Raw genomic sequence first — 64,571 nt, 5'->3', positions numbered from 1 at the left:
AAAATAAAATTTCAAAAATCTTAAACATATTTTATGTATAATATTATAAAAAATCCAGAAATATATCGATGCAATGAACATTTTAGTTCTAATACGATTCAGCAGATGGCGTTTTAATTTTTACTTTATTGTAACATAGAACTAATCATACTTATTAGTTAGTATGTTTTTGTTTATCTATACTATAATATTATAAATGCGAAAGTATCTCTGTCTGTCTGTCTGTCTCGCTTTCACGCCAAAACTACTGAACCGATTGTAATGAAATTTTGTACACAGATAGTCTAAAGCCTGAGAAAGGACATAGGCTACTTTTTAACTGGAAAAAGGGGTTGTAAGGGGGTGAAAATTCGTAAATTTGGTCAAATTAAGTTAGTTCCAAAAACTCAAAATAGATGGCGCCAAGAGTCCCCTAGATCGCGCTATCGCTTGCTCATGCGTATTTCTATAAGAGGTGGTACCATGTTGAAATGCGTTTTTCGATTCTTTCGATTGTTATAAGTACACGTTATTAACTAATAACTCACCTACCAACTTAGATATCAAATTCAAAAACAACAGCGCCAAAACTACTGAACCGATTGTAATGAAATTTTGTACACAGATAGTCTAAAGCCTGAGAAAGGACATAGGCTACTTCTTACTGGAAAAAGGGGTTGTAAGGGGGTGTTTATGCGTAAATTTGTTCAAATTAAGTTAGTTCCAAAAACTGGAACAGATGGCGCCAAGAGTCGCCTAGATCGCGCTATCGCTTGCTCATATGTATTTCTATAAGAGGTGGTACCATGTTGAGTTAATATTTGCGATTCTTTCGATTGTTGTACATGTTATTAAATAACTCACCTACCAACATAGATATCAGAAACAGTCTACCAATAATAAATAGTTTATGGGCATTGGGCAAAGCTAAGGTTGTGTAATGCATTATGCAGCTAAGTTGTGTAACGCTAAATAAGCTTTAAAATTTGGTTTAATTAATTAAATTAATTAAGTAAAAAAAAATCATATTATGTGCACACTACACGGCTGTTTTGGGTATTTTGATTTAAGGGGTACCAGGGTTTTAAAAAGCTTTTGACACCAATTTTGTTGACACCGCGCGCTATAAACTGAAGTCCACGCGGACGAAGTCGCGGGCAACAGCTAGTTATTGATATAGAGCAAAAAAGGCCAAAAAAATCACGTTTGTTGTATGGGAGCCCCCTTTAATATTAATTTTATTTTATTTTTAGTATTTGTTGTTACAGCGGCAATAGATATACATAATCTGTGAAAATTTCAACTCTCTAGCTATTACCGTTCTTGAGTCGGTCTGTCTGTCTGTCTGTCTCTAGGCTGTACTAGAGACAGATAAACAGACAGACAGACAGACAGACAGACGGATAGACGGATAGACGGAAAGACAACGAAGTCTTAGTAATAGGGTCCCGTTTTTACCCTTTGGGTACGTAAGTATGTAAGTTCAAAGAATAGTCGTAGTCTTAGCATTTCTTTGCAAATATTTAATTAATAAGAATATTTCATTAATTATATAAATAATAATAATTAGTTAATTAACTACCAATCTATTTCAAGTTTACTTAAACTTGAAACAGATTGATTAGGAATTTTAGGATAATTAGTATTACCTAACAAAAAAAACAAGGTCTTAAAACATTTTTAATGCCAACAACATCGGTTTACGGTTATTTAATTAAGACCACCGATTTTAACTAATGTGTAGAGTTTTTAGATTCTCCTCGTGCGGCTGACACATTATATTATTATCAAATATTTTGCCGCGCTTTAGTGTAAAATTAAGGTTTTTAGATTTAGGGCTGAGTATGTAAGGTTAGAAACTTGGCTCTACATGAGATCTCACTACTTTTTGACACGACGAACTATAATATTATTATGTTCTCATCTTGGCAACATTTTTAACATGAAAATGTTTTTTGGTGGGATTACTTTTTCTCCACGGCTACACAAATGGCATACATAAATACGCTATAAAATTTTAACTGTGTAATTTTAAGGTTGTCGTTTATGCTTATAGCACGATGATAAATTTAGCCAGGAACGTTCATCATAAAAATATATCGCATTGTTCAAGAACATGAACATAAATATTTACGAACAAATAAAGGCAGGCCATAAGTTCATATGACCTACAGAATGTATGATAAATCCGGAAATCGGTTAAGTTAATAATAGGCTGAATAACAAGGAGGCTGTGGTATGCGATGTGACTTGTGTAGCCCCGAGCGTCGCGGGGGGCAGGCGCTCCGAACATTATTGATTACCGATGGAGCGATTCCACAATTTAATTACTATGCATATCATTATAGTCTCGTTTTAGTTCCGTATACTAAAATTTATTCTAAAGAATTATTGCGATGAGCACTCGGGGAATTCGTCAAGGCTCTTATGTAAATATTTGTTGTAGAATAAAATACTGCTCTCGATATAGCAGGCTCGAAAGACAATAAAAATATTTTAATTGTATAATTATATGAGATATTTTTATTGTATAATTAATAATTATATGAGATTGGATGATTACTACTGGATGATTGTAAATCACGTTACTGCAGTATCTCTGCGTGCACGGTGCAGCTAGTCAGTTGTGGGTCTGATGTAACCGTCGTATTTATTTTCTCAAACTTGCAAAACGAATTCCAGTTATTCCAGTAGAACAAATGTAACAGAAAAATTGCTATTTTTTAGTCTACTACAGTAGTTGAATCGTCGAGCAACTCGTCGTGTCACACACACAACACACAGTTTCCAAGATAAGCTACAAACATTTAAATAATAAAATCGGCCAAGTGCGAGTCGGACTCGCGTACGAAGGTTTCCGTACCGGTATAGAGCGAAAGTAGGCAAAAATTGTTTCTTGTATGGGAGCCCCCTTTAAGTAGGTATTTACTTTATAAAATTTTTATTTTATTTTATTTTTTATTTTATTTTACTGGAAAACAAAACAGTAACAATATGAGTAAATACATAGCAAGAAGATACACAATTACATTGTTTTCGCATATAGATAGTTACAAGAGGAAATAAAATTATTAATAATTATTAAAGTACAAACATAATTAAGGATTTTGTGAAAATTTCAAGTGCCTAGCTGTTACCATTATTGATTACGAGCGAAAAAACCTAAAAAAATCACGTTTTTTGTATGGGATTTAACATTAATTTTATTGCGTTTTTAATATTTGTTGTTATAGCGGCAACAGAAATACATAATCTGTGAAAATTTCAGAAGTCCAGCTATAGCGGTTCTTGAGTTACATACAGCCTGGAGACAGACGGACAGATATCGAAGTGTCAGTAATAGAGTCCCGTTTTATCCTTTGGGTACGGAAGCCTAAAAAATATACTTTACATTCTAACTCAACGACTTTACATTTAAAACAACTGAAATAATTTTTAAATTTAAAATATACTTTAAATATTTATCATGTAAGTTATAATCAAATAATATTTTAACACTCTCGTATCGCGTTGAACTCTTTTCCTTGAACGTGGCTCAATACCCTTTAACGTGAAAATTAACAATGTCCTAAAATTATTATTGTTCTTATACCGATTGAAGCTTTTTGGGGTCTCGACTGCAGTATATAAAATTAAGAAAGGAGGTAAATATAGACACTTAGAATGTATTATATTATATTATGTGTACTAGGTATATGTTTCGTTGTGATCGTTATACAATGTGTATAACGATCACAACGGTGTCCGATCCTTTAATGTGATGATTTATGGCATATTATATCGACAAATTAGCTCTCAAAGTTTTTCTCTCTCTCCGGTTGTAAAATGGCAGCCATTTTAGTTTTTCTTGGGCTTTCACACTAATTTGACCATTAATTCTCATGTAAACATCCTATGAAGATAAAAAAGGTCTCATTTGATAGCTATAAGCTTATGGACTACGCTTATATAGACAATATGTTATGAATTTCATGGAATAAAACAGAAAAACCAAAATTTAAGGGAAAAAAATGTGTATTTTTTAATTAAGTAATGGCTTATATATAATTAATATGAGGTTTTTATCTTACATAAATTCCTTTACTTCTATGCTCTAAGTTAGATAGTTTAGAAGTTGTAACGATTTTTTGTTATGAAATATTAGTCAGATTAGTATGGGAGCCAGAGATTTTTTTTTTCAAAAATTAGAGAAAAAAAAATGATAGTCAATTTATCAATAAAATATGCCGTACATCATAACATTGAAGGATCGGACACCGGTGTTGGGACACATTGTATAATAATGTTTGTCTATCTGACATTATATCTTCTGAGAAACATGTTGAATTGATATTTTATTTGTTACACAATCTTGACCATTTAAGGACAAATTTAAAAAATTGTCATTACTTAGTTAGCCCGGAAAAACCGAGCCTGGGAAACCCCGCGTGTCCAAACTCCAAGTAAACTTTAACCGTATTTGAAATAATGGCTAAGTGATTCTTGTAAAAAATGGAAAAACACTGCGAAGAGTATGACGTATGACGTTTGTATTTTGTCCTCCGTGACGTAAACTCTCAGGCACTTACGATGACTTGATGGAAATAATGATCAGTAAACTGCAATTACAACTTTAATCGACGCCACGTCACAAAATTTGACGCCCATTATACAGAATTTTTCATTGAACGGATTTTTGCCTGCAAACTGCAACGGAGTATTTTCTCGAACGGTTTGAATTGCTAAGATTTGGCAGGGTCTTGCTTCTGTGCTCTACCTTAAGTTTTCTAGAACTAGGTAATTCGCTTTTTAAAAGGGTATAATTTAGTTGGGGAGCGTGTCAGATTAAGCTTGTATAAGCTTCCGACATGTCATGGAATAGAAATCAGATTTCTGACGTGGTGGGTTAAAACATTTTTTTTTGAATATTGAGATGTCATCGGATTTGTCAGATTAAGATACGGGGATGTTTAGTATACCCCAAAGAAGCTTCCATATAAAGCACTGACGATTCAAAGGTTAGGTAGGTAGGTTAGGTAGGTAGCCTGTAGGGCTAAATATTGAAAAAAATAAAGCTTCATATTTTCCTAAGCTTTGCAGATATTTTATTTTGCACTAAACTAAATGATTTAGTCCTTGCTGTCTAAATATATTTATAATTTACCTAAATAAACAATTTTGTTATTTTTCAAAGTTTTAAAATGGCTGCAGTTTCTGAACCCACCGCTAAAATAAGAAACGCTCTTATTTTTTTTATCAGCTTTACCTAATGTAAAAATCCTACAAGGTATCCATGACGCTCGAGTAGACGCACAAATAGTACCCTCCACTCCCCTACTATAATATCTTACAGACGTACACAATACAGCTTAAGAAATGTGTGAAAAAAAATAAGACGTGTTTTTGCAATGTATAATTGGTGTAATTTTATATTAAGATGTTAGAAAGCAATTTAGGAAGGGTTGAAGGAATGCGAGGCAGCCTTGATATTAATATGTCAGTTCTGTCATGTGCACAGTGTACGGTATGATTTGCACATGCAGGCCAGCATCAGCCGCGACCGGATCATGAGCAATCAATGTCTTCGGACAAGGTCGTTCAACTCACGAAACGTGTGCCCTGTTACACTTTTTGCATTGACAACTTTATTATTAATTATTAGGCCTAAAATATTTTTACAAGTGTATAACACAAGCGAAGACGCCCGATGCAATTTAGATCGAAGCCACATTGCGCTGCGTTGCGGCGAGTTGCGTCGTTGGGACGTAACGTTGCGACGACAACAATAAAAGGCGGTGACAGCGCGTGGAGTCACCTCTATCAATTCGTCTGCTGTATGTCGCGTCGTTCCGACAAAATATTGCGTCCGACGACGCAATGCATCACCAATATAGCAAATAACATAAAATATATTATTATGTATAATGTAAAATGTAAATATGTAAAACGTCAGACCGCCGATGCTGCGACAACGCACTGCAATGGAGCAATGTAGCCTCATGCTTACGTATGCTGTATTTTCAACGACACTATAATGTACTTACTTACCTAATGAATGGGAATAGTAATACTAATTAACTATAAATCAATTTAATTAACCAGATGAAGGTAACCATTTAATTGATAAATGTGTTGCAATTTTTAATTTTATTAGGTTAGGTTGCACCAACTAACTTTAACTATAACTACAGTGCAAAATGTCAAATCTTTGGTTAAAGTTAAATATGGCGTCCAAGGACACCATATATTTTAACCTCCGCTCATACGTATATCTGAAAATTTACTATGTTTTAGAGTGTTATATTTTTCCTGACGATTTTTACGGATACTTAATTCAATTTTTTATACCCGTTACCTGTAGCTTCAATAAAAAAAATAAACGCAACAGACATCTGTGAATTTCTCCGGTTAAAATTAAGGTTAAAGTTAAAGCTAAAGGACGCCATATTTAACTATAACCATAACTTTAACTTTAACTAAGGTCTACGCCTCTGGTGCAACCCAACCTTAACGTATCAAAAATAGCTGTGATATTTACCTATCGACCAGTAGGTGAAGGTAGAGTATGTTGACGTCGACGAATGTTAAACCTTGTTCGTGGACGTAATACTAAGTATATATTTAGCTTATATACTTATCATACAGGTTGATTCAAAATGTTTCGATATACAATTTATTAAAAAGAACTCGAGTAGCTCCCAAACTACTTCCAACTTCTTCTCTCTTTTCAAGTACCTTCCAACTCAGTTAATTATTTTCTCTCGTTAAAAACATATATTACTCTTAATATTTAACAAATAAGTTCCCCATTCGTTGTACAACGTTATTAGCTGGTTTACTAATTTCATCTTTATATGTAGGTATAATAAGATTTAAAAGTGATTATAGCAGGATGCGTTTTCAGCCGTGCCTTTCAGGGATCAGGTATCGTCCCAAATTCACATACTTTGATGTAGTTTCCTAATGCTGCTTTAACTAAGTATGCTGCCCTACATAGAGCATGATGTACCAACGCATAAATCGGCCGTATTATAAAGATCTCTGGGCAAAAATGAAAAAGACTAGGTTACACTAGGAGTGAGCAGGGTGCGTGCGCGCTCACGGGGGCTCTTTGGCAGATTAGCTGAACGAACTTAAAGATGTGCGCGACATACAGCTGTACCTCCTTCGGCAGTCCGGTAATAATAATTTATCGTAGAGTTAATTCTATACTTTAACATTGTGTTATTAGGTATTACGTACAAAATATGGCGGATGTTTCTTTTTTATGCGCATTCCAAAGTCATAAATATTGATAGGAGTTACACGCCTAGAGGCATCAGCTGATACTTCATCCGGGTTAACACTACTGACGATTATTTACATTATAATATAAAAGCCATTTATAAGTTACCCGTCCGTACTACAATATAATATTAATCGATATATTCTGTAATGAAAATAACGTTGAAGATTTTATTTATTATATTCCATATCATATTTTATGATTTGAACATAATATCACACATAGATCAAATTAGAGTTGCCAGTCACGTTATTATTAATAAATTATGCAATCGATATTGCTTAAATTCTTTTTTAATTTTCACCTAGATGATAGATCCCTGAGTATCCTTTGTCTGAAACGTTACCATCGCCCATCGGCTACTCATACCCACTGCCCACAGCTTGTAACTGAGTGAAAACCACAAGAGGTACGTTAGTACGTAAAATTTAAAAACAATTTAAAGAACTGACATCCGGCCGCAGTGACCTTTAGTATCTATAATGGGCATTTCGAACGCGGATTTGAGAGACGCGACGTGCTGTCTAGATAATTCATTCCGTGTGTATTATTTTTGAAGGTCAGAATTTGATTATATCGAAGAATTTGTATTAAAATCATTTAGTAGAACGTCCTCAAACATAATAATGCCCTTGACAACTTTGCTCATCACTCATCGCTAGACCCCAGAAAGACATTATCGTGCTTAATTTGGTGCCATAAAATTAAAAAATATATTTTAAAAGTACCTACAACACATCGAAATGTAATAATAACTTTCCCAGAACCCATGTTATTTGCTATGGGAATATTTAATACCACATAAACCAGATTATATACCATTTATGGCATACCTTCCTGCATATACCATAATTCATCGTATTGCTTAGCGCCTAGCGGATTAGAGACGTCAGAGAGGCTACCTACACAGACGCACTTTCGCATTTGTATATTTTTATGGAAATATTTGAATGAGAGCCGATATGCTACGAGAATGAGTTTTCTCACAATATAAGGGCAAATTTAATTAAAAATTCTAAAAGAAAACTTATCCATACCTAGATCTTTCATTAATCCTGCCGGAATAGTAGTTGTACTACATATCGCGGTGTTGTGTTTGAAACAAGTATGATTTTTATATGTTGCACATCACTACTAACAGAATGCTTGGAAGACAGAACTGTGGATATAATATTATAGATCCATAGCGTTGAAACGGCTTAAAGTATTTTCGTTTAACAATCTACAAGCGCTGCAAATGTGAAGGAAACCTTTAGGATGTGCGCATCATACATCCTGCCTTTCCACAGTTCATTGTAGTTCTTGTATACCTAATGGTGGCTAGATAAGTCGAAAAAGTTTGCAATCTCATAAAAAATAACCGACCCCACGTTCTAGGCTTATTTACAAGTTTATTTATAAGTATTTACACGTTAATAAATATTAATCTAGATGGTCTTTCGAGTCAAACGAATATAAGATAATATTTCAAGTCCAGCTTTTAGCAACTTTGGGACTATGCATCTGCCGAATTTATATTCTGTACATAGGGTGCCACCCAATAGACGCTGCCACCCCTAGGTCGTGGCATATAAAGGCCTATTTATACATCCGGGGCTAATACCTACCAAGAAAAATCTTTTTTAACCGACTTCGAAAACGAAGGAGGAAAACTCAACTTCATCTGTAATCAATCTTCATAATTTGAAAATCGGTACCAACTAACTTAAGCGTAACTTCTACGTCCAATAACTCAGATTTTTTTGGAGCTGGTTGTTCAAATTTAAAAAGATTGAGCTGTCTCAATCTTTTTAATTTTAACATATATAAGTTGTGCCTTTTTGGGCCAATTCTAAAAAATGCACTAATAAAGATTACGTTTTAGTTCATGTTAGTAGAGCGGAATGGAATACCTAATATTTTGCATTGGACGTCGTTTTAAATTGTTTAAATTAAATTATTGGTGTTATTTAAAATGACGAAACAATGTATTCTAGCCAATGATATTATATGGAAAACTCAATGCAGATATGTTACTACTGCGCGCGTTGTGAAGATTCAAATTTTTTTCTTATGAAATAAGGGGGCAAACGAGCAAACGGGTCACCTGATGGAAATCAACTTCCGTCGCCCATGGACACTCGCAGCATCCGAAGAGCTGCAGGTGCGTTGCCGGCCTTTTAAGAGGGAATAGGTTAATAGGTAACGGGAGGGTAGGGATGGGAAGGGAAGGGAATAGGGTAGGGTAGGGAAGGGAATAGGGTAGGGGATTGGGCCTCCGGTAAACTCACTCACTCGGCGAAACACAGCGCAAGCACTGTTTCACGCCGGTTTTCTGTGTGGACGTGGCATTTCTCCGGTAGAGCCGGCCCATTCGTGCCGAAGCATGGCTCTGCCACATCAGAATCGGTGTTTCGAAAATGTACCAATTATAACTCGAAAGTAAACAAAACAAATGGAATCTCATACCACATGTCTTGTATGCAAAAATACCTCGATTATTTACATTTTCAATTATTTTTTTCGAACAATCTGGAAAAAAATGAATTTTCGTCATAGCTCAGGAGAAGAAAGAGACAGCGATACGGTTATGACGCAAGAACGATAAGGATGGCTGCGCTGCAGCATCTAAGAGTAGTTAGTGCAGACTCGCCACATGACTGTTCGATCGTGACTTAAATGCCTACTATTGCAGTTTATCTGTATTCTATTTTATACGCTATGCGATATCATATGTAACTGTACTGCACTGTTTTTTAGGTTAGGTAAAAAAATCTACAAAAAATTCAAAGAGAAAGAAAAGAAACAAATTAAATATTTTTGAAGGTATACATAAAATATGTATTTTATGTAGTATATTCAGTTATTAATTATTTCGATGTTAAAATTTTCAATAACTAAAATTAACTCTTACATAAGTTATTTCATTTCTTACCTACTAATACTTTTGTATCGAGTGTCTACTCTACGGCTATATAATATGTTACTCTCTAAGTCCCTACGCACAAGAAACTTTGCAGTTCGACGTTTAAAAATAGAACTGTCTCTTTTATGTAAATGGCATTTCGTATCTTTTGTTTCACTTATCTGTCAAATTTGTCAATGTTTGCAATTTTGAATTTGAAAATTGTTGGGAAGAGATTTAAGCCGGAAAATAGTATGAACGTAACTGTCAGATTTGTATATGTAGAATATCATTGATTCTACCTAACTTAACAGCGTATTATGTGAATGATGCAATAGTTTTGTCATACAATAAAATAAAATGACATCTCGAAAAATATACGAAATTATTAATATAATAGCGATCGACACCTACGTAATATCTGTCTGTTTCTCCTTTTACAGGAGTAGGGATACTTAAGCGTAGGTATTGCTTATAATTATATTATCTCAGACGTTTACCATTTAATTTAAAATGGGCCATTTAAACATCACAAATCCGAGGCATAATTGCAAAACGACACACGCTTTTTCAATTTGGGAAACAATATTATTTCTCTTCGAGTTATGTTTTAAGTCCTTTGACTACTGTTTTCGGTTATCTACTTGTTTTGCTCTTAATTTCAATTTCCATATATTAATTATCTTTCTGGTTTATTATATTACTAGATGACGCCCGCAACTCCGTTGCGCCAAAACTCGTTTATCGCGCGGGAACCGTACATTTTTCCAGGATAAAAGTATCCTATGTCCTTTCTCGGGACTCAAAGTATCTACTTGCCAAATTTCAGCTAAATCTGTTCAGCGGTTTGGGCGGGAAGAGGTAACAGACAGACATACAGACGGACAGACAGACACACTTTCGCATTTATAATATTAGTATGGAAGTATGGATTTTATATTTTAAATATCATTATTTAAGAGTTCAGAATTTAGAAAGCTCCTAGTTGGTTTAAGGACTATACCGCGAAAAAAATCGGCGTAAGAAACTTGCACAAGCCACCACCATACACAGGGCAATAGAAGAAGACAGGTACCTGGTACATATACCTACGTCTTACATAATATATATTTTTCCTGATCTTTCTGTACTGTAACTAAAAATGTAATACAATTTATTGTACCCAGTGTATAGCGATTTCCAATTGCCTCTACCAGAGTCGCAGGTCGCAGACGACCGAATACCTCCACTAAGCATTGTCGCACGCCTCATGAAAGCTTTCTGTTTTGCAGTATCCAGCCTGATAATAATAGATAATAATATTATATTCTCGGTGTCTACTTGCGTTTCATAACCCATAGTCCGTACGTAATATATTATAATAATTTATAACGTTACTAGAATTATAGGTTGGCTTCTTTATTCTAATAGGTTGGGGAAAAAGTCTTTTCGCATTATAGTATGTGGGTGAATTTCAACAAATGACCATTTTTTTATCATATCGGTGAACTTTTTTATTTATACATATTTTATATACTTTTCAGGTTGTATGTATTCTTTAGGATACAAAATGTTCCTAAATTTAATATCATTAACGTATCGCTTAAGACTAAGGAGAAAAATTCAGTTTGAATTCTGGTTTCCACCGATATGATAAACCGGCACCGATTTTTATTTCTGTGCACCGATATGATAAGCTTAACCACCGAAATGACATACTATTCCAGCGATATGATAATATTATCTTTATAATATTATATTTATGTATTTATTTTGATCAAGAATAGAGTACTTACTTAAAATAAAATTAAAATATTTTTAAAATGTTTTACAATATTTCAGTGGATTTCAACAACTTGCATTTTTATACAATTTTGGTGGACATTTTTGTTTCCACCAAAATTGGAGATTAGGTGTTTACGGGTAACTGGTACAACAACCACCACCTAGACGAGTTAGCTTATGACAGAATGAAGTGAATGGCGTATTTTTATGCTTCAAGAATCAATGGTGTTTTGTAAAAATAATGTTTTACACACCCTCTTACCCACCAAAATTGGAATTTGCGAGAAAAATAATCATTAAAAGAAACTACGTGCACTAAAGTTACATCACATTAACTTAACTATAAACAAACTAAATCTCTACCGATATTCAAAATAACAACATGATATTATTGCCACAAGTAGGATAATTTAAGTACACCAAAATTGCATATAATGGGGGGTTTTGTGATAAAACGGTTTTCTTTCATTTCTGGCTGGAAACTGGTACGACCCAGCCCACAGCCACCTCCTAAACGGGTTAGCGTGTGGCTGAATGAAGCAAATGGCGTAAGGGATCAATGGTATTTTTTAGAAACAACGTTTTGTAAATGCCACCAAAATTCAAAAATTCTCCGCGACAGACCTAAACTGTGTCATAAAAACTCAACTACAGAAGTTAGCACAATAAAATTGATATAATATTATGAAGAGTCAACTATATAAAATGACTACATAAAAATAAAAATCTAATCCAGTATCAAGTTTTCTGTTAATCGGTCTAGATGTTGAGTAAAATAGTTCGGCGACAAGCCACCAAAATTGGAAATCGCCTATTTATGTTTATTTTCTTGGAAAATAATAATTATTTTTAAAAAATAAAGATAGGCCCAAATTATATAAGCGTTATGTTTTACTTTTAAAATTAAAAATGAAAATGATATATTGAAAAAATAAGATAGTTTTCAGCATTGCCGCGCAAAAAAGCGGTTTGGGAAATCCAGTTATTTGATGTAAGGATATAGAATAAAAAAATAATAAAATTTATCATCGTTGTCTTTATTAACTAGATGTGAAAAGAAAAATAAAGTAAAAACTTTAAATGACCCATACATCCTTACATCCATTCGTTTTTACTATCATGCGCATTTGTAATTTCTTTGTATACTTAACGAAATGCCACTAGATCAACCAATATGATAAAACAATTCACCGATATGGTAAAATTATCAACCGATATGATAAAGCAATCCACCGATGTGACAAAACTGTGCGTAGGTCATGATTCCAAACACCGAGATTAGATTTAAGACACCGATTCGTTTTTTCTTATAATTTCGGTGTAAATTATCATATCGGTGGTTAAAATGACACCGATATGAGAGCAGCGACGTGAGAAAAAACGCACTTTTTAGGTAATTATAAAAAATGTATTATATCTAAGATAAATTTGGTTACAGATAATGAAGCGTAATCACTTAATACATTCATTAGAACCGAACAACAATTTTAAAATTATTAATTACATTTAAAAAATTCAATCACCGATATTATAAAATAATTGCCCGAGAGCATTTTAATGGCATACTTATATTGTTGGCACGAATATGCAGCGGTATGATGCAAATCTGTCTTGACTGCGTGGAAGCATACACTAAGGAGTAAATTAAAATTGGGTTGGTGAGACTGTCCGACTCGTCGATGAAAAGTAATGCTCAAATTTCTTTTATCCAGCGATATGAGGAAAATTCTCAGGACAAGTACATTTGTGCCTCTAAGTAACTATAATCGTTAATTATATAATAAAATATGGTATATAATAATAGATTAACTAATGTTCTACGAAATAATATAAGTTATACCCTTAAATTATTCATATTTTCTAGTATGTAAGCGTTTTTGTTTGTAAAAAAAGTAGAGGGACAGCACCGATTTCATAAAAATAGATCTTTAAGTTATTTATTTCTACCTTTGTAATAGTCCTAGGCATATTATATTTTTGCCACAATTCTATAGCTACCCATTGAATAGTAAAACAAATAATTTACAACAATATTCCCTTTTTTTAATAGTAATTTCAAGGAAGACAAAAAAAAAGCCGTTTGGGAAATTCACCCATGTATGAACTTGTCATAAAATCTCTTGGGCTATCATACCAATTGTATTTGGATGATTTTGGTATCACTAAAAAGTTTTAGATAATTTTACAGAAGACAATTCCAAATTCAAAGGTAAATGTGAGATTTTAATTTGTTTTTCTTATCGTTAAAATGAGTGATTCTAATAAAGAAATTCGATACATTTAAAAAAAAATTATTACAAAAAGGTAAAAATGCAAAACAAGCCGCGAAAAAAATTTGTAATGTTTATGGACCTAATGCAGATTGCAGTAGGTATCTGTGAGAGTAGCAAAAATTTGGTTTAAGCGTTTTCAATCCGGAAATTTTGATATCGAAGATGCACGTCACTCTGGTCGCCCTGTTACGGACAAAATGCCATTTCTAAAAAAATGGAACAATATTAGTAGTTACGATGTTGCTGAAGAACTGGGGATTGACCATAAAAACGGTTTTGGCGCATTTGAGCTCACTGAAAGGAACCTAATGAACCGCGGTGTACTCATTTGTGATTCTTTATTACGACGTCATTACGTTATCATTAAACCGAACCATTTTTGAAGAAGCTGATAACTGGTGATAAAAAGTGGATCAGGTACGACAAGAACGTGCGAAAAAGATCGTGGTCAAAGGCCGGTCAGGCTTCACAGACTGTGGCGAAACCCGGGTTAACTCGCAACAAGGTGATGCTGTGTGTGTGGTGGGATTGGAAGGGCATTATTCATTTTGAGCTGTTACCGCCAGGCAGGACCATCGATTCTGAACTGTACTGCGTACGACTGATGAGATTAAAGCAAGAAGTTGAGAGAAAGCGGCCGGAATTAATCAACAGAAGGGGTTGTGGTTTTTCACCATGATAATGCTAGACCTCACACATATTTAGCCACTCAGCAAAAATTACGGGAGTTTGGCTGGGAGGTATTAAGAGGATTCCACACCGCCATTTTTTCCATACAAACGTTGTCCCCTGTTTCCTCCCTGGATAATGCTAGTAGAGTTATAATTTTTTTCCTGAATATCTACGGCCACTAATACAATGTCCCTATGTTTTCATTTTTTTTCATAATTTAATTATTAAATAAGATATGAACGTTCAAAAACCTAAAAAAATGGCCAGATTTTCCGCTGTGTTCAAACGTCCAGAAAACAGATTTGGCTAGATTATACAAAAAAAGCAAAACATAGGAACACAGCTCAAGCCTTTTTTAAATCTTTAATGAAAAAAGTACTTAAATTGGTTAAGTTTTGGAGAAGGAATCAGGGGACAACGAATCGTTGATTTTCTGGATTTTCTGCAGTTGTCTCTATAACGTTCTGCGGTATAGGCTTGAGGTAAGGGAGACAGCTATAGATATTACACGTACTTTTTTTTCATTTCTCTAGCCCCTGGTGTATCCTCTTAATGCATCCGCCATGTAGTCCTGAACTTGCACGTTCAGATTTCTACCTGTTTCGGTCGCTGCAGAATTCCTTAGGCAGTGTCAGGTTAGGACATCACAGAGGACTGCCAAAATCACTGGTCGCAGTTCTTTCAGAAGCCCCAAATTTTATATAGCAAATTTTTTATAGCAACAAGATGGCAAAAAGTTATCGAACAAAATGGCACCTATATACTTTAGTCAATTGTTAATAAACTGAAAAAAAACCTTTTGAATTTTTATATAAAATGCCAAAAAACTTTTTCGCCAACCTAATATTATCATAGTATTATCATATAAGTTAGCAATTTTATTACAGAACACAAAAATTATCCATACTTCATACTATATTATAATATTATAAATGCGAATGCAACTCTGTCTGTCTCGCTTTCACGCCAAAACTACTGAAGCAATTGTAATGAAATTTTGCACACAGATAGTTTAGACTCTAGAGCCTGAGAAAGAACGTAGGCTACTTTGTAACTGGAAAAAGGGTTGTAAAGAGCCCCCTCAAAGTTAGTAGTTATATTATTTCAAAAGTAATTAAAATATGTTCGAAGTATGAAATTGTTATTATTATATTTTCCTAGACCTTTTATTATTAAATTTAAAATATTAATTATTTCAGGCTGCCTTAATCTGTTTCTGAAATATTTGGTAAGTAAGCCCTGTTCTAAAATAAGCGAATTTTGAGAACTCTACATTTTCTTCTCGATGTCATTGTCAATAGTAATATTAAATATATACTTATTATACATTTTGTAATTATTAATATCAAGCTTAAAATATGGGTAATGATCAGTACATTACCCACATTTTAAGTACATGATATCGTTCCCGTGTCGACTGAATCTTATCTTATACAATTAAAAATATTTTTTAAATTTAGTTAGTCTCGCTAAAACTGGAAAACGGCTAAACCGATTCGGTTCATTTTAGTCATAAAATATTCGTGGAAGTCCAGGGAAGGTTTATTTTAGGAAAAAAAGTGATGAAAAGTTCCAAGCCATTCAGTATTTATATACCGAATAATTTTCAATTCCTAATTTCAACAACCTGGCCAAAGAATTTCATAAATCGAAATTATGAAAATGTGTGATATAATGATTTTCAAGAAAGAAATATTGTTCTATTAAATATTTAATATTTATGGTTATTATGTGCAATCAATTTATGCCGCCAATGTCAACACAGTTATTAGACGGCTGTTTATACCGTGTTTACGACATAGAGACGGATGTAGAGTCCGTATAGTCCACGCACGCAAAAGTTATTTTCGTTCATCTACTTACTAAGTAAACTGCATGCTATTAGGCATAAAGTATATTATAAATATTTATTTAATAATAATTAATTCATTCCTTTTTAGGCCTCCACATAAAATGGGATGGCCTCAGTTGACAAGACGATACTGTGAAAAAAGAAAACTAATATAAAAAAACCGGCCAAGTGCGAGTTGGACTCGCCCATGAAGGGTTCCGCAGCAGCAATAAATAAATCATTATTGCTGCTGCGGAACCCATTAATTTAAGACCATTTATGACGTATAAAAAAACTACTTGCTAGATCTCGTTCAAACCAATTTTCATTGGTAGGGGGGGGGGGGGGGGGGGGGGGGAAGGGCACACATTCTATCACTTTGGAAGAGTCTCTCTCGCAAACTATTCAGGTTAAAGCGCTTATTCCACTTATCCTAGCTAGGATCCTAAAAAAAAATTGACAAGTGGAATAACATTTAGAAAGCTAGGATCCTAAATCGGAAAAATGTGGCTTTTAACTGAGTGTTGCCGATGGTTTCAACCTTTTATTTGTAGTGGGAACTGCTAAAACTGTATTAAAGTAGGTGATTTCTTAAGTCTGCTGGTTCCAAGTAGTTCAGAAAGTTCTTATTTCATAATTTTTCGTGGAGCAAAAATTCTTTCAACTTTTTATTTTCATTGAGCCAACAGCTAAGCCTATGAGAAGACCAATTTTTTGTTGTTGCTTTGATAGAACTGGAGCCATTAAGAAGACATCTGACCAAAATGACAACTGATTTAGTCACTAAATTAGGACAAGTGGAATAAGAAGCTTCTAATTAGTCTCCTATGTAGAATCCTAGCTAGGACTTCTAAATAGGACAAGTGGAATAAGCGCTTAAAAAAATATATTAGGAACCTCAATATTATTTTTAAAAACCCATAGATACGCCACACGCATAGGTTAGATGAACCTTTTCTTTTGTTTCAGTTGCACGGCTTGCACCTATGGGGACCCCTAAATTTTTTCATAATTTTTCCATTTTTGTATCAAAATCGTAATGCTGTTCACAAACTACATCTACTTACCTTGGTAAGTAGATGTAGTCTCCACTTTTCTCCGAAACTATAAGAGCTATACTATTGAAACTTGTTTCATTAGGAGAAAAGTGGCTGTGACATACGGACGGACATACTGACAGACGTGACGAATCTATAAGGGTTCCTATTTTTGCCATTTAGCTACGTAACCCTAAAAAGGAAAAAAGTTGAGCTCCACTATCACACATTGATTAACCAAGCGTCGATTTAAATGAAATTAAGAAATATGATTTAATAGATGTACTTACTTGAAAATTGAATAAATTTTATTTACTTTCGGAAAGTAACAAACGAATATTATAACAAATGCAGAATGCTACTAATTGCCTGTCACAAGTCTACTATATTTGTTATATTATGTTGTATCAAGCAAGTGTTCATAATTTTGGTACAAGTAGAGACATCTCTGTTTTGAGTAGTAAACTAAGACGATACTTGGATATGACAGCTCACAAGTTGAAGGCTTTCACGGATGTTAGAACGTCAGAGATTCTTGAAATTCACTTCACAGAGCTATTAACCAAACTATCACATCGTCTTCAGATAATACATACGATTCAGATTCTGTCAAGATCGCTAAACTAAAAGGGGAAAATAAAGAGTTTATCGGTGTTTTGAAAAAATTGTGACATTTGCATAAAGTCATAACAACATATTTCTATAATATAAATATAGATGGCGTTCCAATAAACGTAACCTAGATTATCATGATTTCTTACTTATTTCATGCCAAACATGACGTTAAAATATATTTTTAGCACTTTTTCATGTAAATCGTGTTTTTTCTTCAATAAAATATATTTTAAAAGTATTCTTTTGTTATTTGACACAGTTGATAATGTAAATAGAATGAGAGCGGTGGGTAAAGCAGTCCCCCCGGCTCGGTGAGCCGCCGTGCGACACGCAAGCGCTACAGGTAGGTTAACATTTACGGTCCGTCGCATTTGGTCGTTTTGTGCGCTCTCCGTCGCCGAGTAATAATAATAATCATCGAAACCACGAAATGTCGGAGGATATCTGAGGGCTTGTGTGTGATTAAACTTAGTGCCGATCCTATCGAGTGAGTGTGACATGACGAGGAGGAGAGTTGGCGCTTGATCGACTCAGCGGATCTTAACGGTAAATTTCAGATGACATTATTACTCGCGGCTGTTTACTTTGCGGTCAGGTGATCGAGAAACTAATCCCGAGCGACCTTGACAGTAGGAGAGGCGTTCGAAGCAAAATATCAGAAAATGGTAGAAGTCCACGTAGCATAGCGGTGTTTACATGTGAATTATGACACCGAGCGATGCGCGTGAGGCTGTGCCGCTCTTGAGTCAACACGGTTTCACGAGAAACGTGAGATTTGTCGAGTTAGCGTAATATTCGAGCCGATACAAAATTTACCGTTGCAGTGGAAAGTTCTGTACGTGTGTTAAAATTGTTCACGATCTGAAATTTCACTTCCAGAATCTTATTAGAATTATTTACTTTTAGAAACTACCTACGCTCGTTCATTACCATACAATGGGAGTCATCAAATGCACAACTCCAGGTCTCTATTTACCGGTCGTATGAGCGAGTATTGTTGATTGAATAAATTAACAAAGAATTTAAAATCGGTCCGTTAGTTCAATTCATCGTGATGTATTACGAGGCAAATCTCGGAAAGTGGGACACGATGATACTCATTGTAATCTGTCCCTATTCCATCATAAAATAGTAAATGAATCGTGCATTTGAAATGAAAAATCAAGCTAACAGGATTTAATTCCGTAGAATTGTGTATTCATTTAACATAACCTGGGCGATAAAATGATGCTTTTTAAAAGTAGGCATGATAAGGGAATTTAAAGAATTTCACAAATACGAGTATGCAATGATGCATGGCTAAAACGCACTATTTCGACAATTTGGCCTTTAGAGCCAATAGGCGATGTCCGGCTCATCGATGTTGAAATCCATCGGGCACATTGCCAATGCAAATTATAAGCAAACTAAAAGGGCAATTAGCAACAAATGCCAAATTTGCCAATGCAGGATTCACAGAATTAATTGAATGCTTTAGAAATTGACTGCCATCAACAATTTCATAAGTTGAGCGTGATATTATATATCCGACTAAAACGTATATTTCCCGTTATTACTTAATATTATTAAGTAATAATAATAATTAATTATTACGTGAGAAAATTTAACATACGTAGGAAATAAAAACTTACCTGATGTAGTATTCTCCTCAATTCCGGCTGACTTCATTCTATTCATATTATCAAAGTCCTAACTTTATTATAATCATGTTTAGCGATAGACAATCTCAAAAATATAAAAAAAATCTTTAGATCTTTGTATTTACGTCAATTTGAAATCGTTTTTATCGCGAAATTCCCGCGTAAAAGGAGGGAAGTAGACAACGCAAGGAGCGCCATAGAAAAGAGTTCAACGGGTGGCGCATTTTCGAAAAAAATAATTTTATTGTACCATAACTTGTCAGTTAATTTTTTATCCTTAACTTTCCTTGAATTTTTAATAATTTAATTTGTTAGATCGACACCGCTCATTTATTCGAAGTGAAATACAAAAAGTATTTACTCCAAATAACCGAAAAAGTCGAGTCAGTTTCAACTTTCCTCATACATTACTTTAGATACATATTTATTTATTTAATATTTTGTATGTTATTATTTAATTCTTGATAATTATAATATATAACATAAAGTTTAAGATTTAGATGCGAGTCCACTTGGAATTGTCTGAACGGGTTTTTCCAGACAGCCAAGTTTCACTCGTCAGAAAGCTGGACTTTGTTTCACGGTCAACGATGCCTAATAAATAATGTATTCTTATTACGTCTTCAAAATATAAACTTCATTCATGGTCATAGATTTTCCGAAAGTACTGTAATAGTTTTCTTTTTCGTTAAATGACTTATTATAAAGACCATAATTTGTTAGTAACAAAATTATTGTAATTTATTAAAAATATTATTGATAAATACGTAAATGATTTCGTTTGCTAACGAAATAAACTAGCTATACAATAAACTAGCGCAGGTTTGCGCATAGAAAAATGAACATAATATGTCAAAAAATCCAGTAAAAAGGCATCAAAAGCATTTGAAGATTTAAGCAGACTTTTGGTGTTTATACTTTATCATAACTATAGTTCTTAACTAAATTCTAAGGTATCATTATTAGGCAAGGAAATTTTTCTCAGTCGGTAATATAAATCAATGTTGCTTTTTAATGATAAATACGAATGAAAGCGAGTCGAAACTCGTTTGGTCTTATTAAAAGTTCAACATTTATACACGAAATTACTAAATACTTCCGTCATTTAGGAATGCACTTTCACAAAAATAAGGTCGAAATACGCGAGGGATCAGACTTCCACAACTTGCATGAAGTTGTAAAATCGTAACCGGCCTGCTTAATAAATGGCATTAAGATCATCTTATAATTGTTACGTAATAAAGACGTATTTACACGTAGGGCCTGTCACTTTTCATAAAACAATTGTTATCCGGGAATCTGGATTTAAAATAATCGCAGCCAATTATAATTTGAAGGTTTTTTATATAATATATCATTGATCTGAAGTGACAGAAGAATGAGACATTATATGTATAAACTAAAGTGTTTGTATTTTTTTAGTTATTTATTTAAAATCAACAAGAAATTGATGTTTGACAATGGAAATATAAGAAGCGCACGTAATACGGTATTGATGCAAGTCCTAAGGCTTCGTACGACGGCGACCTGTCTGCTCAAAGAGGAAACATTATTTGGAAACGTTCATACTGCATTTGATGGGAAATCGGAAATGTGCCATTGAACTCTATGTTAGGCTGACTACACAAATTGGATTACTGACAACAGCTCGCTATCGCATATTAGAACTTGTTTAAAATAATGTTTGTAACCGTAATAACATAATTAACCAGTTACCTTACATTATAAAGAAGTACAAAATATTATTTTCGCTAATTTGGGCGGAATTCGACGACTGCTACGGATCCCTAGGCGCGTTTAATGCCTAAGTAGTTGGATTAAATTGACTGTATCAATAATATAGATCGGTGAACAATTAATTTAACGACCAAGGCGTCACAACTCACAACTCATTGTCTGACGAATACAATTACTACATAGGTAACTAGGTAGGGTTTTAGCATCTAGAAATTACTTAGAAAAGAAAACCGTCATTTACGTACTTACGGCCGTTCCCAATATTTGATCTATCTCTGGTTTTGCCCTACTAGAGATAGGAATAACTCACATTAGACATTAGAGACATATATTATAAGTCAATTATGAGCTATTCCTATCTCTAGTAGGCGAAAACCAGAGATAGATCAAATATTGGGAACGGCCGTTAGTTACTTACTTTATACGTAATATTATATTATATTGAGTTTAAAAAGATTATAAATACGTCAAAAAGATGACTTTATAGCTTTTATTTCATCCAAAAACCCCATCATATACCTAAAATGAGTAGACGACGCCCGCAACTCCGTTGCGCAAAAATTCGTTCATCGCGTTGGAACCGTACATTTTGCTGGGATAAAAACTATAGGACAATGTCCTTTTCCGGGACCCAAAAATATTTATGGAGATATCCATACAAACAGCAAAATCGGCTCAGTGGTTTGTACGCGAAGAGGTAACGGACAGATAGACACACTTTCCTATTTATATTATTATTATGGTTTAATATTAAATCTCGAACATGTTTCTTCAAGTGATGTATAGATATGAGAGAAAATGAAAGTGAACTAATAGTTTTAAATAGTAACACTAACCAACCATAATTTTATGAGAGAAAGTGCGTTTCTAATTAGCGAGTTAACCCTATTTAATTGTGTATCCGAATAATTTCGACACAATTTACAAAACGTTTGCTGTTTTTCGTTTTTCACCACATTTTTCTTATATTTTATTAATTTATTTGCATAAAATCATAATTAAAAAAATACATAAAGTGCTGGTAAATAGTGCTAGTATATTGACTTATATTTACATTTCATACTAATCTAAATTTTTCATTTTGTCTTGTGGTTTGCACCGTAAATTAGCAAAAAAAAAATTATGTCGTATATTTTATGTCTTTTCTACCTGTAGAAATTCAGAAACGCCTTTAATTCATAGTTTGCATTAATTATTATTACTTTTGATTTATGTCCAGTCCACCTTAAATCTTAATATTATCAAAAATCAAAAATCAAAAACTACACTTTTTTTGATTTTTGATTTTTGATAATATACACGTTTCACTAGGATTATAAATGGAATGTGCCTCGCGCTGGCTGATATAATTTATTTTTAAATATTTCAAATAAAGATTTCAAAATTGGATTCTGGCAATTTTAATCGCATGTGCCAAAACACAAACAACAATACGACCAAAAAGGAACACGTCCAGCGAATATGTCATAGTTTTAAATTCGTAGGTAACATGTTAACAACCCTAGCGACGATTTTCGTCATAATACGTCAAATTTAAAAATTTCAACATCAGTTCTAAGTCGGTATACTCTATCATTCGGTCTACTCTGATATGGCCTTTACGCCAAAAAAAAATTGATACTGTATGAGAATCGAATTTCGGCGCATCGAATTTGCTAGCAACATCTAGCGCGTGATATTTTCCTACAGTCACTAACTAACTAACAGTCGTAAGACGCAATTCCCTCGTTTGTATACAATGGGAGACACTTTTGCGTCGTCGTCGCGTCTCGACTTACACTTTCTCAGGCATCTTCTGTTTTTTTAACCTCAGTGATATCTTGATCAAGGTCGCCTACGTAGTTGCCTCGTAATATTGTGTTATGTAGTAAAATACATTATCTAGTATCTAGATTCTAGTAGCTTCAGCGGTGACTCATCCGACTTGTTCCCTGGCGATTTTAATACACAGATAACATTTAAAGTCTTGCATAGTTTGGAGATTTTAAATGAGAGTAAGTATTTAAATGCGCGATGGGTTTAGCTCGAATGATTACTACTACTTATTGGAATTTGGGATATTCAGCAACAAATTAAAATTAGGTTAACCTTTGATCAGGTTAGGAGTTTAGGACCGAACCTTACTATCCAAATTCTGTCTACAACTTGAATTTGAAAGTTTTTTTCGAAAATTCTGTACTTGTTTCTGTACTTCTGTACTTCTTTATTATTTCTTCCAATTTTTTTATATGTTAAATGAAATGATATTATAGTCAGAATCAGCAAGGCATCAGATGGTGTAGTACCTACTACGGACTACCTAATGTAAAACAGGCTCGCGTGGACCGGCGACTTTCTTGCATGTTACGTGACATTTCTGTTACATGTCACACGACTATATTGCATCTGCTTATATAACTTCATATTTAATACCTTCATTACGAGAATTGCTATGATATGGATAGGATATATTTAAACCTATAATTAAATTAAACTTTTTGTATGGCGTATGCATCGGTATAGATGTTTCAAGATTACTATACTCCACTCGGGCTAACTTATCGCTAACGGTCATTCTGACTCCGTCAAAAACTTGTCATTTTCCATATAAAACCACGATTGACAATATCTGACACTTCATTGTCAATCGCGGTTTATATGGAAAATGACAAGTTTTTGACAGGGAGTCAATGACTGCTAGCGACAAGTTAGCCCGAGTGGAGTATATAGAGGCCCATCTCCTTTTCAACTTTATATTTCTAGCAAGTTTTATAATACGTAATAATGATATCATTGACGGCATGTTATTTATTATTGATATTAGTCATTTGACTTTTTGTTCGTTAAACAATTTGACCTTCCTGAGACACGAGTAGGTATCGTAATAGTCAATACATAACCATAAAATACATAAGTATACATAATCACTAAATCAATGGTCGACCCTAATATATAAATTCAGAGTAACTTATTTTAACCAATAAAAATATTTTTCCTGCATATTATAGCTTATTTTCTTCTCTCATAACAATATTATCTTTAAGCTTAAACTACATAAACGATTTTGTTGAAATCGTTTCTGAAAAAATTCAAATAAAAAAACTCTTGTTTCCCACAAAAACATAGCACCTCCACGATGCAGGCGTTAATCACAAGATCGGTGAGATTGCACAATATGACGATTGGAATGACGAAAGATATTTCCGCGATCTGCAACCGGCGACACTCGCAGTCCGCACTTGCAAGTTGCAACACACGTGTGAGCCATTACATCGATATTTTCCAGTTTTCTAAGAAACTTTTTATTGCTATAATATGTAATTGAATTACATTTTTATATACCTACGTCATAATAATGATAAATGATAATATTATAGTGATATAAATTATTGCCATCGTAATATTATGAGTCGTGATCACATCTATGAAAAAAATTAAAGGCACTTCGCCACTTGCCAAAAGTCTTAACTCTTAATTTAGTCGGGATTTTGATAACGTAAACATTTAACATAACTACTACAATATTTCATGTTTATCCTACTGTACAGTCTCTGGTATTGTGGGGTCAATAAACAAAGAACCTGTAGCTATATATTTATAATACAGGTAAGTGAAGCTTTCTCGAAAATTACTTTATTGTGGTCAGAAATAACAGCTTTTCTGATAACAGATTAAATATTTTTTCATGAATATCAAGCATGATTTATAATGTATAGTACATAATTTTAATTATAGCTTCCCCATTCATACTTTAATACTCGTAACTAATCTTTACTATATCACTAAACCGATTTGGATTAATTTGCTAGAAGGAGATCTCCTTTTAGCAAATTAAATCCAAATCGTTCTGAGTCCCGGAAAAGAATTTATTCTGTACTTTTACTAATATTATAAAGCGGAAGAGTTTGTTTGTTTGAACGCGCTAATCTCAAGAACGATATATATATATATATATATATATATATATATATATATATATATATATATATATATATATATATATATATATATATATATATATATATATATATATATATATTTCCGATTTAAAAAATTCTTTCAGTGTTAGATAGCCCATTTATCGAGGAAGGCTATAAGCTATATTTTATCACGCCAAGACGAATAGGAGCGAAGAAATAGAGGAAAATGTGGAAAAAACGGGGGAAATTATTTGAAAGGGCTTGTCTCACGAAATGCTGGAGCAATTTTTCTATTATTCGGCACAGATAAGAAGTAGACCACGTGAAGGATCATAGGCTATTTTTTTTGTGGGCTAATTTGTCAGTGAAATATCGAATTTACGCGGGCGAAGCCGCGCGGAACGTCTAGTATAATATGAACAGTGAACACCTTTATTCCGGCAAATAGCAGATGCGATTCTCGTGCGATAAACAAAATATGGTGGCGTAATGAAGTTGCAGGCAACAGTTTAATGTCGTATATATCGGATAGTCATGGAAACAAATCGATAAGTCAATAAAGGTGTGTTTGCATTCGCAGCCAGTGAACCGCGGAGACAGGTGGACGCGTTTCCGACGACGGCCCTTCGGAATGCCGTGGGGCTCATTTACATTCTGTACAACCAAACGGTATGCTACTTGTTTGATGAAGCTATGGTTTTTGTCATAGCAGTTGTTACTGGATAGTGGCTCATAATATAGGCACGTTTAATGATGATGCAACGAAAAAATAGGGGCGTTAAAACATAATTAGTTCTCAAAGTGGGCAGTAAACAAAATAAGTTTGGAAGCGCCTGATCTATGGTATAGGTAACATTGATTTTACGTATACCTTTTAGACTAGAAAAGATTTAGAAGACAAAGAAATTGATTTATAGGCAGATGGGAGACCTATGTAGTTTGATTGCATTATGTCGTCAAACCCAGCCGACACCGACACCTACAGACCACGAAACACATTGAATTATTGTAATTTTCAGACCAAATGACTTAGGTCCGCTATGTTGAGCATGTGCATATTATGAATCAGTATTATTTCTATGGTACAGTTTATTGCATAAAATATGTTGTCCATTGCTTCGGTAATTCGTTAGGTTAGTATTAATTTATTTCTTTTCTTCGTTACTGATTTATGTTCATGTATAGCACGATAATAAAATCCTTATTTATGACCAACTACTGGCTATCGTAAAGGCTTGACTTTTGTTTACAAAAGTTAGAGTTGGTTAGAGTTAATAAAAGTCTCGTATATCCAAACCTTTTTAGGGTTCCGTACCCAAATGGTAAAAACGGGAAGACTTTGATGTGTCTGTCTGTCTGTCCGTCTGTCCGTCTGTATGTCTCCAGGCTGTACCTCAAGAACCGCTACAGCTAGGCTTCTGAAATTTTCACAGATTGTGTATATCTGTTGCCGCTATAACAAAAAATACTAAAAACGAAATAAATTGAATATTAAAGGGGGTGCCCATAATATAACAAAAGTATTTTTTTGCTATTGCCATTATTGATATCGAGCAAAAAACATTTCATGTATCTACATGAAATGTTCAGAAAATACTCGGTTTTATTTATAATTTAATAATTTATAATAAAATTTTAATAAAATAAATAATTAAGGGCAGCAAAAATAGGTAACAAATGTGTTTTTTGTATGGGGGGCCCCATACAATAAACACATTTGTTACCTATTTTTGCTCTATAATGGTATGGAACCCTGCGTGCGCGAGTCCAACTCGCACTTGGCCGATTTTTTCATTGTCTAAAGAAGGTAATTAAAACAATAGACATATTTCACAATTTCTTATCTTTATCTTGTACAAAGGCGATGTTTGACATAGTTGTATGTTTACCCGCATCACCGGTTTGATAAAAGATTCATGTTTCCCTATTCCTACAAAACTTTATACATTGGTTGTCTATGACATTATTATACCCATTACTAGGGCTGCCATCATCATTGCTGTCGCCGGTTAAACACGACAAATCCGAGAAAATCCAGACGGATGGCAGCCCTACGGCTACTACAAAGTGTACATAATGAATGTCATGTTATAGTAACCATACCATACAAATTATATCCAATTAAAACCATAAAGTTAATATACGGGATAGAGAAACAAAGGCCTGAGCAAGAGAGATGTCACTATCAGTAACACTGCGTGGTAAAAAGAGACGTGAGATACATGACAGCAGCCCTCTTTTTTTGACGTCCAGTCGGCACGTGCCGCACGTTGACAATTTAATTTCATAGAATTCATGTTCAATCATGTTTGTGTAAGTGTATACGTATACATATTTTTCACACAGATGAAAACCAATTTCGGTTTCGTTTGACAGCTCGAGATTGATGCTCTATTCCGCTAGGTATATTAACTTTATGATTAAAACATGTATTAAGTTACATAGGGCTGGGAGCTTAATTGTAAATCAGTAACGTCATTTGATCATGGACCTTATAATTCTAGAGCTTTTCATATATAAAAACACTCCTTATTAAAATAAAATATTTTTTATTCAAACTAGGTGATACCTAGTTTGAATGAATTTGAAAAGAATTTGAAAAAAAAAAGTGAATACACTTTTTGAAAGTCGGAAGAACGTGGAAACTATGGTGCCTACCACCGGTTCGAGAACTAACCCGGTGAGAAGAATCGGCGCAAGAAACTTGCACGGGACCATTTTTTACTAAAAAGATGGAAAATTACAATCAATATTGTAAATTATATTACCCCATAAAGAGATTAGTAAATAGAAATTAAATTTATCTAAAATCTTAATACATGTATAGCCTATCCTAATTTATGGTAGGGCTCCGCAAGGAGGATTCTGATTGGAGGTAGAGTTTTACTTTACTTTGAAATAGTATATAGTATATAGAATTACGAGAATTATTAGAATACCAATTTACTGTTAAATGCGAGTCAACAAGACTGAAACTATTAGATGAAAACCTTCGTAGTTTATACAATTTTACTGTATCTATACCTCTTGGAATTGTAACAAAAGGTACGTTTCTACCTTCTGAGGTAGGTACTCTATCGGAGATGAACGGCCCGACATAAAGGACTTCCGCTACAATTTGTTCCGCAGCCCGCGCCTGCACAACGCTCAGCAAACATCACGTTCGCCCCCTGAGCGCGCACGTACCGATCATTATGAGTTTAATTTAATACCGTGAGACGTGAAATATACAGATGCCTTGGATTTATTAAGTGACCAAGCACGAGAGGTGCTCGCGTGTAATGGCGTCGGTTGTACGTTGTTATGAAAGTACCGAATCCATACTTCCACAGTCCACACTAATATTATAAATGCGAAAGTGTGTCTGTCCTTTTTCACGCTTAAGCCCCTGAACTAATTTTGATGTTTAGTATGGGGATAGTTTGAGTCCCGGGAAGGAACATAGTATAATATACGCGCGCGCGATAAACGAATTTCTGCACAACGGATTTGCGGGCGTCATCTTGTGCTTATCTATACTTTTTTTTTGATAGCCTCTTAATTTAGACATATTATACAAATTGGTTACATTACAAGTTACAAAGTTATAATTGTTAAAAATTTAGTCTAAATGCCTTGTGGCAAATGCCTCCTCCAGTCTTTTCCATTCATTTACGTCTAATGCTGCTCTATGCCTGGTCTTTCCCGCTGCTTCTGCTGCTTCTCATTTTAGTTTTTTGCCTCTTTTTCTTTTATTGCCTCTTGGGTACCAGTGAGTTACTGTTACTGTTTTGCTCCACTTGTCTTTGCCTCGTATAAGTTGTCCGGCCCATCTCCATTTTAGCTTGTTAGTCTGCGCTGTGATATCTTTTAACTTTGTTTTATCTCTTATCGTAGAGCATCTTATTTTATCTAATAGTTTAATGTTTAGTATGCTCCGTTCCATGGATATTTGGCAAGTTTCTAGCTTTTCTGTCAGTTTTTTTGTGAGGCTCCAGGTTTGGCAGCCGTATGATAAGACTGGCAGGACACATGCATGCATGCATGCATGTATATGTATATCTATACTTACTAATATTAAAAAGCGGAAGAGTTTGTTTGGACGCGCTAATCTCAGGAACTATTGGTCCGATTGGAAAAATTATTTCAGTGCTAGATAGCCCATTTATCGAGGAAGGCTATTTTTTATCACGCTAAGACTAATACGAGCGAAGAAATAGAGGAAAATGTGGAAAAACGGAGGAAATTATTTGAAAGGGCTTATCTCACGAAATACTGGAGCAATTTTTATGTTATTTGGCATAGATAAGAGGTAGACCACGTGAAGGATCATAGGCTATTTTCTGTGGACTAATTTGTCTGTAAAATATCTAATTTACGCGAGCGAAGCCACGCGGAACGTCTAGTAATATATAAAACCTACTTCCTACTTTTCTGCTCTACGGGTTGTCTCAGGTAGGAAGGTAAGGAATTTCAAACAGTTTCTCGCCCATACTGTCTCCCACACCTTCTATCTTCTATATTATATAAAATTGGCGAGAAACCCCTCAATCTTTTAAAACAGCGTAACAGCGTAGTATTATAATGTAAAATACTCTATATTCTACAACTTTACCAGTCACAAGTTGTCAACTATACAGGCAGTTCATTTTTAGGATTCCGTACCCAAAGGGTAAAAATGGGACCCTATTACTAAGACTTCGTTGTCTGTCCGTCTGTTTGTCTCCAGGCTGTAACTCAAGAACGGTAATAGCTAGGGAGTTGAAATTTTTACAGATTATGTATTTCTGTTGCCGCTATAACAACAAATACTAAAAAACAAAATAAATTTAATATTTTAAGGGAGGGGTAAAGTCGGTACCAGCTCAGAACTGAGATCCTTGACATAGAACTTAGCTGGTACCGACTTCAAAAGAATGAAATTTGGGTGCAGAAGTAGTAGGTAGGTTTAGTCGAATTTTGAAAAAGGCCCTAATGAAAAATAAGAATTATTTCATACTTTTTAGATCATTTGAAGAATATCGTTTTTACCTTGGAAGTCGGGTTCAATTTTTTGTTAAAAAATAATATTTTTTCTATTCTTTATGAAACTCTTCGGCGCCAGTCTAACTCGCACTTGGCCGATTTTTACTTGTTGAGGAGAAATGCACGGATCGTTACCGTCCACGTTTGACACTGACGAAATATTATTTCCTTAAAGCTTTTATATATGAGAGTCATCCTTATGTCGTCTGCATAAATATCTTGCAAGAGGTAAAATATATCTGAACGGCGTTGGTCGTTCAGTTTGTTCGTGATCATTTCCCAGAAAGCTGACAATCGCCACTTAACACCTGCACACGACCAGTCAGCGCCATAAAGGCAAAATATTATGTCAACTCTTTTACGTTTTTTTGTGTGCCTTTGTGAACGCTCTAACTTCAAATCAAACAACGAACCACATTCTTATTTCAAAAATGTTGACTACAACTCGACATGTTACTGTGCAATATTTAGAGTTGCAGTAAACTTTAGTTTCTCTTCAAGTTTATATTTAAAATTTGTTGTTTAAATGAATAAGTACTAAATATTGTGTTTATTTATTCCAGGTCGACCGGTGACCACATGTCGGCGCCATCATGGTGATCGTTACCAGAGTAAGTATAAAACATACTTTCTGTCACACTCAGATTGGTACATTAATTAATTAATGTAATTAATTCAAAATTTTGGCTTAAGCCCTATACATTATCTGTCAAACTCTTCATTAAATTGAAGGTCATAATTAAATGGCGGTTTAGGAATGCACCTGACCCTTACTTGACTAACTACTTAAACCTAGATCTCAAAATCTGTAAGGTCTAGAAAACTGATTTTTTTCACGAGTAACTTCTGATGAAGATTAAATGCTCAAGACGAAAACACGATTACTGAAAAAATGCTCGATAATTTCTTTTCACAAAAAACCTTGTTTTAGACACATTTTTGCTTGGATCTTCGACGTTTGCTTCTTTTCTTTAATATTTTTTAATGTCAAAAAAGGCATTGATAAAACCTAAATTTGCTCAAAACACGTTTTTCATAATCATTACAGTTCGTCTTTTATTCAATTAAAACTAACTTGGCGATGATTCCGCGTCGTCCTTTTTCACCTGGCATATGAAAGAAGGTTTTTTGGTCCTCTTAAGTATCAATTTTAATTAGCTACTGCAGTCCTTTGAGGATCTCATAGTGCTCATAGTATTATCTTACAGATAATTTTATGAATCATAGGATTTCAGTTCTAGGATTCAATTTACAATATTATAATTCTGTCACACTTGCAAAACGTCTCTTCATTATCTTGCTTATTTCTGTCGCTCAAAGACAGAAGATTATAGGTACCGTTTTGTAAAGGTTGGTTAAAGATTGTAAAAGATCTGCTGGTGCTAACATTGCAAATACTATCGCCTCAGAGTTTACAAGATTAAAGTTCAATGATTCTCGGTGGACTTACCTTGAATAACATTAACCCACTAAGGTTAAGCTTCAACCGTTTACGCTAGGTACGATTAGGTATATTATAATATATAACAGTGGTTCTTAACCGGTGGTCCGCGGACCACTGGTTGTCCCTGGAGGGATTCCAAGTGGTACACGAAGCCATCCTAATAGTATGTGAGAATTCAGAAGTCAGTAAAGAGTATGCACTATGCAGTCAGTACTCAGTAGTCACAAAAATTACATTCAATAAAAATCTGTAACTTTTAGTTTTTTATAAAGTTGTACCTGTTTTCTTTATCAAACGACCCTTAGTTTATTTAAACCAACTGGGTGGTCTCCGGCTAAACAAACATTTGGTAAAATGGTCCCTCATGGCTAAAAGGTTAAGAACCACTGATTTATAATATTATGTAGTTTTTGAGACTTAATAAAAAGGTTATTGTATATCTTTCATTTTAATTTAGCAATTTTGCGACAATTATTGCAAACAAAACAGTTTTTGCGTGCCAAAATAATTTCTATAGAATTGCTTTATTAAAGGACGTATAATATGGCCATCCCCTGTGGCCATCCCCTTTATTATGTTACTTAAAAACTACTAGCTACTAGCTGTGTAAGTGTGCAACTTCGTTTATCACGTTGGAACCGTAATTTATTCGATATAAAAATTAAAAATATGAATTGTCCTTTTCCGAGACTCAGTATAACTCCATATCTCAATTAAAACGTCGTTTTAGTAGTTGAAACGTGATGCGATTAACAGCCATACAGTCAGAAATTCGCATTCATAATAATATTATGTAGTAAAACTAGTGCCTGAGGAAACTATATTAAGAAAACATGAGTGGAGGAAGCAGGTTGGGAAAATTATTTAAAATAAAAAAATGTGGATTTTATGTGTAGCCAGATATACTCGTATTAGCCAGATGGTGAATGAGGCAAGTTACAAGGTTTGTTTAAATTATAAGGGAAAAAAATTGTAATTGTTTATTGTCCTCATGTTACAAAATGTTATCTGGTTCTTCTACTCACGTCTTTAATTATCGGTTGTATAATGTCTACAGACATATTAATTAGGTAATTAAAGAGATAATGAGCAGCACGTGCAAGACAGCACAACCGCATGGAGAATAAAACACAAATAGCGGAGCGAGTTCCGATCAGTGCGTTTGGCAAGAACATTCCGCCAGATACAGAATCTAGAACTTGGCGGGTCATTCACCTCACACTAGCCCGTACTGACTCATTTCAGTTATTTACAAACTATAAAAAAATCTGTAAGGGTGGAGCTAAACGAGCGTTATTTTGTGAGTCGAGAGTCGCAGAATTTCGGTCGCGTAAATTATTTTTCATACTAATCATGACTCACAAAATTACTCTCGTGTGAATGAAGTAGAAATTTTCAATGAAACTGATTCGAGCAGAATATCTGCCAACCGAAACCCTAAATTAGAGGAAAGAGACGAACGTCACTTGTCAGTTGTCGGATTCTAGAGGTAGTTGGCAATTAGTAGCGTGTAGACTAAAGAACTTTACATAATATTATAGACATTTATTATTTATTTATTTTATTCAGAAAACTTACAGCTTGCCAAAATTTCTTTAAGGATACAATTATAAAAACATAAAGCCAATTATGAATTTCTTTCATTATTATAATTAAGTAAGTAATTTGTTACTAATCAAGTTTTATTAGCGCAATCCTTTAGTAACTATTCGGAAGCCGTCTAATTAATAATTAACTGCCTATTAAGTACTGACTGCTATGCAACGCCTCAATTCTAGTAATTCTTGTAAAATATCTTTGCCTTCTTTTGCATTCATATCTTCGCCTATTTTGTTGACAATGGCTCCAAGTTTTCAATGCCAATAGCTGCTGAGTAAAAACCCGGCCTGGGAAACCGCATACTAAACCGAGAGTGACAGTGAGAACTGCGAACGTAAGGCTGGGTCTGTATTCGCGTGGGAGATTCGTCGATAGTTTCATTTTAATACAAACCTGTTTCAAAACAAATGAATATGCAACATCGGCTAGTCGAGGCTGTTCAAGATTATTTTGGTGACGTTGGCTTAGTCATGGTTTCAGTAGGTATAAACATTTATTCGGCCTACTCAGTAGCTCCCTAAAGATCCTTATGAGTAGGATATAGGTATTGGGTATTACATTACTCTTTCAAAATATTTTGTTTCTAAATGAGATAAATGTAACAGTAAATGTAACTTCTCTTTTCCAATAGTGCCGAATGACACTAGCAGAAACTTAATGTCTTTAATACACTTGCAAAACAAAAGGATCGTCAGCATCACGCTATTCTGTCATTAAAATACAACTTCCTTAAATCTCTAAAGTATTAAAAAATCATCAAAGTGATAGTCGGATGTTGTTTTAAGAGAAATGTTTTACACCTGTCCTGTAGCCTGTCGTTACACTCCATGTTAACATACGTGGACGCGTTGCGTGCGCGCCGTCCATTATATTTTAGGTTACTACCATTTACGGCTGATATCTATGCCAGCATCAATTTAAAGAAAGAAATATGGATCGGATCTGTATTTTTTATACTCTATAAAATGATCGTTAATGATACGTGGATGAAAGTGAGATTTATATGAAATCGCTGAAATTGCCATGGAATTAAGTTAGAATTTCATTAGTTTAATGTTAAATTACATAGCAGATATATTTATTATTAAACACTTAAGTTCAGATCAAATTCGCTCAATCATTGATTGGCCTCTCAGTGCCTCAGTGGCTCGGTCACTGATAACGTTATCACAGCAAACACTACAGTAACTTAATTAAGTAACGAGCCAAAATCATTTGATTAGGAATAAATCCAAGTGTTTGGTATAAGTGGACCAAAAAATAATACCAAAATGGACCTGGATAATATAGTATTTGAGGTACGTAACTTGTAATGAAGTTTTCTACAGTTTACTAGTTTTGATAGAGTAGGCGATAATAGATATTTTAAATAAAAACACAAAATAAGTTAATAAATCTACGTTTGGCCAACAGTAAATATTATGTAACTTGAGATATTAAAAAAACACTGTTAAAGAGATAGTAGGGAACATAATAAATATATTGATCTACATAATTAAATAGGCAAAATCACAAATAGACTGGTAAACTAACTTGTAAACAAAATTATAGCCCTCGTTGGTATCAGTTATAATAGGCGCAAAAAACATACAAAACCGTACAATAGTTATTAGTTATTACATAGACTGCTATTATTATTGACTTTCACGTAGGCAAGATGACTATCTTGTGCGACGATCGCATCGTCAATTAACTCGAACAAATAAGGACGTACACTTTCTATTAAATTCGTCGGTGCCTCGCCAGTTCCGGTGTCCAGTAGTACAGTTTGAGTATGCACAGCTGTTTGTTTCTATGTAGTCGTTAGGAGACAAAGTGTTATGGAGTACCTACTCAGAAATGAAATTGTGCAAAAAGTGATAAATCTTCGTAATGTTTTCCGCGAACATTCTTGTGCTCTAATTTAGTTTTGTTTGTTTGTGGAATGATGACGGTTTTGATGAGCCTATATGAAGGCTTGAAGTAAATACGTTAACGGATGGAATTCCAGTAATCATGAAGGATACAATTTTAGCTATTAAGGTACTGTGAATTTTATAGAAACGGAGAGTCTTAATTTGGGTCCATTCAGCCCGAATCAATAGGCTTGATGACTTTTTTTTTCTTATTGGTAATTGAAAGACCCTTAAAGAATAGAAACATCGCTGAAAGAATGACTCTCATAGCTTAAAAATTCACCAAGATATGACAATTCAAACATCTCATAAAATATACCTGCCCGAAACGCTCCATACAAAGTGCTACGAAAGATTGACGTCACTCTTTCGTAGTTTGTACGCATCGGGAGAGAACTTTGTTTGATAGGTATATTAAATATTGCGTTTATGAAAGTGGTTTCATAACAAAAGTTGCTTTAAATTGCATAAGTTATCGAATAGTATACAAATATTAAGTTTTTAAATTAATTATAATTTAATTAAAAATTATAATTTAATTAAAAATTAAATTATAATTAATTTTTAATGAAAAAAAAATCGACTTGATTATCCAACTTTGAAGGCGCATAACAAAAAAAAATACAAATGCTATCGAGCTAAAATTTTCGGAACACTTATTTTTTACCGTGATTTCTTTATTTTATTAACAAAATTCGCTAATCTTTGACCTTATCATCATCCCTATTCTCTGTGATCCCTTTCTGTTATGTCAATCCTTTATATTAGAAACTAATTAGTAAACCTGCAAAATATTGCGCCAGTAGCAATCAAAAGCCTTAAAGATCCTAAAAGCATCCATCATCCGCTGTCGATTTAGTAACGTGCGAAGCAATGTAACCGGCGAAAATTGTACAGTGTTTGCTATAGACATTGTTTCAAGAATTTTCGCAAGTCACAAGTTCAAAATATCCTGCCATTCATTTGTCTCAAACTCATATTATAATATAAAATATCATATCCCAAACATAACTCCCATTCATTAGTCCACAAACACACACTGACCTCACATTCGTGCAATTCCAGGGTGATTACATATGGATCGAGCCGGTTTCCGGTCGCGAGTTCGACGTGGCCATAGGAGCGCGCGTGCTCGCCGCCGAGGGCCGGCGGATCCGGGTGCGGGACGACGACGGCCAGGAGCAATGGCTGCCGCCGGAGCGCCGCATCAAGGCCATGCACGCCACCTCCGTGCACGGCGTCGAGGACATGATCTCGCTGGGGGACCTGCACGAGGCCGGCATCCTGAGGAACCTGCTCATCCGCTACAACGATAACCTCATTTATGTAAGTTCTACTTATTTGAGGTGGCCGGTGGGTCTTTTTAGGGTTCCGTACCAAAAGGGTAAAAACGGGACCCTATTACTGAGACTTCGATGTCTGTCCGTCTGTCTGTCCGTCTCCAGGCTGTAACTCAAGAACCGCTATAGCTAGACTTCTGAAATTTTCACAGATTATGTATTTCTGGTGCCGCTATAGCAACAAAATAAAGTTTATATTTACGGGGGGCTCCCATACAACAAACGTTACTTTTTTGGTCTTTTTGGCTAGTAATCCATAATGGCAACAATGACAATATTATCGTTATTTTTTTGGCCTTTTTTGCTCGTAATCAATAATGGCAACAGCTAGGCACTTCAAATTTTCACAAAATCCTCAATTATATGTGTACTTTAATATTAAATAAAAAAATTAAAATAAAATAAATAATTAAGGGGGGCTGCCATACAAAAAACATATTTTTTTCCTTATTTTCGCTCTATAACGGTACGGAACCCTTAGTGCCCGAGGCCGACTTGCACTTGGCCGATTTTTACTTTTCATTAGAAGTGTCGAGGAAGTAGTGTTTCAAAGCTGCATGATCTAATGTTTCGATGGATAATATTTGAGCAAAACTACATAATAAATATAACCATCTCCATATAACAAAAAGTTTTAAATTATAAAATTGTTAGCACTTTTAATGTTTAGACTGCATGAATAAGCACTACACAATTTAACAAAACAAACAGATCTAGTTAAAACTGAAGTGACTGAGTAAATATTTAGATGTAGGTCAGTAGGCAAAATGTAAGTCAATGACCTGTAATAATGAACCATATAATGTATTCACGAACCGCGTTCAGCGTAATATTTTGTGACTTTGTTTATTTTGGATTTACGTATTCCCGTATTTTAAATTTACTCAACCCAGAAACATTTTACAGTGAATATTTTACAGCTCCGACACTACAATTTACTACTAATAGGTATAATATCAATTTCATGTAAGTAATCTAACCTACAAAAAGACAAAATACGAACTTAATGTAGTAGTAGCAGCAGGTATGTTTACCAAAAATGAAAGCACAGTACTTATCAGGTACCAACTTATTCAATACCCAACTCACACGAGCTTCACAATTGACTTGTACTTTCATTTTGAGTTCAAACTGTTGCATTGTAGCATGCAGAATCAGGCACGCCTGCTGAATTGCAATTTCGTTGACCCAATTTAACGACTTGAATGCAAAAACGCTTGTTATAAAAAATCTGCCAAGTACGAGTCGGACTCGCGCACGAAGGGTTTCGTTCCGTTATAGACGAAAAATAGGCCAAAAATTGTGTTTATGTATGGGAGGCGGGAGCCCCCTTAAATTTTAATTTTATTTAAATATTATTATTAATTATTAAAGTAGGCACATAACTAAGGCTTTTATTATTATTTATTAGTCTATGCGATTATTGATAACGAGCAAAAAAGGCCAAAAAAATAACGTTTGTTGTATGGGATTCTTCAATATTAATTTTATTTTGTTTTTAGTTATTTATTGTTATAGCGGCAACAGAAATTATACACAATCTGTGAAAATTTCAGAAGTATAGCTATAGCGGTTATTGAGTTACAGCCTGGAGACAGACAGACAGACGGATAGACATCAAAGTCTCAGTAATAGGGTCCCGTTTTTACCCTTTGGGTACGGAACCCTAAAAAGTGACAAATGTAACTCGATGATATGAACTAACCAAATACAATGAATATAAAATGATATAATATTGAATGTTGTGTATTTTTTCAGACGTATACGGGTTCTATATTGGTAGCAGTCAATCCATACCAAATACTACCAATATACACAGCAGACCAAATTAAGTTATACAAGGAGAGGAAGATTGGTGAATTGCCACCACACATCTTCGCCATCGGAGACAATGCGTACGCGCACATGCGGCGGTATGGCCAGGACCAGTGCATCGTCATCAGCGGGGAGTCAGGAGCCGGCAAGACTGAATCTACTAAACTTATTTTACAATACTTAGCAGCTATAAGTGGGAAGCATTCGTGGATTGAACAACAGGTACTTTACTAGACATTTCTAGAATAAACAGAAACTACATATTAAAATAAATTCTTATGCGTCTGTCTTTACATTATTTCAGATATTAGAAGCAAATCCAATTTTAGAAGCATTTGGTAACGCGAAAACTGTTAGAAACGATAACTCATCTCGTTTTGGAAAATACATAGATATACATTTTAATAATAACGGTGTGATCGAAGGTGCTAAAATAGAACAATATTTACTGGAGAAATCAAGAATAGTTCACCAAAGCACGGACGAGAGAAACTATCACGTATTTTACTGTCTGCTGGCCGGACTGTCGAAGGAAGAAAAGAAGAAATTAGATTTAGGAGAACCATCAGAATATCGTTATTTATCTGGAGTGAGTACTTTTCATCATAGTAGGTTCCGTTGATTCCAAGCACATTATGAATATTTATTTTACGTTTCAGGGAAACAGCTTTACGTGTGAAGGAAGAGATGATGCTGCTGAATTCGCAGATATTAGGTCTGCTATGAAAGTATTGCTATTTACGGAACCAGAAATCTGGGAAATCTTAAAGTTATTAGCGGCGGTACTTCACTGCGGAAATATCAAATATGAGGCGACTATTGTTGATAATCTCGATGCAACTGAGATCATAGAACAGGCTAATGTTAAAAGAGTAGCTCACTTATTAGGTGTTCCGACGCAGTCTCTCATTAATGCATTAACAAGGAAAACGTTATTCGCTCATGGAGAAACTGTAGTATCGACTCTCAGCCGGGAACAGTCGGTGGATATTCGAGATGCTTTTGTGAAAGGAATTTATGGCCGGCTTTTTGTAACAATAGTCAAGAAAATCAATGCTGCAATTTACAGACCGAAATCAACGATGAGAACTGCCATCGGAGTACTTGATATATTTGGCTTTGAAAATTTCGACCACAACAGTTTCGAACAATTTTGTATTAACTTTGCAAATGAGAATTTGCAGCAATTCTTTGTGAGGCACATATTTAAATTGGAGCAAGAAGAATACAATCACGAGGGCATCAATTGGCAACATATTGAGTTTGTGGACAACCAAGATGCTTTAGATTTGATAGCTCTGAAACAACTAAATATAATGGCACTTATTGATGAAGAATCCAAGTTTCCGAAGGGCACGGATCAAACTATGTTGGCTAAACTGCACAAAACTCATGGATTACACAGAAATTACTTAAAACCAAAGTCAGACATTAACACTAGTTTTGGGCTCAATCATTTTGCCGGAATAGTATTTTATGATACTCGAGGTTTTCTTGAGAAAAATCGTGACACATTTAGTGCTGACCTACTCCAAATTATTCACATGTCCACGAACAAGTTTTTACAGCATATTTTCCAGGAAGATATAATTATGGGATCAGAAACAAGAAAAAGAACCCCTACTTTGTCGACGCAATTTAAAAAATCATTAGATTTATTGATGAGAACGTTGGGTACTTGTCAACCATTTTTCATCCGATGTATCAAACCCAACGAATTTAAGAAGCCCATGATGTTCGATAGAGGGTTGTGCTGTAGACAACTAAGATACTCAGGTATGATGGAAACTATACGAATTAGACGAGCTGGATATCCTATTAGACATAGCTTTAAAGAATTTGTGGAGAGATATAGGTTTTTGATATCGGGAGTACCTCCAGCGCACAAAACTGACTGTATGGCCGCAACGAAGAGAATTTGCGCCACCGTCCTAGGTAAATCAGATTATCAGCTAGGTCACACCAAAGTGTTCTTAAAAGATGCACACGATCTATTTCTGGAACAGGAGAGAGATCGAGTCCTTACTCGAAAGATACTCATACTTCAGAGATCTATTCGGGGATGGGTATACAGGCGAAGATTCTTAAAGATGAGAGCAGCCGCAGTACTGATTCAACGTCACTGGCGAGGGAAGCTGCAGAGGATCAGATACAACAAGATGAAGGTGGGATACGCGCGGCTACAGGCCCTGATTCGTGCTCGAGTTCTAGCGCATAGATTTCGACATCTTCGTGGGCATATTGTTTCACTACAGGTAAGTTGATTAAAACTTGTCCTGCTACTACATTTTAGAAGTAATTTATAATTAAATGTGCTAAAGTATAGTTTTTGTCGAATTTTTGATGACACAGAATAAAAAATCATAATATTTTTTCAGGCAGCAGCTCGTGGCTACTTGGTCCGAAGATCCTACGGCCACAAGATGTGGGCAATCGTTAAAATTCAAAGTCATGTAAGGCGGTTAATAGCGATGCGTCGCTACAGAAGGTTGAAGCAGGAAGCGAAGGCTCACAACGAAGCTCTTCGATTACGGAGGCAAGAGGAGCAGCGACTACAACATCAAGGAAACACACGCGCTAAGGAAATCGCGGAGCAGAACTACAGAGTGAGTAACTTTAGACAAAATAAATAATTAAAATATGATTATTATCAACGAAAATAGGATTGAAATTAATTCTAGAATTTATAAATAACTAATAAGTAAGTAATTACAAAGTTTTAATATTTTTAACATTAAGAAATTCCGCGCATGGTCGTTGCGTCGCGCCTTGAACTTATGCACAAAAAAAAACGAATCAGGTTCCATAAGGCTCTTGAAATAGTCCAAAACACATATTTTATTTGTCCATGTCAGCCTATAAACAAAGTTGGCCATTGGCATTGCATAATATTACAAGTAGAACTATTTCAGTTTTCACGTTCGCGACTAGTTCGCGACACTTCAATTATTATAAATCAATTAAGTTTCGCTTAATTACTTGTTCTAATTAGATTAAAAATGCACGCTTTATAGTCACAATAACTTTATGTAATCTTGATTTAGATGTTATATTTTACAGCAACGTCATTATTATCATTGTTAGCCGCTAACGTCCTAAACTAAGGTAATGTTTTAAATACGAAGATAGTTTTCGTTCACTACTTGAGCACAGACCATGTTCCGTATAAAACATTGTAACCAAAAAAACACCAGTGACTGCTTAGAGAAGTACAAAACACTATTGTCAGGATTAAATCTTTTTTTATTTTTCATACCAATCTAGCATTTACTTTAAGTGCATTTTCCTAAATTTCATTATTGTAATCTAACTTGTGCACAATATTTAAAATATCGGGCGTAGTAATTGACGTAACAGCAGGTCTCAATCGACCGTGTAGGTTGTTATACAATTACCTACGACCTGGATGCGGTTGGGTTACAGCTGAGTTGAAGTCAGTATATCAATTTAATTAAAACTAAACACGCGTGTTTTGTGCACATAATGTGGCTTAATTCAATCGACTACAATTTTGTAGATATAATGAAAAACGATTTAATGGACTTTAAATGGAAAACATGTTCTTGGGCAAGTAATTTTAACATTGAATGGTACATATAACAAAAAAAAAAGTGAATTACAAAAAACTATTAGTTTATCATTGAGATGTTTAAACCATTGTTATATCCTCCTTTAAAATCAAATTCAAATTTAAAAAATTATGCATAACTTTAAGCAATACATATTTGATATTATAGTATGAATATATATTATGTTGTTGACTGTTGTGTATAAAGTTACTAGTAACAGTTGGTTTTGCAGTATCGATTAGTGATAACAAGAAATCCGGCCAAGTGCGTGTCGGGTCACGCACAATGTAGGGTTCCGTAGTACCGCTAATTTTTGATAATTTTTATATGGTGAATTAATGTACATTTATAACGTGTTTTACACTACTAACAACATCATCGCAGTTTCGTATAAAGGAATTTGAAAGGGAAGGTCCTTTAAACTTCGCCGAATACATTTTTTTCAGTTGATCGACTATTACTCAATAACTTTTAAAGTCTTCTTATAGTTTCCCTTTGAAATTCAGCATATTTCCTACTCCCGTAAATTTTTTAACATTTCCAGAAATAACCGTTTAGCTTGTAGAAGGGTATGATATGTACTTTAATGATTTTTTCCACTTTCAAACTTCATATTTCACAAATGGATCCCTAAATCGGAAAATGATCTATTAATACTCATAATATTTTCAATAAACCTATCCAACGACACCCTACACGGTAGGGTGGACGCAAAAAAAAGACATCCGAAACTATAAGGGTTCCTTGTTGACTACGGAACCCTAAAAACGAAATTAAATATGAGCATTGAGCTTGCTATCTCTAATTAATATATGTTGTCGGTCAATTTATTTTCGGTGTTGTCAGTAATCGGATGTCTGCGTTTATAATGCGAAAATTAGCTGAAGCTCTATTTTGTTTCAGGAACGTATGTACGAACTCGAACGACGCGAAGCAGAACTAGCATTAGAAGAAAAACGTCAACTAGAAGCCAAAAGGACTTTACTACAGGAGGCGGCTCGAAAACAAGACGAGCCGGTTGATGATAGCAAATTAGTGGAAGCTATGTTTGATTTCCTACCGGACTCGAGCAGTGAAGCACCCGCGCCTAAAGATACGTCTGTGTTTAGTGACCTACCCCAGCTAAGAGCCGATCAACAAGAGGTAAGAGTTTAGTTTTATAATGTAGTTCATGAACGTCATGGTGAATTCACTGAACATTCAGTTGGGAACATCTTTATTGAGCAATTCCTTTGCTTGCTTTGCGAAAGCTTGCGTAATTTCTTTGTGAAATGGACTAGAAAACGAGCGGAACTGCTTGCTGATAAGTGATTACACTCGCAACACCAAAGGGTAGTTATCCTTAAAATTTTAACCCAAAAATGTTTCTTTAATTGCAGATGGTGACGCCTATGCAAACCACATCAGAGGACGAGGAGGATTTGTCGGAGTTTAAATTCCAGAAGTTTGCAGCCACATACTTCCAAGGAAATGTCACACATCAGTATTCTAAGAAACCTCTCAAACATCCGCTACTGCCCCTGCATACACAAGGAGACCAGCTGGTAAATATAAGTCATTCTTTCCAACAGTTGCAACTCCTAACAAACAAATTGTATCTATAAGTCCTACTTCTTATGAATATCTTATAACTTGGGTGTATTTTATTATTTTATTAGTACCTATTAGTGTAATTTTCACATCTACAAAACTGATCAATATACTTTTTTTATTCCTTAAATTTATTCTTACTACAAATTACATAATTCATTTTTAACAACTTTATTTTAACTAAAAACACTTTTTTAACTTTTCCTTAAGCTCTAGCACATTTCCAAGCTGTTGGCGAAAAGCTGCAGTCATCCCTATACCCAAAGTTCAGTCACCTACGTCTCCTTCTCACTTCCGACCCATATCCATCCTTCCTTTCTTATCCAAAGTCCTTGAGCGCCTTGTTTATCAACAACTAAGCTCCTTTATTAATAACAATGGTCTGCTCAGTCCTCTCCAATCCGGTTTCAGACCCGGCCACAGTACGGTTACTGCTCTAACTAAGGTATCTGATGACGCGCGCCTGGCCATGTCAAATCAGCAACTTACAGTGCTAGCTCTGCTGGACTTCAGCAATGCGTTTAATACCGTAGACCTTGACATACTATTAGCAATGCTAGGTGCGCTTCACTTCTCTGATCCTGTTCTTGAATGGTTCCGTAGCTATCTTTATGGTAGGACTCAATGTATAAGGGTCAATGATCGGATGTCTGGTTTCTGCAGTATCTCTGCTGGCGTGCCTCAGGGTGGTATCTTGTCCCCTCTCCTTTTTTCCATATTCATTAATTTCCTCACTCCCCTCCTATCCTGCTTCTTCCATCTTTATGCGGATGATCTCCAAATTTACACCCACGCTCCTGCCAATGATCTTAAGTCTGCCATTGAAGCAATTAATAATAATCTTGCAACAATCCTTCATTGGAGTAAATCTCATGGCCTAATTGTCAATCCCACCAAGTCACAAATTATAATTATCGGAGGATCGAAGCAACTTAACCGGCTTGATTACAATTCTTTGCCTACCATATCTTTTGATAATGTAACATTGCCTTACAGTGGGGTTGTTAAGAACTTGGGTGTTTATTTTGACTCGGCCCTTAAGTGGTCTCACAACATTTCACAGGTAAGTCGTAAGCTCTTTGCTACGGTGGGGTCACTTAACCGGTTGAAGAATTTACTGCCTGTTAAGACTAAAGTCGAGCTTGCTCAGTCATTACTTCTACCAATTTTAGACTATGCAGACGTTTGTGCTATAGATCTTAATGAGGAATACCTAAATAAACTTGAAAGGTTGCAAAATGTCTGCATTAGGTTCGTATATGGGCTGCGCAAGTTTGACCATGTCTCTGAGTACCGTCAGCAGCTTGATTGGCTGCCCATCAGGCTCCGTAGGGAAGAACATGTCCTTGTGTTCCTATACAATATCCTGTTTGACCCACGTACTCCCTCTTACCTTAAGGACTGCTTTTGTCTTCGTAGTGCTGAACAAAGCCGTGCGTTAAGATCAGCGTACGATAATAAGCTTGTTGTGCCAATTGCTAAGTCCGGATACATTGCAGACTCCTTTGCTGTGAGAGCTACGCACTTGTGGAATGATCTTCCACGTGACATTCGTGACTCAAGGTCACTTGCCATATTTAAATCAAAACTACATGGCCATCTTCGAAATAAAGTCACACGGTAAATATTTATATATATATATATATATATATATATATATATATATGTATATATATATATATATATATATATATATATATATATATATATATATATATATATATATATATATATATATATATATATATATATATATGTATATGAATATTATATATATATATAAATATTATATATATATATATATATATATATATATATATATATATAATATTTAGTAATATACATATATACTTTATTTTTATTTATGGTTAAATTATTTTATGTATGTTTAATAAGAAATATATTTTATACATCTTAATTCGTAGCATAAACCTAAACAATTACATCAGTGTACATATTTTATGTAGTCCATTTTGACTTATAATTACCCCGCTATCTATTTATTTGTGAACTCTCCTGCCTTGCAGGGTTGCCTGGTAGAGATCGCTTATAGCGATAAGGCCGCCCTTGCCCACATTAATGTCTTAGTTTTTAAGTATTTTAAGTCTGTTTGTATACCCATTTATATGTGAGCAATAAAGTGTTTATCTATCTATCTATCTATCTAAAAACACTTTGTTTTTATCAAAGAATAATGCACAATTATAAATTCATTAACTAGGATTACAGTATTGATTTAGCGATAATTAGATAATACTAATGGACTTTTTCAATTTTCTTTATCTTATAGGCGGCGCAGGCGTTATGGATAACGATACTTCGGTTCACCGGAGATCTCCCAGAACCGAGATATAATACGATGGAGAGAGATAACACGTCTGTTATGTCCAAGGTGACGGCCACGCTCGGTAGAAATTTCATCAGATCGAAAGAGTTTCAAGAAGCGCAAATGATGGGCGTAGACCCTGATGCTTATCTGAACAAACAGAAACCAAGGTCGATTAGACACAAATTAGTTTCGCTCACGTTAAAGCGAAAGAACAAACTCGGTGAAGATGTACGACGAAAGCTACAGGTAAATAAAATTAGGTTGGAATAAAGTTTTGTATAAATATTGAACAAAGCATTTAACTCAAAAATTGTTTTGTAGGACGAAGAATACACAGCGGACAGTTATCAATCTTGGCTAGAATCGCGACCGACATCTAATCTCGAAAAACTGCATTTCATCATTGGCCACGGAATACTCAGGGCCGAGCTGAGAGACGAAATTTACTGCCAAATATGCAAACAGCTGACGAATAATTCTTCAAAATCGTCACACGCTCGAGGTTGGATATTGCTCTCCTTGTGTGTTGGATGCTTTGCTCCAAGTGAAAAGTTTGTTAATTACCTCAGAGCCTTCATCAGAGAAGGCCCGCCCGGTTATGCACCCTATTGTGAAGATCGTCTCAAAAGAACTTTTAACAATGGAACAAGAAATCAACCCCCATCGTGGCTGGAGCTTCAAGCTACGAAATCTAAGAAACCGATCATGCTGCCGATAACGTTTATGGACGGAAACACAAAAACACTTCTAGCAGATTCTGCGACTACTGCGAGAGAACTCTGTAATCAGCTATCAGATAAAATTGGATTACGTGATCAATTTGGATTTTCCTTATACATTGCGCTCTTTGACAAAGTAAGTTCACTCGGCAGCGGTGGTGACCATGTAATGGATGCTATATCACAATGTGAGCAGTACGCGAAAGAACAAGGCGCACAAGAAAGAAATGCACCCTGGAGATTGTTCTTCAGAAAAGAGATATTTGCTCCGTGGCATGATCCCACAGAGGACCAAGTTGCCACTAATCTGATTTATCAACAAGTAGTTCGAGGAGTCAAATTCGGAGAATACAGATGTGATAAAGAAGAGGACTTGGCGATGATTGCTGCTCAGCAATATTACATAGAATACGCTCACGATATGAATACTGAACGTTTGTATACCTTACTCCCGAATTACATACCCGACTATTGCCTGACTGGAGTAGAAAAAGCGGTGGATAGGTGGGGTTCTCTTGTAGTGCAGGCATACAAAAAGAGTTACTATGTAAAAGAAAAAATTGCGGCTTACAAAGTGAAAGAAGATGTTGTAAGTTACGCTAAGTTTAAGTGGCCGCTATTATTTTCAAGATTTTATGAAGCTTATCGAAATTCTGGTCCCAATTTACCTAAGAATGATGTCATAATAGCAGTAAATTGGACCGGGGTATATGTTGTCGATGATCAAGAACAAGTTTTGCTAGAATTATCATTCCCAGAAATAACAACAGTGTCGAGTCAGAAAACTAATAAGGTATTCACGCAAACTTTTAGCTTGTCGACAGTGCGCGGCGAAGAATTCACATTCCAGAGTCCAAACGCTGAAGATATTAGAGATCTCGTTGTCTACTTCCTAGAAGGTTTGAAAAAGAGATCAAAATTTGTCATCGCATTACAAGACTACAAAGCTCCCGGCGAGGGATCAAGCTTCCTCACATTCTTAAAGGGAGATTTAATTATACTAGAAGAAGATAGTACCGGGGAATCAGTTTTGAATAACGGCTGGTGTATCGGCCGATGTGAACGATCTATGGAACGCGGCGATTTTCCCGCAGAAACTGTTTACGTTCTACCAGCGCTATCGAAACCTCCTCCTGACATATTAGCGTTGTTCTGTCAGGAGGGGGCGCAACACGGACGTCGTGCACCTACTAGCACGTTTAACGGAACAGAAAATAGGGATAAGCCGCATAATTTATTGGAGTACGCCTTAGACCACTTCAGGCTACCGCCTAAAAGAACGACATCGAAGGGGCTCACACTGTCCTCTGCTAAAAGAGGTGGAGCCGAGGAGTTGTGGAGACATTCTAGGGATCCCATCAAACAGCCTTTGCTCAAAAAGTTGCAAGCGAAGGAGGAGCTAGCCGAGGAAGCGTGTTTCGCTTTCACTGCTATTCTTAAGTATATGGGCGATCTTCCGTCGAAACGTCCCCGGATAGGAAACGAGTACACCGATCACATTTTCGATGGGCCCTTAAAACATGAAATATTACGGGATGAGATATACTGCCAAATAATGAAGCAGCTGACGGATAATAGAAACAGAATGTCGGAGGAAAGAGGCTGGGAACTCATGTGGCTTGCGACCGGTCTCTTTGCCTGTAGTCAAGGTCTTCTTAGAGAATTAACCCTATTCCTTAGAACTAGAAGGTATCCAATCGCACAAGACTCGCTACAAAGGTTACAGAAGACTTTAAGGAATGGGCAAAGAAAATACCCGCCGCACCAGGTCGAGGTGGAAGCGATCCAGCACAAAACAACGCAGATCTTCCACAAAGTGTATTTCCCCGACGACACGGACGAAGCTTTCGAAGTCGACTCGTCAACTCGGGCGAAAGACTTTTGCCAAAACATTGCTCAGAGACTGAATCTCAGATCTAGTGAAGGTTTTAGTTTATTCGTTAAGATAGCTGATAAAGTGATTTCGGTGCCGGAGGGTGACTTTTTCTTCGACTTCGTAAGACACTTGACGGATTGGATCAAGAAAGCGCGACCGACACGCGATGGAATCACTCCGCAGTTTACATATCAGGCAAGGGAGTTGAGCTTCTATATCACTTAACTGTTGTCATATTATTATATATCTTAAAAAATAATAATTAGATAACTACGTCAATAATAATAGTTGCCAACATATTTTTTTCCAATAAGTACATGTTCAATTTGCACACTTGCTTGTATTTAAAATACGTATGATTTTAGGTATTCTTCATGAAAAAGCTATGGACAAACACGGTGCCTGGTAAGGACCGGGCTGCGGACGTGATATTCCACTTCCATCAGGAGCTGCCCAAGCTACTCCGAGGGTACCATCGTTGCGGCAGGGAAGAGGCCGCCCGCCTCGCAGCACTCGCGTACCGAGCACGCTTCGGAGACAATAAGCAAGAATTACAGGCAATACCGTAAGTATATCTCGTTAGTTTATTGGTTATAACACCCGTTTATACAGAAAAACACGCTTTTTGTAGATAGGCTTTGCATCGGATGTGAACTTATTACAAAAAAAATCGTTTAAATTAAAAGTTAAAACAATAAAAATAGATAATATTTTGCCATATATCCTCAATTTTATAAGTTCATATCGTCTACCAAAAAGTCGAATTTATTCATAAACATTGTTCCAGACAAATGCTCCGAGAACTGATCCCCGCTGATCTTATAAAACTGCAAAGTTCGGCGGATTGGAAGCGGGCAATCGTCGCCTCCTTCAACCAGGACGCGGGCATGACGCCCGAGGACGCCAAGATCACGTTCCTCAAGGTCATATACCGATGGCCGACGTTCGGCTCCGCGTTCTTCGAAGTCAAGCAGACCACGGAGCCCAACTACCCGGAGTTGCTGCTGATCGCCATCAACAAACATGGTGTCAGTCTGATCCATCCTCAATCAAAGGTAAGATTTAACTGCAACAATAACTACCTATAATTTATATTTTATATACTATCGCTAAGAAAAGTCCAGAGGCGTAAAGAGCTAAAATTAAGTAGATGAAGATGAACTTTAAACTTTTATTCCTAAATTTTCAGTAAAGAGACAAAGAAAGATAATATGGGCGAAAAAAGCCTATCTATCGTTTCTAAATATTTTCTTTTCTCGTACACAGCTTGCTATTTTTGTTATTGTGCTACGATCACGTACATTTCCCTCGAATTAGAATTTAATCAAACATCAATACATCTCCAAATACGCAGCACGATAGTCGATTATGCTATAATTAGGTACCTAACTTGAAAGATTTAATACCTAAAGATACTAGAAGCCTTTTTGTTGGCTGGTGGAACATATAATTAAAGTGTTACGCTTTGGTAGCTCCCATGACTCATGTAATAGGTAAGATGGCGTAGTCATCTTATTGAACTGTTGGTTGCTAAAATAGTTAAGGCAGGGATTAATCTCAATCAAAAACGATAACCTTGCACACAACCAATGACCAAGCGTATACGCATCACAATAAGATTTTAGCTTAGCATAAAACTGTAGTTACTCGGGCGGATCTTTTCTATTTTTCATGTTTTTTTTAAATATCTTTGGAAATAAACATTAAAAAACAAAATTGTTCGGTTAAGGACATTTTAATATAGATTTACTAACAATTTATTCAAATAAAATGTATAATTATCCTAGTTAATACTTATATTTCGATGAAATAGATTTTTATCGGAGGTGATTTTGTAAATTAATTACAGCCAAAGTATTACGTTTTATTAAAATGTTTATGGTTTAAGGTATTTTAAATATTGTGCTTTATATCTCATATTTCTTAACACTTCGTTATTATATTGGAACTAGGTAAACCGGGAGTCACGGAATAACAAATTGGGGTTTATCCTCGCCTTAAAGCCAAATATTTATCATTATTTCGGTAAACGCTTTTTGACCAGTCGATATCCTACATGACGCAATAGGTATAAAATGTTATAATCTCGATTAGGTCATCTAACATTGCACCGTGCAAGACATTCTTGTGTTTTTAAAATATTCCACCATTTAAGTAAATAGCATCTAGGCTATTTACTGAATCTAATTCAGTGAACTTAGATCTTGTATTATTAAAAGTGATAAATAGCCTTACGTTCTTGACTTCCAATAGGTACCTAATGGACAACCCGTTAGGGCCGCGCCACACCGGAATGACAGCGGCGAGGCGAGCACTTTCAGTGTCATATGATTTTAAAATTGAAAATCATATGACACTGAAAGTGCTCGCCTCGTCTAACGGGTGGTCCTTACTCCTTATATTGACTTCATAAATTGCTTGATTTCAAGAATGTGCTTAATACACACTAACAAAAAAACATGTTTGTCAGTCTTACCTATAAACACTAAACAGATTGTATAAAATTTGGCACAAAGATACGGGGAAAGACTGTTTTGTACCGACAAAATTTATTAAAGAATTTCTACGCGGAAACGAAGTAGCTATTAATATTGTAACATCTAGCTATTGTAACAAAGACTGAGAGGTCATTGAGTATTCGACAATTCATATGCTCGGGCCTCCCTTAATATTTAACACTAACGTTTATATTCCAGGACATCCTAGTGACGCACCCGTTCACGCGGATCTCGAACTGGTCGTCCGGCAACACGTACTTCCACATGACCATCGGCAACCTCGTCCGCGGCTCCAAGCTGCTGTGCGAGACCTCGCTCGGTTATAAGATGGACGACCTGCTCACCTCATACATATCCCTCATGCTCACCAACATGAACAAGCAGAGGTCCATGCGAGTCAAGTAACACAGTATAAATATAACAGTAGAGTAAGTTGACTTGAAATTATATTTGCTCAACACTCCAAGACGTTATTGAAATGCGAATTCAAGTTATACAAATTCCGCCAATGTGTGTGGATGAAACGGTCTGGTATGAAGCTCTACTGTATTTTTAATATATTGTGTGATGTGTCTGTAATTAAGAATTGTGGTTGAAAGTTCAACTGTACAGACAAGTGATTTTCAGAGAGTATGCATTGCGTGAAGTTGTAAATCTATATTTTTGTACAGGATCATGTTGAGCAACTAATTTGATAGTTCGTTTTGTAGGAGCATAAAAGCTGATTTACATTGATACAGTAGATCGATACCATCACTGGATTCAAGCGCTGCATCAGCATTGGAATGATAAAATATGTACTATCAGAGAAGTTGATTCCTAGGCAGATTGTAGACCTAAGTAAGGGCCGGGACACATAAACACGACACGACGTCGTATCGTGTTTATGTGTCCCAGCCCTCATTAATTGGTCGAGTTATGTCAAACCCAGCCAACAGATCACGACAAACATTAAATTGCTGTGCTGGATACTGAGTCAGTGTGAATCAGCACTTAATGTAAGTAATATGTATTTATTGTTAATTGCATATTTGATATACTTAGAAACAAAATGATTACAAGACTAATACTTATGTAAAATTCCGTCCATGTTATTGTCCTCATATGCTTAATAGTAATTATTATAATTAAAACTAAGCTTACATGAAGCGAAGCACAAAATATATTCTCTAAATAAGTTTTTGGAAGTAAGGACTAATGGGATGACTATTAATCGCTTTATCGTCGTTTGAAACTTATATTTTATGTTATGATTTTTTCTATAAATCCTGAATTGAGAAAAGAAGTATTTATAATTGTGAAAATGAATTAGTACAATTTATCTTTTGGGAACTATTAATAATAAATATATTTATGTATTTAATGTTTTTGCAAAATTTAATTATTATTTATTGAACATATAAATAAATAGCAACTAATCACTTTGATACTAAACATTACCTATCCAGAATACAATTTTAACTTTTTCGAGCTTTTATTGTAAAGGTTTTCGATTATTATAATCGAAAACACCGAAAACACCTTTTCCACTACGTAACTAAACAATCCAGTCATTGAATAGCTAGGTAATTGTAATCACCGCTTATAAAGTTACACAAAGATACAAAATTATTTTATAGAATAAAATTTTGTAGAATAACGCTTTTGAGAGGATAACAATAATTTACCTTGGTATAGAGGAATTTAAAAAGGGTTCTCAGGCGATATGCGCCGTGCTACAGCGCTACAGCGCTAAGGCCGCTAAGTTATAATATCACTCGTCAAAACCACTTTCTATATCTACTACATATATCATTAATGTAGAACATTTTAATACTATTTATATAAGCATAACGTAATGTATCTTAGTATGTATAAAATAAATCAATGTTATGCCATGATTTTTGGATAAAGTATTTAATTGGTTGTTTATTTTGCTTAATAAAACTAAAAACGCATTTTAGCGTGGTTTGAAACGATGTGGATTTTTATTTTTACACCAACGTAGTTTGTGGAGTTCCCCAAACATGAGTCATCTGATTTTATGTTTAAAAGAGTCAAATAATATCCTCTAGATTAAATGTAGATAAGTAGTTAAAGATATATTTTAATAAACTTGTATTGTGTCATTACTTGTGTAAACCAAAAGTATTAAAATGCTTTATGCTGACCAAGCAGTAAGCTCGGTCTTTCTTTAACCGTAACTGAGTGCAGTTAATTAACGGGTACAGCTACAATTTTACCTTAAATTCGTTGCTCGGCGAACAATTAAGGTAAAAGCTATTACAAAAACTGTTAATAAGAACAAACAAAAAATATATATCCGCAATATAGTCGGACGTGGGAGAGTCCCACGGCAGCGCTCTATTCTGAGGAATAATGATGCCCCTATTGTCAGACTAGCGGGAAGTCATTTATTTAACATCAAGAATATGAGTGTTTAAAGCAATTTCATGTCTGATTTTTCATCTAAAAGTGTAATTTCGGCTGATCGTCGCTCATTATTCGCGGCACAATAGAAATGTCAACAAACTTTACAGCAGTACGAAGCATCCATTTGCTGAACGATCGGAATTGAGACATTGTTACCTTGTTGATACTCGATTACTATCTGTTAACGCCTAATCTTAAATCTTGAACGCCTCCGTGGTCCAGTGGCTAAGAGTGTGGCTCTTGACTCGGAGGTTGTGGGTTCGACTCCCGCGTTGGAAGCATGTTATTTCCAAGTTGGGTAGGACAATGCAGGCTGATCACCTGATTGTCTGACAAGTAAGATGACCCATGCGTCGGATGGGCATGTAAAAAGTCGGTCCTGCGCCTGATCTCTCGCCAGTCGTGTCGGTCTTCCGTCCCACTGCGTTATGAGAAGTAAATGGAATAGAGAGTGCTCTTGTGTACTGCGCATACACTTAGGCACTATAAAATTACTCCTGCGTAACTGGCCTGGTTTCAAAGAAACCGGCCACCGTCACCGAAACCGGTGTGGGAGTTATTATTATTATTATTACTATCTGTTATGTCTTGTCTATGCGTGTATAGACTATAGACCATATTGTATTAGTTTGGTAGTAGCAGGATGGACACAAATGAAAGACTTGAGAGCAGCAGACCTGTTTATTCAATTAAAATTTTTATGAAATTAAAATATGTAGTTAATTTTAAATATCCGTTGGATCTTTGACGCCACATCAAGGGCTTCCACTGGGTTTTAGTGATACCCTTGCCAGATGGGGATCAATGGCCGCTGCCGACAATTTGGAAAACCTATTATTATATGGGGGAGACCTGCATCTATCCGTAGACTTTTTGATATTGATTTAAATAATTTTAATGGCTTTATAATTTTGTACACTTATTGTTTTTTTATGGTGGTGTCTAAATTTATGACCGCGGATAGAACTTAGAAATAAGAACCTGCGGATCTTGCAACAACTCTGCTATGGCAAGTATTTGAATAGTAAAATCTGTTACGACGAATACATACATAAAACATCAATAAAACAAACGAAATAGATCTGTAGAATTTATTTTATGGCGGAATTGTTCGGGTCTGTTGTGGTAGTTTACTGGTTTTTTAATAATGTTACGTGCTAGGGTTCGAGGATTTGGAGAGAAAGACCTGGTGACTCTCTTGAAGACTTTATTAACACTGCACTAAACACTAGGTCACAACACTTAGCACTAAGTCCAAACACAAATCACTAAGTCCAATCACTAAGCACTATCACTGTCCTAGGTCGTAGCCAAGTCGCAGGTTTCACTGGTTCACTCACTATTGATCACTCCGAAATCGCCTTGATGAAAACTCGAAACGAACTGACTAGCCGGGCCTGCCTGCGGCTCTTTTTATATGGCGAGACGAATTCCAGAAATTTCCCGATTCACGTAAACAAGTAAACAACCGTGGGAAATTTCTAGGCGGCTCGGGCATGTACCACAATAAAACTGCCGTCCTTGCGATAAGTGCAGTAAGTTGAATTTAATTTAGACCTTATGGACTCAGTCATAAGGTCTAAATTCAAACACGCTAACAAATAAAGGGTAAACACGTAAACAAACATTGGACCTTTTTAGAAGGTTCGAGTATGTACTTGCGCACCACGTGTCCGTATACCATGTACCGTAACACTACTCCCCTCTTAGAGATGCTCGTCCCGAGCATCATTGTTACTGCCATGGTAACGCGCCAGACGGTTCCTACGACTACTCCTGGTCTGTGGTCCCTTTACAGCAGCGCAAGTAATACATCTGTGGCACCAATCCTGCACATCATCTCTCCAATGCAACCAGAAGAATCGTTCTCGCACTTTCCTTAGCATCCTCTTGACGCCTAGATGACTCCCTGATACGCCTTCATGTATCTCGCGGAGAACATCTGGTACTCTTGCCCTTGGGACAATTATCTGAAAATAGAACTCTCTGCCGTTAGCCTTCTGCCGTTTCCGGTAGAGTAGTCCGTCCTGAAGTATCAGACTGTCCCATTGCTCCCAGTACGCCTTAGTGACAGCGCCAGTGGGTGCAACCTCACTCCAGATTGGTTTTATGTCACCCCGTTTCTTCCATGTGATGATGTGCCGAAGGTCGTCATCTTTTTCTTGAGCCTTTCTCATAGCTTCATTCTCCATGTGCCCCAAATTACTTGTTCTCTTTGTTCCGCTCCGTGCCTGGGAGGTAACAGTTACCGGGGCTTTCTCCGCGTCATCCAGTACTCGCCCCTTAGTTCTGGATTCTATTCGTTCCCCATGACTCCGGGTAGGGGACGAAACCGCTTGCTTCTTCAACTCCTCCATTTGTTCCTCGATCCTTTTTATCCTTGCCATCTGGGTCTTCTTCTGCGGACAGTTTAGCTGAAGATGGCCCCTCTCACCACACTTATAGCACATGGCTTCAAGTCTTTTCCTCGTAGAAGCCTTAACTTCCTTGACTTCTTCAGAGACCTTGTGGATCTTATGGGTCTGCCGCATGTCATGGCGCACAGCCTCGACTTCCAAAGCATGCGCTAATGCTTCCTTTAGCGAGGTATGGTGACCAAGTCTTACTGCAGCCCTGACCTCCAAGTCTTTGATTCCGTCGACAAATCCTTGAACAATATTTGTGTCGACCATCTTGGTGTCGGCTCCTGGATATGCCTTCCTGACGAGTTTTTCAATTTCCAACGCCCATTGTTGAAGTCCTTCTCCTGAACGTTGGACTCTGTCACGCAGTTGGGCACGGAACACGTGCTCCAGGTGTCGCTCCCCGTATCTGGATTCCAGTGCCTCCATCAGGTCTTGGAAACCATTTCCCGTATGTGGCAGTGCCTCCAGAACCGACACAGCTTGCCCTCTGAGTGCAACAGTGAGAGCGGTCAAGCATTGCTCCTCCGTCCATCCGTTTGCGGTAGCAACAGTCTGAAATTGCCGACGATAAGCGTTCCAAGAAGTAGTGCCGTCGTACGGTGGCACCTTTACTCTTGGTCCTTGCGCCACACCAGTGACTCCACTAGACACCGCAACTCCCGTAGTTTCTAGGCGCACTACTCTCTTCTGTAGTTCTGTGAATCCGGTTTTCAAATTTTCCACAACCGTCTCTAACCCAGTAACTCGTTCTTTCATTACGTCGACATATTTTCGAAGCTTAACCACCGTGTCACTGACATCCTTTATAGCTCCAAGGGCTTTTTCTTGGAGGTCTTTTTGTTGCTCTTGTGATTCTCGAATCGCTCTGATTTCAGCACCGAGCTTGCGTTCTTGTGACTCTTGCAAAGCGTGAATTTCAGCTCTTTGAGAATCTTGTAAAGCGCCGAGCTTGCGGTCTTGTGCCTCCATCATTGCCTTTTGAGAATCTTTCAACGCCTGACTTTCAGCTTTTTGAGACTCCTGCAAAGCCTGAATTAATTCAATTATGCTTTCCAATTGAAGAGCCATTTGAGGGGCCGTAGAAACTACGGGCGTAGCAGGATGGAACTAGTCGACGGAGCCTGAGCAGGCGGGGCCCAGTGGGCGGCGCCAGTGGGCGTGGCCTGAGTGGGCGGGGCCTGGTGGGCGGAGCCAGTGGGCGTGGCTACGGCCAAAGTGGGCGGAGCCTGGGGGGCGTGGCCAGTGGGCGTGTCCCGGTGGGCGGAGCCAGTGGGCGTGGCTTCGTCCATAGTGAGCGGAGCCTGGTGGGCGTGGTCAGTGGGCGGAGCCAAGTGGGCGGGGCCAGTGAGTGGGACCTGTCCCTGAGTGGGCGGAGCTTGGTTCCCAGTGGGTGTGGCCTCCGCAACTCCCCTCTCGGAGTCAATGGCAGCAGCTCGCTGCGCCCTTGTCCTGACACTCCCCTTGAAGTCCTCTCTCGGAGTCAATGGCATCTCCAAATCGCACTTCTGACACCAGTTGTTACGTGCTAGGGTTCGAGGATTTGGAGAGAAAGACCTGGTGACTCTCTTGAAGACTTTATTAACATTGCACTAAACACTAGGTCACAACACTTAGCACTAAGTCCAAACACAAATCACTAAGTCCAATCACTAAGCACTATCACTGTCCTAGGTCGTAGCCAAGTCGCAGGTTTCACTGGTTCACTCACTATTGATCACTCCGAAATCGCCTTGATGAAAACTCGAAACTAACTGACTAGCCGGGCCTGCCTGCGGCTCTTTTTATATGGCGAGACGAATTCCAGAAATTTCCCGATTCACGTAAACAAGTAAACAACCGTGGGAAATTTCTAGGCGGCTCGGGCATGTACCACAATAAAACTGCCGTCCTTGCGATAAGTGCAGTAAGTTGAATTTAATTTAGACCTTATGGACTCACTCATAAGGTCTAAATTCAAACACGCTAACAAATAAAGGGTAAACACGTAAACAAACATTGGACCTTTTTAGAAGGTTCGAGTATGTACTTGCGCACCACGTGTCCGTATACCATGTACCGTAACAATAATAACTATTTTTATTATTTAATGGTTTACACTTGCTTCATGTAAATATAGCGACAAGATCCGAAGCTTTTCTACGAAACGTGGTATATTGGGTGAAGCCGAAAGCTAAAGTCGAACTATAGTTGGTCGCTGTTATGCATTTGTGTACTATCCCACAAACAATTTTCTTGATGAATTTTTAATGCAATCTTGTTCTAAATGATCTAAAAAACATGACTGCTGTTAGAGAATATTTAAAGTCTTAAATTATACATTGAGCGATATTTATTCGAGCAGAGTTTCACCTTACATGTCTCAAAGTTAATTACAGAATCAATCAATCAATGCAATATGGCTGGCTTTTATACCATTTTACACGAAAGAAACGAACTTCCGTTGACAATTCAGATATAGCAAAATTATAAAGAAATACATTAAAATTAAGAATGGCTAAGAATAAGTTAAGTACATAATTCTAAATATTAATTAATGTGGTCCTCATATTTTAGGAAGTTATAACGGAAGCAAATAATCCTCCCGCCCATTTATAACTAACTAATTGTCAAAATCAAGTAAGTACCTACTTATTAATATTTAAAATATTAATAAGTAAGTAATATAAATATTTAAAATATCAATAATCACTTATTAAAATTATAAATAGTAGCTAACATAATATACTGATTTAAATAAATAAATATAATATCATGTAGCTTGTCCATTGACATCCGCTAACACTGCATTTATAACTCGATACGTAATTTTTTGTGGGTTGAAACATGAATGCTTAAACAGCGTCCAGTTATTTTGCGACGTAGTCGTTACACAAGACGTCGCAACGACATTAAACTTCGATGGCACGTTTCAAAATTGAGCTCTGTTAAGCCTGCTATACAGGGTGTAACAAAACTAAGGGATAATACTTTAGGATGTGTATGGATTATATAAAGAGTATGTATAAGAGACCCTATATAGAGTTCGCTGTGTTTTTTTTACTTTTGTATTGGAAAACTCATCTTGCTGGGGCTGGGGCTGCTCATACAAGTCACAAAAAATAGCTCTTTCAGCGCTGCTACTTTCACAATGAACTCCATATAAAGGACACGTACACTTTGTTTTGTTACATCTTGATTATCCTCCATGAAAACCTGCGGTCGAAATGAGAGAGAGAGATGTCAGTTTCAGATTGTCAGATTGTTCAGTTGACAAGTGGCCGCATGCCCAAGACACTCTTCTGATGTGTGCGAGCTACTAGGCCTGCTCGGTCAGAACTCAGACCAACCATTCTATCTGTTACCTCTTCGCGCCCAAACCGCTGAACGGATTTTGCCGAATTTTGGTATGAAGATTGAAGGTATATCCCGGGAAAATTTGCGTTTCCTGCGCTATAAACGAATTTTGGTGCAACGGAGTTGCGGGCATTATCTAGTAAGATATAATCTTATATATAAAAACAAGTCGGGTTTTCCTTCCTGACGCTATAACTCCAGAACGCACGAACCGATTTCCACGGTTTTGCATTCGTTAGAAAGGTCTCGGGCTCCGTGAGGTCTATAGAAAAAAATATATCAGAAAAACTTCAAGAGAAAAGCAGGAAACCAGGGCAAACAACATTTGCCGGGACAGCTAGTATTATATATTATCTTTCGAATGAGCAAGTTTCTGGGACTGTTCCATCATTCCATAATATTGTCGTGCTGACTTTCGAAACTTCGATTAAGTACCTATGCGTTTCAGGATTGTGCGCTGTTTTGTTCCAAATTATACAATGGCCCAGTACGTAATATGTAATAGGTATCTCATGTCTGGTAGTCTGTTCTCCTGCATATATAAAGTAGCGGGCAACATTAGTATTATATACGTGGGAGAGCCATGCTTCGGCACGAATGGGCCGGCTCGACCGGATAAATACCACGTTCTCACAGAAAACCGGCGTGAAACAGCGCTTGCGCTGTGTTTCGCCGAGTGAGTGAGTTTACCGGAGGCCCAATCCCCTACCCTATTCCCTTCCCTTCCCTACCCTCCCCTATTACCCTATTCCCTCTTAAAAGGCCGGCAACGCACATGCAGCTCTTCTGATGCTGCGAGTGTCCATGGGCGACGGAAGTTGCTTTCCATCAGGTGACCCGTTTGCTCGTTTGCCCCCTTATATCATAAAAAAAAATTATACGATTTCCACATACGTATTGCAATTCAAAATAATATATTTAGTTACATTAACAAAGCTATTATATTTAAATAAGTAATACGTAACATTTTCCCACGCATTTTATTTTTGATACACAAATAACTACATATTTACATGGCTGCATATAAAATAAATCTTGTCTTAATAACCTATTGTTCATTTTATTAAAGTTATTAAAGACGGAATAACTTTAAACTAAACATATTTTAGCTTCGTATGACTTTTACAATATTTAATTATTTTAGTGACTTATACAAGATTACAAGATATTATTTTTGTATGCGACCGTAGAAATACTTACGACAAAGGGTTTTTAAAAGAAGTCTCTCCTTTTAAAAAAAGTTCAAGTTACAAACTCTTTGTGATTTACTGTTCAGACACCTCTACGACGTAGCCGCGAGCTACGGCCTACGTCGTAGCAGGGTCTACCCTTATATGATTGATTTTTTTGCCGTCCTTATCTATGTTCAATCTTTTTAACATATTTTATTAAAGCCAATCTAAAATCAAGTAAATTATATTTTCAGAACACCGTGGCATCTTTGTAAAGGATTATAAAGCAATTATGTATAACAATATGCGAGTGAAGGAAGCGGACTTAGATAATTCCACGATAACAATCATGACATAAAAATTACTTCCACATCCGTGAACAAGACGTGAAAACCGAGCTGCGATGTTTTTACACCATTTGTTTCTTCATCTCTATAAATATACGCGTCACTTATTAAGAAGAAATAAAAATTAGTAAAAACGCCATAATACTCTATATCTACGAAATATGCTTAATAATAAACTTTTTGACGTGGGAGAGCCATACTTCCCCACGAATGGGCCGGCTCGACCGGAGAAATATCACGGGCTCACAGAAAACCGGCGTGAAACAGCGCTTGCGCTGTGTTTCGCCGAGTGAGTGAGTTTACCGGAGGCCCAATCCCCTAACCTTTTCCCTTCCCTACCCTCCCCTATTACCCTATTCCCTCTTAAAAGGCCGGCAACGCACCTACAGCTCTTCTGTTGCTGCGAGTGTCCATGGGCGACGGAAGTTGCTTTCCATCAGGGGACCCGTTTGCTCGTTTGCCCTCTTAATTCATTAAAAAAAAAAACTTTCAAATATGTAAGAAAAGTTATTTGTTCAAAAATAAAATAATTAGGGGTGGTACGTAGCACTGCTACGGTGCTACGAACTATGAAATACGTAGCTCCAAAGTAATTTAGGAATTGTTAAGTAATTCGCGCATCTTATATTTCAGCGAAATATTTCAGCCTGCTGTTTTATATTGTTAAGCCCGCCGCAAACGGCAACAACGACTGCAAAGGTCAGTCACAGTAAAGTGTCCATTATACAGGACTACATCTTCATATTTTTGAATGAAGCATAAAGAGAAATTAAAATTATACATACTAGGAACTAGACCGCCCGAATCGGGGCGTTCACACAAGCGTTTGAACATTTACATCTTTTCTGCGATCGAACTGTACAGTTTCAACGTTACGTGTGTTGGGACTTACGGATGCAATTTTACCCGCAAGAACTAGTGTTCCCACGGCCAGAGATGACACGGTAGAGCGGTGGAGAATGAGATCGGAACTGCTCAGTTCCCACACTCTGCATATCTTGCCGCCATATATCAAGAGCGAGTGTAAAAACCATAGACAATGACTCAATTGTGCAGCCGCGGCTTTCTCACACTTCCACTCCGATTTAATCGTTATATTTAATTAGTGCAGGTAAATGACCACCTCTGGATTAGAACTGTTTTTATCGCGAGCTTTTATGGACGAGGAAACAGAATACGACGCTAAAGACTTTTTGCTAGATGTGGTTTTCCTACTTGAAAGTAGAATTTTCACGTCGGAAGTTCCCACGCCAAACTTACAAAGTTACAATAGTAAAATTGCTTACAAAAATAAGTATAAAACCATTATAAAACATAGAGAGGCTTTAAAAAATGCCTAAATAAGAAAATTTCGAAAGGTGTTCCCGTACTGCAATGTTTTATTGTTCTACATTAGGATTTTCCTTTGGACTTTTCAAAATAAAACCCAGATCCGCTTTGTTGTAATGGACATTTTTTGCTTTTTATTGCTAAAGAAAGACCGTAAATAATAAATCGTCGGCAATTCTTCGTCATCGTTCTTCGAACGTCATCGATTATGAGGAGTAATTGGTCGGAGTCACGAAATGCATAATTTAATATCATAGATGTTAGGTTAGGTTCAAGTAGCCTTAATTGGTTTCACCGCGTGGGGTCAAATCATCTTTTGATTTAGTTTGAGTATAACCCGAGGGCAAACTATAACATCTTTGTCAGGATCATGGATTTTTTAAATGGTAACCTACGACTCACTCTACGAGTAGATTTTTGTCGTTGCCAGTTTAATCACAAAACATTGAGTAAATATTTCTGTTTTTGATGGTATGTTAAACTATGACAGGTGTTAGTTGCACAATTATACAGCTATGATCCTGGTTTCCGGATTTTTCTCACTATTTACAAATTACAGCTTTTCAATCACTTGTCTACTTTTAGTAGAATGGAGAAAAGTTGGCCCGGAAAGGACTGCCTCTACACTCTACAGTAAACAGTTTTATTTTAAACACTGTACAGTTTTGCCTTGACTGATAAGTGAACTGTAGTGATGATGAAAAGTTGCCTCAGTTTCACTTTACATTCGTTCTCTGAGTCTCGTCACATTTCAAGCCCGCAACGATTATTCGCTATGTGCTATTTTAGTATTTTTACTACCACTACCATATTTTTAAAATTCACCACGAAGATATTATCTATAATGTAGATAAACTATAGCCGCTATTATTATAAATACTAAATAAGGACATTACTACTCGTTGTATAATAATAATAATACTCCCCACACCGGTTTCGGTGACGGTGGCCAGCTTCATTGAAACCAGGCCAGGTACGCAGGAGTAATTTTATAGTGCTCAAGTGTGTGCGCAGTACACAAGAGCACTCTCTATTCCTTCACTCTCATAACCCAGTGGGACGGAAGACCGACACGACTGGTGAGAGATCAGGCGCAGGACCGACTTTTTACATGCCCATCCGACGCATGGATCATCTTACTTGTCAGACAATCAGGTGATTAGCCCGCATTGTCCTAACCAAACTTGGAAATAACATGTTTCCAACGCGGGAATCGAACCCACGACCTCCGAGTCGAGAGCCATGCTCTCAACCACTAGACCACGGAGGCGTCTAACTCGTTGTATACAGATAATGATAATATGTAGTTTAATATAAATACCTACCATCTGCTTAATAGAATAATAATAATAAGGGCGAGCGAGGCGAACCCTAGTATATCCCACAACCTGTACATTTTGTGGTAGGTACACTTTACGAAAAAACTATCACGCCGATATATTTGTACTTTAACATAGTAATTTTTATTTATATGTAGATGTAGTGTTATCATCAGTCAATCAAGGTGTGACGACGCGAGCCCTCACAAAGCTCGGCTTTAAGCTAGTTATCACGGTACTATATTGGGATATAGTGCACTTTTGTGGTACACTTTGTGGTACACAACCTGAGCATTTTGTGGTACACTTTGCGGAAAAACTATCACGCCTATTGATTTGTGTTTTAACATAGTAATTTTTATTTATATAAAGAGGTGTTTTCATCAGTCAGAACGACGCGAGCCCTCACAAAGCTCGGCTCGACGCGAGCCCTCACAAAGCTCGGCTTTTAGCTAGTTAGAGTTAGTGTCCTGTTACGCTTCTTAAAACTTCAGAATAAGTTCTACTCGATCCAAAAGGGATTTACATAATCTACTTATGATAAAAAATGAAATAATATCAATACTTTAGTAAGCTTATAAATTCTCAGGGAACGTGTAACACTTAATTATTAGTTCCGCCGTCTGTCTCATAAAAATATTAACGTGAGAACCGTCATATATTTTTGTTTTAATTACGCATAATTTAGAAAAATATATTGCTTAGTAGGTTTTACCTTTGGCCTGGTGACATTATTTTATATTATAGTCATACTTACTAAAAACCCGAAATATACTTATTTTTGAACCGACTAGCGCAAAGATTTTTTTTATTTGAAAATATCTACAGCTACTTCAAGCCGAATTTAAAATTACAATAAGTACATGTTGTTAGTAATAACAACAATATTTTTGATTGTTAACAAAATTTCATGTTATTCTTATCTTATCTCGTGGGAAAATTCGTATACAAGCGGAATACAGTTGTTTACAAGTTAAAAAC

The 64,571-nt window shown here is 36.1% G+C and overlaps 1 protein-coding gene across 1 annotated transcript; it reads left to right on the top strand.

Moving 5' to 3' along the window:
* Positions 1-18,655: 18,655 nt before the first annotated feature.
* LOC121733500 (myosin-VIIa) lies at positions 18,656-52,111 on the top strand. Its single transcript, XM_042123760.1, has 14 exons — positions 18,656-18,865; positions 31,163-31,210; positions 36,603-36,863; positions 38,636-38,914; positions 38,997-39,281; positions 39,352-40,947; positions 41,071-41,298; positions 43,165-43,404; positions 43,641-43,805; positions 46,142-46,426; positions 46,502-48,970; positions 49,141-49,340; positions 49,563-49,830; positions 51,472-52,111. Exons 2-14 carry the CDS (start codon positions 31,193-31,195, stop codon positions 51,676-51,678), a joined length of 6,501 nt encoding a protein of 2,166 aa, XP_041979694.1. The 5' UTR covers positions 18,656-18,865; positions 31,163-31,192; the 3' UTR covers positions 51,679-52,111.
* Positions 52,112-64,571: the final 12,460 nt, after the last annotated feature.

Source organism: Aricia agestis, chromosome 1 (genome assembly GCF_905147365.1).
Source record: "Aricia agestis chromosome 1, ilAriAges1.1, whole genome shotgun sequence".
NCBI lineage: Eukaryota > Metazoa > Arthropoda > Insecta > Lepidoptera > Lycaenidae > Aricia > Aricia agestis.
Note: the sequence above shows the minus strand (reverse complement) of the source record. Positions and strands in the feature narration are given on the sequence as shown.

Excerpts from the sequence above, each read along its gene's own strand:
- LOC121733500 (XM_042123760.1), top strand. Across the intron at positions 40,948-41,070 it reads GGCATATTGTTTCACTACAG|GCAGCAGCTCGTGGCTACTT; the intron begins GTAAGTTGATTA and ends ATATTTTTTCAG. Across the intron at positions 48,971-49,140 it reads CTCCGCAGTTTACATATCAG|GTATTCTTCATGAAAAAGCT; the intron begins GCAAGGGAGTTG and ends GTATGATTTTAG.